This window comes from Bos taurus, chromosome 15 (genome assembly GCF_002263795.3).
Source record: "Bos taurus isolate L1 Dominette 01449 registration number 42190680 breed Hereford chromosome 15, ARS-UCD2.0, whole genome shotgun sequence".
Lineage (NCBI taxonomy): Eukaryota > Metazoa > Chordata > Mammalia > Artiodactyla > Bovidae > Bos > Bos taurus.
This window is the reverse complement of record NC_037342.1, coordinates 79,349,779-79,421,867: the sequence shown is the minus strand read 5'-3', so window position 1 is coordinate 79,421,867 and position 72,089 is coordinate 79,349,779. Positions and strand designations below refer to the sequence as shown.

At 39.0% G+C, this 72,089-nt stretch overlaps 2 protein-coding genes and 6 pseudogenes across 3 annotated transcripts; all 8 read left to right on the top strand.

Annotated features, from left to right (window-relative positions):
* OR8J2P (olfactory receptor family 8 subfamily J member 2, pseudogene) overlaps positions 1–98 on the top strand; it is a 950-nt pseudogene extending 852 nt beyond the window's left edge.
* On the top strand, positions 13,645–19,014 carry OR8K66 (olfactory receptor family 8 subfamily K member 66). Of its 2 annotated transcripts, XM_059875174.1 has the most exons (2): positions 13,645–14,555; positions 18,879–19,014. In XM_059875174.1, the coding sequence occupies exons 1-2, from the start codon at positions 13,645–13,647 to the stop codon at positions 19,006–19,008; spliced, it is 1,041 nt and encodes a 346-aa protein (XP_059731157.1). In that variant the 3' UTR covers positions 19,009–19,014. The 2 variants fall into 2 exon arrangements, with proteins under 2 accessions (XP_059731157.1, XP_002693718.2); XM_002693672.2 differs by lacking the exon at positions 18,879–19,014 and having other exon boundaries at positions 13,645–14,700.
* OR8K57P (olfactory receptor family 8 subfamily K member 57, pseudogene) lies at positions 26,094–27,008 on the top strand (annotated as a pseudogene).
* OR8K65P (olfactory receptor family 8 subfamily K member 65, pseudogene) lies at positions 38,173–39,114 on the top strand (annotated as a pseudogene).
* On the top strand, positions 42,936–43,840 carry OR8K58P (olfactory receptor family 8 subfamily K member 58, pseudogene; annotated as a pseudogene).
* On the top strand, positions 56,665–57,749 carry OR8K62 (olfactory receptor family 8 subfamily K member 62). The gene has a single exon (XM_002693740.4). It carries the CDS (start codon positions 56,727–56,729, stop codon positions 57,747–57,749), a length of 1,023 nt encoding a protein of 340 aa, XP_002693786.4. The 5' UTR covers positions 56,665–56,726.
* Positions 65,778–66,719, top strand: OR8K70P (olfactory receptor family 8 subfamily K member 70, pseudogene; annotated as a pseudogene).
* Positions 71,022–71,969, top strand: OR8K68P (olfactory receptor family 8 subfamily K member 68, pseudogene; annotated as a pseudogene).

The following is a 72,089-nucleotide window of genomic DNA, read 5'->3' as shown; positions in this document are numbered from 1 at the left end:
TGCTGAACCCCTTCATTTACAGCCTAAGGAACAAGGACGTGAAGGATGCATTGAAGAGATTCCTGGATAACCCATGTCAGTCATTCAAATCAGTGTAAATTTAAAACTGCAACTATCTCCAGTTAAAGGTTTTATTTGTTTCTGAAAATTTTGCTAAGTGATTAAGCAATAAATAAAATTCCACTAATTTTAAGGAAAAATCTTAATCCTTTTAATCTCATCTTTAAGTACTAAATTTTCCATACAAAATGTATTAAGTGACTGAAAAAATATATTAATATAAATAATACAAAATTATTTGAAAATACTTTAAAAATACAATATAAGTATATACAAGGTTTTCAGAATTTCTAAATATGGAAGATAAAAATGAATGACTGTAGGAATTTTTTTTGAATGTTTACTATGACTTAGATTATCTTCTTTATCACAAATATCTTTTCTTCAACTACTAAAAGTTTCATTATTTTTTGTAGTATTTATCCATCAGCTTTTCAACCAATTATTAATTTGCATTTAAAATAAATTTGAAAAAAATAAGTTTGTACAGGAAAATTAATGTTGAATACAGAATGCTTAGATATACATGAAAATAGGACATTTGGCAAAACTGACTAAAAATACATAGGAAACTTTATTCTATTTTTTCATCCTTTATGTTTCATACATAAAGCAAAATATCAATGTTCATTCAAATATGAAGTATATAATTTTTTTCCTAACATAGACTCATATTAAAAAGTTTTTGTTATAAAATCATAACAGCAAATACTTCTTTTAGTGAGAGTCAAGTTCATGAGTTAATTTTCAACTTTACTCACAAATAAGTAGATTATTTGAAGACAGAAAAGTTGTATATAATGTATATATCTGGTCATCAGGGACAAAGCCAGTAATAACTTGGTACCATTATCCTTTAGAATTTTATATTTTATTATTTATAATTATATAAACGTCCATAGGGAATGTTTGTTTTCTTTTATTACAGTTTTATTTAACTTCATCAACCTAGGTACTTGCAATCAGAGAAGTTTACTTTATAGCAGAAAACAATTCTCTCTGAGTCTGGTTAGGTCAACAGAAATAGAGCAACAGGACTAAACTCACACTTGTATTTCTACCAATTATCTGCAACCTATTTAATTAACTTAAGTTAGGAATTTAAGTTAAGGAAATCAGTCCTGAGTATTCATTGGAAGAACTGATGCTGAAGCTGAAGCTCCAATACTTTGGCCACCTAATGCAGAGTTGACTCATTGAAAAGGGATGTTGGGAAAGATTGAAGGCAGGAAGAGAAGGGGACAGCAGAGGATGAGATGGTTGGATGACATCACTGATTCAATGGACATGAGTTTGAGCAAGGTCCAGGAGCTGGTGACAGACAGGCCTGGCGTGCTACAGTGCATGGGGTCACAGGGTGTTGGACGTGACTGAGCAACTGAACTGAAATGAAGTTAAGAATTAAAACTGCAGTGTTTCCTACTTCTTAATTTGGTTGACATATATGTATTTTCTAAAATAATTATGTTGTCACTTGTATTAGCTTCCGAACGGTGCTATAACAAATCATCACCAATTTGGAAGCTTGAAACAATGTGAACTTCTTGTCCCACAATTTTGGAGATCAGAAGTTCACAATGAGTCATCCAGACTTAAAATCAAGGTATCAGAAGATTGTATTCCTTTCAGGACCCAAATAGGGTTCAATCTGTCTCCTTGCCTCTCCCACCTCCTGCAGGTTCCATATACCTTGCCTGGCGTTCACCTTCCATCCAACAAAGCCATCATTCTAACCTCTGCTTTCACTGACACATCTCCTCTGCTTCCTACTTTTGCATCTTTCTCTCCCTGTGACTACTTTTGACTCACTCACATGAGGCCCTTTACTTAATCACATTGGCAAATCTCTTTTTTGCTTTAACATTTCCATTGGAGGATAATTGCTTTACAATACTGTGTTGGTTCCTGCCATATGTCACAGAATCGACCACAGGTAAACATATGGCCCCTCACTCCTGAACCTTCCTTCCATCTCCCAAGGTTTGAGAATACCTTTGGAAGTTAGGAAAGACTTGAAACAGCAACCAGAAGGACCTCTCATCCTGTAGCTGCAATAGAGACAGTAAGTATAAAAACTTGAGCCCAGCTCTGTAATATAAGGATGCCCTAGGCCAAAAGCACTGCAAGTGTGTTAATCTTGGAGGTGGAGGTCATAAGTAAATCCTTTCAAGATCATGAAAATAAGAAAAGCCATTCAAATGTCCCAAATTCAGAATAGCAAATGCCATTTTACAAATTTAAATCCAAAAACCTACTAAAAGGCCCTGCCATTTTCTCAGTAATGTCTTTTGTTTTGAAGGACTGTGATCAGGTATCTCCATTATTTTACATATGTCTCAAAACACTCAGGTTTAAAAGATGTTTCTAGTTCAATAATCAAAAAGATAATAGAAACTGGTCCCACTTATGTTTTTTCTTTTCTTTTTAATTTAAAAGCAAACTTGAGTTTTAAGGTTTTCAGTGAAGATTTGCTTGTCTTTTGGTCAGAAGAGGTTACTAATAATTGAAAAAAGAATACTTTATGAGCTATTATGGGTAAGTTTAGTTTGAGCAGCTATTGTTCCCACCCTGGAAGTCCATAAACATTAACTCCATTTGTCTACATTGTCATACCTGCATCTCTACTTTCCAAAGGGCTGTTTCCACAAGCCATTTCTATGGAAATGAAAAGTCCATTCAAAGATATTATTCAAAATATAAGTAGGCTGAACTGAAGATTGGATATATAGGTAGAAGTGGTCAAAATGAAAACAAAAACGGTTTGATGATCAGTCAATTTCTGCTACAGGATGTATGTGGCAGATTTTGTGTCACTTCAATGATTATTTCTTCAGCATTATTCAAAATTGTCAGTCTTATCACTATCGTGGACATTTGAATATTAAAACTATTTTAAAATATGTGTTATCTGTATCAGTTGGAATGGATAATGCTTAGTATATCATTCTATTCCAAATCATTTGGATGATTATTTTAAAAAAATGTATTAAGAAAGCAATTTTGGCTCTAAGAATTTGAATCTGGTTTAATTATTTTTTACAGTCCCTTATCATGTGAACAAATTGTACATATTCATATGTTGGATGCTCAAAGTACAAAATTTTGTGTAGTGATGATATAATGTATATTGATAAATCTTGGCATAGATTCATATTAATTTAAATAAATTAATTTTGCTTGTATTTCTCTTATCAGGGACTCACTCCAGGAAATATTGAGTTGGTCAAAAAGTTTCCTCAGTTTTTAAATGCAAATACAATAAATATTTTTAATTTTGTCCAAGAACATCATTGAACAATGTATTCACCATTTCATTACTACCTTCTGCCACTTTTTAGGTAGCTTCATATTTCCATCTTCCCAACAACTTTTGTCTTTTTTTTGAGCAAAGACCTGTTCCAGGTGCCTTTTATAGTCTTTCAGGGAATTGAAAATGTTTTCCATTATGAGAATCTTATAAAGGGCAGAATAAATGGAAACCTGAAGGTACAATATCTGGTGAATACAGTGGTTGAATCAGAATTTCCCAGCCAAGCTGTAACACTTTTTGCCTGGTCATCAAAGAAATATGGGGCTTTACATTATCCTGATGGAAGATTAAATGTTTTCTGTAACTAATTCTGGATGGTTCTCATCGGGTGTTGCTTTTAGATAATATAATTGAGAGCAGTACTTGTTGGAATTAATCATCTAGTTTTCCAGAAAGAACTCATAATAGAGGACTCCCTGCTAATCCCACCATATACACAACATCTTTGAATGAAGAACAGCCTTTGGTGTGGTTGATGGTGGTTCATTTCACTTGCACTGTGATTTCTTCCATTCCTCAATAGTGTACAGTATACATTTTTCATCACCCACCACAAATTTTTTTAAAAAAACAAAATGTTTTTATTATGTTTAAGTAGAGAATAGCTTGTGGAAATATGATCATGAAGGTTTTTTTCACTTAACTTATGTGGAACCCAAACATCAAAGTGATTAATATAACCGGGCTGGTGCAAAGGATGTTCAGTGCTTGATCTGGATATTTTGAGTATGTCAGCTATCTCCCACGTGGTATAATGTTGATTGTTCTCAATGTCTCGAGTTGATCGCTATCAACTTCACCTGGTCCACCCAATGGTGGAGCATTGTCTAGCAAGAAATCTCTAGCACAAAACTTGGCAAATCATTTTTAACACATTTGATCAGTCACAGCACCTTCTCCATACACTGCACAAATCTTTTTTGGGGGTTTCAGTTGTGCTTTTATCTTTCTTTAAATAATAAAGCATAATATGCTAAAACGTTGCTTTTTGCTTTCATCTTCAATATTAAAATGGCTACACAAACATTCACCAGTTTTGATAATTTTTAAATGCATGTTGATATGACAGCTGTTTTGATACAATCTATCAAATGATATTAAAGATAAATAAATGCTATTAGAGTCATTTTATGGGAAAAAAGCAAACAAACTTTTTGACTAACACAATATATCACAGAAAAGTTCATTCATGTATCTGTGGGGACCACACACATAAAGTCATTAACTGTGGTGACACAGATAAAATTCCAGAGTTGGTAACTAGCTGAATCCCAGTACTATGGAAGCAAACATTTCAAATTAAAGGAGACCCAGATTATAGTAATTTTACAAAACAGAATAGAGAGAAATAATGGTGTTTGTACTAAAATGGTCCCCGGAGAAGGAAATGGCAACCCACTCCAGTACTATTGCCTGGAAAATCCCATGGATGGAGGAGCCTGGTAGACTACAGTCCATGCGGTCGCAAAGAATTGGACATGACTGAGTGACTTTACTCACTCACTCACTCATTCACTAAAACGAGGCTTCTCTGGTGGCTCAGATGGTAAAGAATCTGCCTGCAATGCAGGAGACCCGGGTTCGGTCCCTGGGTTATGAAAATCTCCTGGAGAAGGGAATGGATGCCCACTCTAGTAATCTTGCCTAGAAAATTCCACAGACAGAGGAGCCTGGTGGGCTACAGTCTGTGAAGTTGCAAAGAGTTGGACACGACTGATCAATTAACACACACTCACACCACCCCCTCCACACACACACAAACAGTAAAATTAATGTGCTTCAAAAATGTAGAGTTGAATGAGACTCTTTAAGCATCAAAGCAAGTTAAATGATAACACGCTGCTGCTGCTGCTGCTGCTGCTGCTAAGTCGCTTCAGTTATGTCCGACTCTGTGTGACCCCATAGATGGCAGCCCACCAGGCTCCCCCGTCCCTGGGACTCTCCAGGAAAGAACACTGGAGTGGAGTGCCATTTCCTTCTCCAGTTCATGAAAGTGAAAAGTCAAAGTGAAGTCAATCAGTCGGGTCCGACTCTTCGCGACCCCATGGACTGCAGCCCACAAGTCCATGCAATTTTCCAGGCAGGAGTACTGTAGTGGGGTGCCATTGCCTTCTCTGAATGATAACATGAGTGCACATTAAAATGTATACTATATTTACATTATATGGCTGTATTTCTTTTTAAGAGCATACAGCAGCTTTCATAGAGAAGGTGCCTGTATGAGGAAGAACTGGGGTGGGAATGGGAAATGAGGATTGAAGAGGATTATAAGATATAGAATTAGGCTGTGAGTAACTCAATTTAGTCCCCTGAGAATGAAAAATGAGTTACATACATATTCATAATTTGTATTTCTTCTGAGTCTTTAGAACCAAAGAAGAGGTGGCAAGAATACACAGAAGAACTGTACAAAAAAGATCTTCATAGCCAAGATAATCATGATGGTATGATCACTCACCTAGAGCCAGACATCCTGGAATGTGAAGTCAAGTGGGCCTTAGAAAGCATCACTACGAACAAAGTTAGTGGAGGTGATGGAATTCCGGTTGAGCTATTCCAAATCCTGAAAGATGATGCTGTGAATGTGCTGCACTTAATATGCCAGCAAATTTGGAAAACTCAGCAGTGGCCACAGGACTGGAAAAGGTCAGTTTTCATTCTAATCCAAAAGAAAGGCAATGCCAAAGATGCTCAAACTACCGCACAATTGCACTCATCTCACATGCTAGTAAAGTAATGCTTAAAGTTCTCCAAGCCAGGCTTCAGTAATACATGAACCATGAACTTCCAGATGTTCAAGCTGGTTTTAGAAAAGGCAGAGGAACCAGAGATCAAATTGCCAACATACACTGGATCATGGAAAAAACAAGAGAGTTCCAGAAAAACATCTATTTCTGCTTTATTGACTATGCCAAAGCCTTTGACTGTGTGGATCACAATAAATTGTGGAAAATTCTGAAAGAGATGGGGATACCAGACCACTTGACCTGCCTCTTGAGAAACCTATATGCAGGTCAGGAAGCAACAGTTAGAACTGGACATGGAACAACAGACTGGTTCCAAATAAGAAAAGGAGTGTGTCAAGGCTGTATATTGTCACCCAGCTTATTTAACTTATATGCAGAGTACATCATGAGAAACGCTGGGCTGGAAGAAGCACAAGCTGGAATCAAGATTGCCGGGAGAAATATCAATAACTGCAGATATGCAGATGACACCACCCTTATGGCAGAAAGTGAAGAGGAGCTAAATAGCCTCTTGATGAAAGTGAAAGTGGAGAGTGAAAAAGTTGGCTTAAAGCTCAACATTCAGAAAACTAAGATCATGGCATCTGGTCCCAACACTTCATGGGAAATAGATGGGGAAATAGTGTCAGGCTTTATTTTTGGGGGCTCCAAAATCACTGCAGATGGTGACTGCAGCCATGAAATTAAAAGATACTTACTCCTTGGAAGAAAAGTTATGACCAACCTAGATAGCATATTGAAAAGCAGAGACATTACTTTGCCAACAAAGATCCATCTAGTCAAGGCTATGGTTTTTCCAGTGGTCACGTATGGATGTGAGAGTTGGACTATGAAGAAAGCTGAGCGCCGAAGAATTGATGCTTTTGAAGTGTGATGTTGGAGAAGACTCTTGAGAGTCCCGTGGACTGCAAGGTGATCGGAGATCCAACCAGTCCATTCTAAAGCAGATCAGCCCTGGTTGTTCTTTGGAAGGAATGATCCTAAAGCTGAAACTCCAGTATTTTGGCCACTTCACGTGAAGAGTTGACTCATTGGAAAAGACTCTGATGCTGGGAGGGATTGGAGGCAGGAGGAAAAGGGGACGACAAAGGCTGGATGGCATCACCGACTCTATTGATGTGAGTTTGAGTGAACTCTGGGAGATGGTGATGGACAGGGAGGCCTGGCGTGCTATGATTCATGGGGTCACAAAGAGTCGAACATGACTGAGCGAGTGAACTGAACTGAACTGATGACATGTTTAAAGAGTTTTGTCTTTATCCTCAGACATAAAACTTGAGCAGAAGCCGTGGTGGAAAATACTGAATATTGAAGTAATTTATGGGTGATCAAAGGATTTATCCAACAAATGATAAACTGAAATCCAGATATTTGAGTGAGTGAAATAAAATTAATAATAAAAAGGATTTGAATTGCATCTAAAAGAGTGTTTTCTCAATAGGGAAATCAAAAATAATTAACCAAGACTATAGTGGCTTCATTTCATGTTCTTAGATGCTTTGGGAATAATCAAGAAATTGCACTCAGATTTCTAGGGGACTGTCTCAAAGGGGAGGAACATTCATAAATTCTTCTGACTTCAGTCAGACTACTAACCACATGGCAGAACAAGAAGGCATTCCTTGTTTTTGGTGAGTGTATGGCTGATTACCAGATTAGCTCCAGTGACAATTCCTGATTTCTGTCTTCAGTTTAAAATTATGGATTAATTTAGTCACTGATGCCAGTCGCAATACATTAGTCCATGAATATTAATACTCTCTTGCCATAACCGATTTATGGAGAAATGATATATTTTACTACTCTGTTATTGTATTCTTTGCAAAGAGTAAACAACCTTTTCTTCCATTTGTTTTTAACTCTATACTGGGATTCTAAAACCATAAACATTCTGAAGGGAGTGTAGGTATTTCTTGAAACCTCCACGTAAAATGCTGTTAATGCAAAGATACTGATTGCAGGCCAGAGTTTTTGATACTAAAGGACCGTCTATGCCTCAGGTGGTAACAGTTTCTGACAGAACTTTCAGTTATACAATAACACGATATTATTATCATTATCATGGCTCCATAGAGTTTTATTTGTGCTATATATATATTTGTTGTCTCTTTCTGTTAATATCACATAAGAGACAGTGTTGGTCAGAGTGTAAATTTTAAAAGAAGGCTCTGAGGTAAGGAGCTGGACTTTTAATGCTTACTTGGTAGAGGATTTTAGGAAGCAAAAATGAGGGATAAGTGTTATGGTCTTTTTGACAGAAGGGGACAGGAGTCGATGAAAAGAAGGCGAAGAAAAGAAGGACGTGGGGGACCCAAGTCTCTAGTGGAACAAGTGTGCCTTAATCATGGCGGCGTGAGCTTATATACTGCTATACAAGGAAGCTTTAGGCAGAAAAATAAAGTTGAGCAAAAACACCGAAACCAAATGCATAACCACAGTAACTAGGGGAATAACAATCGTCTCAGGGCCAGACAACAACCCATGTATTGGAAATAGGAACGTGACTAAGTAGTTTTACAGAAAAGTAAAAGGTTACTGAAAGGAATCCACGTATGCGTTCCATCTCGTGGCCTCAGTCCTGAGAGATGCGTGCAGCTCTGCTCATTCCTGTTTTCCAGGAAATGATAAGGAACAGAAGGCCCTTGAGAAACAGAAAACAACATATAGGATTCCTTAAAATTAAACTTTCCTTGACAGATAAAGAACGTGAGACTCCCCTGATTAGGGAGACAGCTAACAAAGTATGCAATAAAGAAAAATTACTGCTGCATGCAACTAAATTTCAATTACTTAAGATAGTTTAGCTTCCTGCATAAAAGAGGGCTAGAAAAGCTTGAGTTTTTATCCATTGAGTCCTGTCACTTATTAGTTTAATATTTCTCTTAACACATTAGATCTCAGGCCCTTACAAACTGCTGTGGGTGGGGTCCAAGCAAGATCCTTTTGCCCTCAGGAAATGAAGTCAAACACTAGAGATGGAAAGCAACCAGAAAGTCAGAAAACAATCTATCTTGGCTTGTAGGTCAAGTCAGAAAGAAAAAGACAGTGTCAGTCAAGCAATCATGTCTGACTCTTTGCGACCCCATGGATTATAACTCACCAGGCTCCTCTCTCCATGGAATTCTCCAGGTATGAATACTGGAGTGCACTGCCATTCCCTTCTCCAGGGCATCTCCCCATCCAGGATCGACCCAGGGTCTCCCGCATTGCAGGCAGATTCTTTACAGTCTGAGCCAACAGAGAAGCCCAGGTCAATTCAGAGGTGACCTCAAACACAAAGCATGGAAGACAGCTGTGTCTGCTACAGTGATATTTGCAGTAGTAAGTTGATGGAAAAGGCAAAATAATACAGAATAAACTTTTAAAAACATTTTCTGAGAAGCTGCCATTGATTCTTCTTTTACTCCTTCTCTGGGTCATTCTTCATTAATATTATGCTGAGGAATCACATCGACATCTTTAGAATTTGCCTTCAAAGTCACCGTTCCTTCACCGGCCCCCAACACACCCATAGGCAGAAGGACCTTGGGATCCCAAAAAGGCCAACCTCTTCTGCCCTTTGTCTCTAGAGGCATTCAGGAAAAACCAGCTCCTATACAGAGATAAAGCTGTTAATTTATTCTTTCCTGTTTGCAGGTATTCTCTCCTCACACAGATGTCAGTAAATTCTGCCAACATGAGTGTGTGGGCTACACTGACTTGGCCCTTTCAAACCCATGCAACAGGAAGGAGACTTTTGCTCTTCTCTGGTTTCCAAAATAGACTTTTTGACTCTGGGTACTATGTCCTCCACACCAAAATGATTGGATGTTTTTGACCCTATCACCTTTGTATCAAATTTAATTTTGTATAGATAATGAGGCTGAAGGTTTGGAAGCATTACACATATAGCGGAGCAAAACTGAGTCTAAAATCAATACCAATAAGAGTCAAGAAATATCAATCCTTGGAAGATTTCTTAATCTAGTGCATGCATTATAGTTTCAGTGTTTGTGAATTTGCCACACCTTAAACACTTCATAATCTAGCCTAGGGTATTGCCTTTTCACTCTCATTAATCTAAATGCCTTAAGAGCAGCTTTCTTCTTGATCTCTTGTGTTTTGTGTTACAAACTGCACACATCAGAATTGAATGCTGCTGCTGCTGCTAAGTCACTTCAGTCGTGTCTGACTCTGTGCGACCCCGTAGACGGCAGCCCACCAGGCTCCCCCGTCCCTGGGATTCTCCAGGCAAGAACACTGGAGTGGGTTGCCATTTCTTTCTCCAATGTATGAAAGTGAAAAGTGAAAGTGAAGTCTCTCTGTCATGCCCGACTGTTAGCGACCCCATGGACTGCAGCCTACCCGGCTCCTCCATCCATGGCATTTTCCAGGCAAGAGTACTGAAGTGGGTTGTCATTGCCTTCTCCTCAGAATTGAATAGGAGGAAATATTTTTTGAAAGATGGGAAGGAGAGGGCAGAAGGCCTCCCTACATCTCTCCACAGCTCCCAGATATATAGCACAAGTAAAACAAAAACTGTGTTAGTCAGCTCATAGAATTTCTGCATGTTTGAGAATCTAGCATCATGGGATATCATTATAACGAAGTGGTGCAGTTTTAAATAATCTTCATGGATTATAAAAAGCCACATAATAGCAGTCTAGCAATCTGCACAGAATCCCGCATTTGGTGAGGATAATACTGGGCATCTTAAGTTAGAAAATTTTGGTGTTTGCTAAGGAGGACTTGCCAAGAGCACTATTTATCAAATTCCAAAATGTAACTGGAAAAGATTTAGACTGATTTTATGCCCTTCACTAATGCTACATAATTGCAGAGTTAGTGCTCCCTGATTGAGAAAATATGATGTATTTTACAAAATAAGGAAAGGGAAGATAAGGACTTTTGGCCTATTAGCTGTATTGAATGAGAAAGTATTGTTGTCCTTTTATACTTTTAAATTAATGTGTTTTTTAAATTAATGTGTGTATTTCTGCCAACGTTAACTCACTTAAAGACTGCTGACCCTGACCTACTTTAAGACCCATTCAAGATTCTTCTTTTTTATCCTCCTTAGTTTTTTGTCTGCACTTTGAAAGAGAATATTCTCAATCTGACCAACCCATGTATCTCAGTTGAGACTGTTTGCAAAGTTTTAGAATACATAGCTAAGACTGGGTGGTTGAGTTTGCATAAGATAATAATTAATGGGTTTTACGTACATTCATTCCCCAAGTCCTGGTGAAACTCTGAAGTTTGTGCTTCTATCAGAGAAGAGTCAGTCTTATTGCTCAATTTTCCTGCCTTTTTTTTTTTTTTTTTTTTACAGTTGGTGCTTTGATGCTTGGGTAGGGCTGATGTGGGAAGAATCAGATGAAAGTATATAATGATAATAATAAGATGAGAGCTTGTTGTTACATAGAGAAGTGAATATTCCTCTGATTATACCCGAGGAGCCCTCTAACCACAAATAAACCATCCTGCTCTTTAATCCATCACATGAAGACCCAGATACATAAGGTTGAGTGTCAGTTTCACAGTTAGGAAGCCAAACTCCTCCAAGCCATAAATATGCCCATGAATTGAAAGCCTGTCTTGTTCTCAATACCATAGGACTTTATCTCAAACTGCTTTAATAAGGTAATTAAAAAAAAAAATCAACTCAGTTGAGTTTCAGAACTCCAAGGATTTGTAAAGTACAAGATAATTTGGATGAAAAGGTTTGCCACAATACACAAGCTTCTGTGAAAAATTCTTTTCCTTGAGTATAACTCTTGTAGCTAAAGGCCCTAGATTTTGCCCTCTTTCTTGTTTGGTTCCTGCTAATGAATGTTTTTTACCTTTTTTGTAAATAATTTGTTAATATTGTGAATAGATTTTTAGAAAGAATAAATTGTATGAAGCAGATTTAATCTTCCAAATCAAGCAAATTTATATTCTGATTTTCTTGAAATTTATATTTGCTTAGTGACATCCAGAAGTTCTAGCTTTTAACTTGCTGTTGCTCAGTCCCTAAGTCACGTTCTAGTCTTTGCAACGCCAAGGACTGTAGCAGGGCTCCTCTGTCCTTCACTGTCTCCCATAGTTTGCTCAGATTCACCTACATTGAGTAGGTGATGCCATCTAACCATCTTATCTTTTGCTCCCCCTTCTCTTTTGGCCTTCAGTCCTTCCCAGCATCAGGGTCTTTCCTGATGAGTTGGCTCTTTGCATCAGGTGGCCAAAATATTGGAGCTTCAGTTTCAGCACCATGAGTTAAAAATTTTTCTTTTAATATCAAGTTCTTGAGCAGTCTGTGACTGATTTTTATATGGATGAGCTAAAGATTCAGTTTCACCATTTTCTATGGAGATAATCAATTTAGTACAATTTTTTGCAAAACGGATATTGGGATGAAAATAATGTTTGACTATATAGAGTTACACTGCTGCTGCTGCTATGTCACATCAGTCGTGTCTGACTCTGTGCGACCCCATAGACGGCAGCCCACCAGATTCCGCCATCCCTGGGATTCTCCAGGCAAGAACACTGGAGTGGGTTGCCATTTCCTTCTCCAGTGCATGAAAGTGAAAAGTGAAAGTGAAGTCGCTCAGTTGTATCTGACTCTTTGCGACCCCATGAACTGCAGCCTACCAGGCTCCTCTGTCCATGGGATTCTCCAGGTGAAAGTACTGGAGTGGGGTGCCATAAAGAGAAGTAAATCAAAGTCTATTAAATAAGTTAGTAATAGTTTTCTTCAGAGACTGGGACTGAAGTTCCAAGGGAAAGAAAGTAAGTACTGTTACTTTGTATTATGATTGTTTCTAAAATTTGATACTTTTTAAAAACCAATTATATGTATTTCAACTGAAAAATGATGACCCAGAGGGATGGTATGGGGAGGGAGGAGGGAGGGGGGTTCAGAATAGGGAACACATGTACACCCGTGGCAGATTCAAGTTGATGTATGGCAAAATCAATACAATATTGTAAAGCAATTAATCTCCAATTAAAATAAATAAATTTACATTTAAAAAAAATCAGGTTTCCCACTGTGGCCAAATGTTTAAAATGATAGTTTGTTAACAGAGCCATAAAGGAACTGTGTGTATTTTGTAATGAGAATCATTGACACAAAAAGTAAAATGGCTATTATATATGTTACGTTATGATGGTGGTGGTGGTGGTTTAGTTGTGTCTGACTCTTTGCAACTACATAGACTATAGTCTGCCAGGCTCCTCGGTCCATGGGATTTCCTAGGCAAGGAGAGTGGAGTGGGTTGCTATTTCCTTCTCCAGGGGATCTTCTAGGATCAAACCACCTCTCCTGCATTGCAGGCAGATTCTGTATCACTGATCCACCAGCGAAGTCCATCTTACCTTATAATGGTTTCTAAATGTGGTTCCAGGTTCAGTGATGGAGGTGAGTCTTGTTTTAAATCACTCCATCAAAAATAATTAGATTCGTCTTACACATAACGGCTTTGCATACTAAACTTTTATCAGATGGTATCTTCTGAACCCCAACATCTATTCTTACGGCTCTTCCCACAGTTATTTCCCTTGATGGCCTGGATGGACAAACAAAATCAAACAGTGCCTGGTGAATTCATCCTCATGAGAATCACAGACCGGCCTGAGCTGCAGGCTCCCTTCTTTGTGCTGTTCCTCACCATCTATGCAGTGTCGGCAGTGGGAAACTTGGGCATGATCGTTCTCACCAAGGTGGACTCCAAGCTACAGACACCCATGTACTTCTTTCTCAGAAACCTGGCTTTCATTGATCTTGGCTATTCCACATCTGTGGGACCCAAAATGCTGGTAGCTTTTGTAACTGATCAAAACACAATCTCCTATCATTGGTGTGCTATGCAGCTGACTTTCTTCATCTTGTTCATCATCAGTGAACTTTTCATCCTGTCGGCAATGGCCTATGACCGTTACGTGGCCATCTGCAACCCTCTGCTCTACACAGTAGTTATGTCACCGAGGATATGCTGGGTGCTGGTCGCAGTCCCCTATGTTTACAGTGCCTCCGTTTCTCTAATAACTACCATCCAGATATTTATTTCATCCTTCTGTGGCTATAACATCATCAGTCATTTCTACTGTGACAGTCTCCCCTTGCTAACTTTGCTGTGCTCAAGCACGTGGGAAATCGAGCTGTTCATACTGATCTGTTCCGTGTTTAATTTGGTTTCATCTTTTCTGATAGTGCTTGTATCTTACATACTGATCCTTAAGGCCATCCTAAAAATGAACACTGCACAGGGCAGGCAGAAGGCTTTCTCCACCTGTGGGTCTCATCTGACAGTGGTGGCTGTACTATATGCCACTCTAGCCTTTATGTATATGCAGCCCAAGTCCAGCCACTCTTTTGATACTGACAAAATGGCCTCTGTATTTTTCACTTTGGTCATACCCATGCTGAACCCTATGATCTACAGCTTGAGGAACAAGGAAGTAAAAGGTGCTCTGCATAGAATGTGGAAAAATCTCTGCAAAATTCCTATATAAAAGTAAATATAGGACTCTCTCTCCCACATGCGATCTCTTTCTCTCTCTCCCCCCCACCTCCCTCCCTCCCATGTGTGCGCGCTCTCTCTCTCTCTCTCTTTCTCCCTCCCCAAGCACTCCTCCACTCTCTTCTCTTCGAGTCTTGGATTCTCCTGCTATCTTATAAATAAAATAGAGCTGTAATACTGATTTTCCTAAGAGCTGTAGCACAGTTTGTCCAAGACCCAAGAGCTGTGATGTGCTGAGGGCTTTAATGTCCGTCGCTCCAAATCTTTGTTGTGACGAGACAAAGAACCGAGGAACATACACTCGCGTGACATCTATGGTGCCATGACTCGGGTTTAACCTGGCTGAAACAATCTCTACGTGGAAGAGGCCAAGCACAACAGGAGCCCAACTCAGCGAAGCTCCCGTGCTAGAAGCAGCAAGCAAAGAAACCCAGCGCAGGGGAAGGCCCATCGTGCTGGAAACTGGGACAGCGAAAAACGAACTCAGCAGAAAGCTCATGCGGCCCAGTCTCAGATTCCAGAAGACCTCCGGTTAAGGTAAGAGATCCTCGCTCCTATGGCTGGAGGACCTTTATAATCTCTCGTTTCTTGTTTCCTCAAACCTCCCACTAAGAGGTGGGTGGCAGGGGCACAATTGAGGGACTCTGTAGAGGCTACTCCTCAGCATGTCCCAAAGGCGCTATCTGCTGAGCCCCAATAGCTGTTACACAAGTCGGTGGGGGCTCTTCTGTCCTTTCTCTTCTCTGTGCCAAAGATTAGACCAATTAAACTGTGAGCACCGGTCAGATATTTAGTGAATTTTTCGGCGGGCTATGAAGGGGATTCTTTGGCATGTTTTTCCCACTGCTTTTTTCTCCTGTCCTTCAGCTCTCTCCCGGGACTCAAGCCTGACCAATACTAATGAAACTCAGGCTCTGATGTCTCATTGCAAAAATTCATTGAGAGACAAAGCGATAAGAGGTAGATTTGTTAGGATCCAGAGAGAAGCCACCCTTCAGGGTGTGAACCATTGCTGAGGGCAAGAGCTGCAGCCATGGAATTAAGCCTGGCTAGGTTTTGTGAGGGGATGGAATTCATATGCTAATGAGTGAGAGGAACATCCCAACCATTGGGGAACCACCCACTTCTCCCTCTTCTGACCTTGTGCCTTGGAGCTGTCCTGCCACCTCTGGGTGTGTCTGTTGGCTTATAGACTGGGGATTAAGGTTTACTTGAATTTGACTTGTCATCTTGGACCCAATTGATTTTAATTGGTTTACATTATACCCTTGTGCTCTGCCCCCTTCCCTCCTGTTTCATGCTCTTTTCCTGAACCCCATCCAGACCCACAAGGTTTCTACAATCTTCTGGAGAGACAACCAGAAAATAGCTGGCCTTGGGAAGGAAATACTCTATAATATCCAACCCCTAATCCTACCCAATACTGGTCACACTGGAGATCTTGGGGACGCCCAAACTCCAGTCTGAGGGGTCCCAGGAGGTCATCACGCCTTGACCTGTCTAGGGATCGGTCTTCAAAAGGTTGTCACGCCTCAACCTGTTTGGGGATCCTCTAGTCCCAGGGGTCCCAGAAGGTCGTCACGCCTCGACCTGCCCAGGGACCCAATCCTCAGGAGGCCATCACTCCTCGACCTGCCCGGGGATTCGATCTCTAGGAGGCTGTCATGCCTCAGCCTGCCTGGAGATCTGCACCCTGACCCAGGGACGCCTGGCTCTCAGGCTGCAACAGTTCTGGGCAGGATGAACTTACATCATATCTATTCCCGTCCACAGTGGGCAAAACAAACCTCTTAATTCTACCCAGCATTGGTAACACTGGAGATCTTGGGGACGCCCAAACTCCAGTCCGGGGGGTCCCAGGAGGTCATCACGCCTTGACCTGCCTAGGGATCGGTCTTAGAAAGGTTGTCACGCCTCAACCTGTTTGGGGATCCTCTAGTCCCAGGGGTCCCAGGAGGTCATCACGCCTCGACCTGCCCAGGGCCCCAATCCTCGGGAGGCCATCACGCCTCGACCTGCCCAGGGATTTGATCTCTAGCAGGCTGTCACGCCTCAGCCTGCCTGGGGATCTGCACCCTGACCCGGGGACGCCTGGCTCTCATGTTGCAACAGTTCTGGGTAAGATGAACTTATTTATTCCCGTCCATGGTGGGCAAACTAGCAATGAGTTACAAATCTCTTAATTCTACCCAGCACTGGTCACACTGGAGATCTTGGGGACGCCCAAACTCCAGTCTGGGGGGTCCCAGGAGGTCATCACGCCTTGACCTGCCTAGGGATCGGTCTTCAAAAGATTGTCACGCCTCAACCTGTTTGGGGATCCTCTAGTCCCAGGGGTCCCAGGAGGTCGTCATGCCTCGACCTGCCCAGGGACCCAATCCTCGGGAGGCCTTCACACCTCGACCTGCTTGGGGATTCGATCTCTAGGAGGCTGTCACACCTCATCCTGCCTGGGGATCTGCACCCTGACCTGGGGACACCTGGCTCTCAGGTTGCAACTATTCTGGGTAGGATAAGCTTCAGAAAGACTCACCCCTAAGGAAGTCTACCTATGGAAACAGAAAGAAGCCTATTACTTGTGGGACTGTGCCCGGGTCTCAGCAATAACTTGGGAGCCCAATGGGAACCCCATTGCCTTTCTGGAGAGGCTAAAAAAGGCACTTCAAAAGTTTACCAACCTGGACTTAAGACTCTTATGAGGGACGGGTGATTTTAAAGGACAAATTCCTGTCCCAATGTGCATCAGATATCAGAATTAAGTTATAGCAGCTACAACAGCAGGATCCTGCTGCCTCTTTAGATGAGATGGTCCAGACAGCCACCAATACCTTTTATAACAGAGAACAGGAGAAGGAGGCCAAGGCCCAGGAGAAGGAGAGAAAGAAAGAGACAAGGCATGCCTAGATGCTGGCTGCCCTCCAGAGAAACCCTATGGCAAACCCCGAGTCCTTGAAGGACAAGGCACAAGACATATGCCTGATCTGTAGACAGGCGGGGCATTAGGCCAAAGAGTGTCCAAACCGTGACAAGTCTCCTAGAATGGCTTGCCACAAATGCCATCAACTGGGACATTGGGCGGCACTCTGCCCTCGGGACCCAAGAGCCTCAAGGTCAAGTGCCAAGCCTACCCTCACGATGGTTCAAGAGGATTGAAGCAGCCTGCTCCAGCCAGCCCACCTGTCACAGATAACCATCACGGGGCTGGAGCCAAGGGTACAACTGGATGTGGCAAGTAGGTCCGAGAATTTCTTGGTTGACACAGGGGCTACCTACTCTGTCTTGATCTACTCCGGAGCCTTCTCCTCCCAAACCTGTACCATTTTGGGTGCTACAGGAAAAGCAACTACTAAAAGATTCACCCGAGCACTTCTTTGTTGCTGGGATGGACAAACATTTTCCCACCAGTTTCTGGTGGTCCCTGAGTGTCCTACTCCCTTATTGGGAAGAGATATACTCACTAAACTGGGGACCACCCTTGTGATGGGAAGTTTTTCATCCCCTAGAGCTCTACAGCTCCTGGTTACTACTGAAGAACCCATTACACCTTCAATAGAGAGGGACAAAAACTATGGGAAGACAAAATTAACCCCCAGGTGTGGGACCATTGGATTCCTGGGCAAGCCCACCAAGCTGAACCGGTCATCATTGTCCTCCGAGACCCCACTCGGTTTCCTAACCGGAAACAATATCCTCTCAAAAGAGGCTCAGGAGGGACTACAGCCTTTAATAAATAAATTCCTTGCTTGTGGGCTACTGGTCCCTACCAGTTCGCCATGTAACACCCCAATCCTCTCAGTAAAGAAAAAAGACAGAACCTAGTGAATGGTTCAAGATCTCCAGATTATAAATGAAGCTGTAGTCCCCCTCCATCCCACAGTACCCAATCCCTATGTAATCTTGGGAGAAATCCCACCCAGTGCCAAATGGTTTACAGTCTTGGATCTCAAAGATGCATTTTTTTGCATACCACTGGCTAAAGAATCCCAATACCTTTTTGCCTTTGAGTGGGAGGCCCCAGGAGAAAAACACCAACAGATGACTTGGACAGTATTACCTCAGGGGTTCAGAGATAGCCCCCACCTGTTTGGACAGGCCCTTAGCCGGGATCTCCTAAATCTGGACCTGGGACCTAATGGGAAAATATTACAATACATAGACGACCTACTAATCTGCTCTCCAGATGATAAAAGTGCCCAACAACATGCAATTCAGGTTCTAAACTTCTTGGCAGAAAGGGGATATAAAGTCTCCTGTGCTAAGGCACAGATGGTCGAGACAAAGGTCACTTACCTGGGAGTTCAGATTACACACGGGTCCAGGAGGCTGTCCTCTGATCGGGTACAAGAAATTCTCCAGTTGCCTTCCCCCACAACTTGAAAACAATTGCAAGCTTTCCTGGGGCTAACTGGTTATTGTAGAATCTGGATACTCAATTATGGTCTAATTGCCCAGCCCTTATATGAAAGCTTAAAGGGACGAGATGATTCAGTCCCACTGATGTGGGGAACTCCTCAAAAGGAGGCAGAGGCTACACTAAAACAGGCCTTAACTCAGGTGCCTGCCTTGAGGTTGCCAGACCCAGAAAAAGCATTCCAACTTTATGTCCATGAAAGAGAGGGAATAGCCTTGGGAGTGTTAACTCAAAGGTTAGGATCTGAGCCCCAGCCTGTAGCTTACTTATCCAAGAAGCTCGATCCAACTTCCCGAGGTTGGCCCCCCTGCCTTCGAAATCTTGCAGCTATTGCAATCATGATAGAAGATGCTTTAAAATTCTCCTTTGGGGGCAAACTAACTATTTTTACCAGCCACCAAGTAAAACAACTCCTAAATGGGAGAGGCCATTTATGGATGTCTAATCAAAGAATCCTCAGATATCAAGTAATGCTGATGGAAAATCCAGGCCTCACTATATCCCCTTGTGAGGTTCTTAACCCAGCCACCCTCCTCCCTACCCCCGAGGGCTCTCTCCCCTTTCACTCTTGTCTAGAAACCTTGGACCACTGGACAAAACCCCAAGAGGGATTATCAGAAGATCCTCTGACCAATCCTGAGGAAATCTGGTACACTGATGGAAGCAGCTTTGTCTTGGATGGAAAAAGAAGAGCCGGGTATGCAGTAGTCTCCAATTTTGAGACCATAGAGGCTAAGCCTCTGCCAACAGGTACTTCAGCCCAATTATCTGAGCTCATAGCCCTGACTCGAGCTTTAGAGCTGGGAAAAGGAAAAAGAATAGCCATTTACACTGACTCCAAATATGCCTTTCTGGTGCTACATGCACATGCGGCTGTTTGGAAAGAAAGGGGCCACTTGACCACCCGAGGGTCCGCAACCAAATATGGTGATCAGATTCTTTGACTCTTGGAGGCAGTCCATCTGCCCACTGAGGTTTCAGTCTCCCACTGTAAAGGACACCAAAAAGGGAACACGGAAGTGGCACGAGGGAACCAAGAGCTGATCAGGCAGCTAGGAGAGCAGCATTACAGAACCATGACCTAATAGGGATTGCCACCTTAGTTCCACAGACTAATTTGCCAGAAACTCCTTCATATACTGAAGGTGAGACTCTTAAAGCTAAGAGCGAGGGCTTTCAAGATCATATGGGGTGGTTCCAAAAGGAGGGACTCTTTTTTCTGCCTGGAAACCTCCAATGGAAGTTGATTAACTCCCTACATGCCACTACTCATTTAGGAGAAAAGGCCCTCCAAAGATTACTAGAAAGGTCCTTCAGAGGAACAGGCCTCCAAACAACTATAGGACAGGTGGTCTCCTCTTGTCCCATTTGCCAATTAAACAACCCTCAAGGAGCTCAAAAACCCCAGCTGGCCCAGCCCATCCAACGATGTGGGGCCTACCCAGGAGAGGACTGGCAGATGGACTTCACCCAGATGCCAGTTTCTCAAGGATATAATACCTATTAGTCATGATAGATACATTCACAGGATGGATTGAAGGCTTTCCCACCCAGACTGAGAAGGCTGAGGAGGTGGTAAAAAAACTGCTCCATGAAATCATTCCAAGATTTGGTCTGCCCAGGTCATTACAAAGGGACATCATTTACTTCTAAGGTCACCCAAGGAGTCTTGAAAGCATTGGGCATTACTTATTATCTCCATTGTGCCTAGAGGCCTCAATCTTCAGGAAAAGTAGAAAGAGCCAATCAATTCTTAAAATCAGCAATAAAAAAGATAACCCAAGAGACCTCCCTGGGATGGAAGGAGGCTTTACCAATAGCTCTCCTCCGCACCCACATTGCCCCTAAGGAACAGGTTGGTCTTAGTCCTTATGAGATGCTATATGGGAGACCTTTTGTTTATGTCAATGACCTCTTCCTAGATCCAGAGGTTCAGACCCTCCAGTCTTATACCATGGCCATTGGGCAATTCCAACAGGATATACGCTTGTGGGGTATGAACCAGGACCCAAAAGATTATCTAAAGAGTCACCACTATATGCTCCAGGAACTCAAGTCCTAATTAAAGTCTGGAAAGATGGGTCCCCAAAGGCTCAACTCCAGCCCACATGGAAGGGCCCCTACCCTGTAATACTTTCTACCCCTACAGCAGTCAAGGTACCAGGACATGACTCCTGGATTCACTACTCACGAGTCAAGCCATGGAAGAAAACAAAAGAGGACACTCAATACACCTGTGAGCCCCTGGGAGATCTCAGATACCTATTCAGAACTACCAATGAGTGTCATTCTAATGAACACCCCCAAAATCTGGTTTCTGGGGATAAGATTTCTCAGGATAACTCTAAGGAGCCAACACAGCTTGACAGAGACTGTACTCCAAAACAGACAGGAGATAGATCTTCTGATCCCTGAACAAGGCGGGACTTGAGCTATCCTGGCGATGTGCATTTAAAATTGACCAATGTCCCTACTAGTCCTTGTTATGCTATATTGATGATGCTTATGATTATTCCATGTACTGTCAATTGTCTAACCTGTTTTGTCTCTGCCCAGGTCAACCAGCTACAACATGCAGTGCCAGTTCAACAAAGATATAAAACTACAGCTGACCATGGAAAATATCACACACCCTTGGACACCGCTATAAGGACTCTGAGGCTTGAGACTAGCAAGAGGGGGAGGCCCAATACCCCTCGCCACCCCAGTTCAGCAGGAAGTAGCCAGAAAGACCTCGACGCCCCTATTCCCAAAGAATTGGGCCTCCCATCTCTTGAGGGGGGAATGTTAGGTACGTAGAATAGGGAAAAGTAGTCCAAAATGGCAGTGGCTAAAAGACAAGGAAGGTCTGAGGGCCAGAGTGAAGACTTCACGCACGACAAACAGAACAAACAGCACTCCTGGCTAAGCCCAATTTGCATAGGGCAGGCCCTGGTGGAGGAAAAAACATATAAAAGGAGGAGCCAAAGCGCTTTCTCTTGGACTCTCTCTCCCGCGTGCGCACGTGCGCATGCGCTCTCTCTCTCTCTCTCCCTCCCTTCCTCCCTCCCGTGCCTGCTCTCTCTCTCTTTCTCGCTCTCTCTCTTTCTCCCTCCCCACACACTCCTCCACTCTCTTCTCTTCGAGTCTTGGATTCTCCTGCTATCTTATAAATAAAATAGAGCTGTAACACTGAAAAAAAAAAGTAAATATAAAAGGCATGCATGATAAATTAGATTATGGACAACTGTTTATTTTCTGTTACAAATTACTCAAAAGCAGTAATGTGTGAAAATCATGCAAACTAGAAATGGTTTTTCTTGTGTCAACTATAGATGTTCAAGTTGTGATCATTCTTCTGGTGTCAACTTTGGTTTAACCTCAAGTTTCAGTGCAAGAGACTCAAGTCCAGATCATTGTTCTCACTTTGCCAAGTGTTTATGTTTCAACTGAAGGGAAGCCTTTTTTTTTTTTTTTAACATCCATCATTAAATATTTTTTAAAGACATTCTTGTGTATTTTAATAAAATGTTTGTGTGTGTGTGTGTGTGTGTGTGTGTATTACATAACATTTAAATACTAGTGCCTATCATACTGGCTAAGTAGAAGATGGCAGTTAGTGTTCTTTTGCTGGCGAGTACAGCAATGAGCAATACATCAAAAATATTTGTCTTAATGAAACATTAGCCATAACCCCTTTTATAGCTGCCATCTCAAATTTCTGTCAAATTATGAAACAAACATTTTTAAGCTTGGGGAAACAAAAATAAAATGGCAGTTATTCTCAAATGGATATGTGTTAATTAAAATTCCAAAAAAATAAATTTCAAGCTAAAATATTAGAAATAAGAAGTGAATTTTACCAGGTTGATGGCTATAATGTCAGCATACAAAAATAGTTATCATTTTGTAGACTATTTTTGTAGAGTAGCCTGCTTCATTTTATTCTTCGAAGCCAAATTTGCCTGTTACTCCAGGTTCTTTTGAATTACTGTTTTTGCATTTAATCCCCAATGATGAGTAAAACCTCTTTTTTTTTTTTTTTTCTTTTGGCGTTAGAATCGATTACATTCTTTGGAGCCAAAGATGGAGAAGCTGTTTACAGTTAGCAAAAACAAGACCTGGAACCGACTCTGACTCAGATCATCAGCTCTCATAGCAAAATTCAGGCTTAAACTAAAGAAAGTGGGGAAAACCACTAGGCCAGCAAGGTGTCAGTTCAGTTCAGTCCCTAAGTCATGTCTGACTCTCTGCAACCCCATGGATTGCAGCACGCCAGGGCTCCTTGTCCATCACCAACTCCCGGAGCTTGCTCAAGCTCATGTTCATCAAGTCGGTGATGCCATCCAACCATCTCATCCTCTGTCATCCCCTTCTCCTCCTGCCTTCAATCTTTCCCAGAATCAGGGTCTTCTTCAATCAGTCAGTTCTTTGCATCAGGTGGCCAAAGTATTGGAGTTTCAGCTTCAGCATCAGTCCTTTCAACGAATATTCAGGACTGATTTCCTTTAGGATGGACTGGTTGGATCTCCTTGCCGTCCAAGAGACTCTCAAGTGTCTTCTCCAACACCACAGTTCAAAAGCATCAATTCTTTGGTGCTCAGCTTTCGTTATAGTCCAACTCTCATATCCATACATGACTACTGGAAAAACCATAGCTTTGACTAGATGGACCTTTGTTGACAAAGTGATGTCTCTGCTTTTTAACATGCTGTCTAGGTTGGTCATAACTTTTCTTCCAAGGAGCAAGTGTCTTTTAATTTCATGGCCACTGTCACCATCTGCAGTGATTTTGGAGCCCCCCCCCCAAAAAAAATAATAAGTCTCTCACTGTTTCCATTGTTTCCCTATCTATTTGCCATGAAGTGATGGGACCAGATGCCATGATCTTAGTTTTCTGAATGTTCATTTTTAAGGTATGACTTAAATCAAATCCTCTGTAAATATGCAGGGGAGATAACTAATAGATTCAAGGCATTAGATCTAGTAAACAATATGCCTGAAGAACTATGGGCGGAGGTCCATAATATTGTACATGGCAAACAGAAGGGGAAAATGTGGATGTAGTGAAAGATTTCCTCTTCTTGGGCTCTAAGATCACTGTGGATGGTGACTGTAGCCATGAAATCAGAAGATGATTGCTTCTTGGCAGGAAAGCTATGAGAAACCGAGATAGTGTGTTGAAAAGCAGACATAACTCTGCCAACAAAGGTCCATATAGTCAAGGCTATCGTCTTCCCAGTGTTCTTGTATGGTTGTAAGAGCTTAATCGTAAAGAAGACAAAACACCAAAGAATTGAGGCCTTAGAACTGTGGTGCTAGAGAAGACTCCTGAAAGTCCCTTGGACAGCAAGGAGATCAAGCCACTCAATCTTAAGGGAAATCAACTGAATACTCATTGTAAGGACTGATGCTGAAGCTGAAGCTCCAGTATTTCAGTCATCTGATGCATACAGATGACTCAATGGAAAAGTCCCTGATGCTGGAAAAGATTGAGGGCAGAAGAAGAGGGCATTGGAAGATGAGAGATAGCTGGATGGCATCACTGAGGCAATGGACATAATCTTGAGTAAACTTTGGGAGATGGTGAAGGACAGGGAGGCCTGGCATGCTACAGTCCATGGGATTGCAAAGAGTCTGTCACAATGGGTGACTGAACAACAGCAAACATTTTTATTATGTTTTTTGATGAAAGCTACACATTTAGTTTGATGCTACAGGCTTGTCCTCTTTGAATAGTGGGGAAAAAATGTAATCCTTGGAAAGGGAGTTAATATTATTAAGAAGCTCCACCTTTTAAGATTTTCATGATTATACTTGTACCCTTAATGAAGATATGAAATATGATATTTGATATCATATGATATAAAATGGTATATAAATATGATATATATTTGATATAAATGGAATTTATTTCAAAATTTTAACACCAAATAATGACAGATTCTCACAGTGTTTTCCAACTATATCTGAATTAAAGGCATTATATCAATGTGTTTATAGTCCTTGTAATTTATCTGCTTCTAATATATGAGTTTCCCAGATTTATCCATATATTGCAAGGATCAATGCCATTTGAAAGTCATCATTTTTAATTTTTTGCTAGAGGTGAGGTCAAAATAAAATATTAAAGCATCCATTTCACTACATTGTGACTTCATCACCCCATTGTGACTCTCACTTCCTCCCACCTACAAATCTTTGAGGCTGTCAAATCATCCCTTAAATGACTAACTGCACATCTAATGGAGATTGGAATGAAAAAGAAAATCTGTACAGATACAGATTTATGCACAGGACAGTCCTTTCAAAATTATGAAGCGGGAATGTATATTTTGCTTAAAATTAAGGTTATTTTCCACTCTTTATTTAGTAGCTCTTTCCAAAACTCACTTTATTCTCTCTCAAAAAATTACTTTGATGTTTAACTATATGCATTTAAACGTATATTTTTGATCTCTCTTTGTAGATTACATTTACTGTCATGCATTTATTGTTGAAAGGTATAGTTGGTGGCACCAGCGGAGGGGGTGGGGGGGAAGGATTAGAAATGATTCAGCTTCTCTAACCTCCGTTCTTAGTGTGCACAGTGAAGGTCCGATGTTCACCCTTGTCCATGATGTTTTGTACATATTTTCAGGTGATTATTGGCCATTTGTATATCTCCTGCGAGACATTTCTGTTCACATCCTTTGTCTGCTTTTAATTTGGGTGTTTTTTCTATTGTTGAATTATAAAAGTGTTTTGTATATTCAATGTATTAGACACATCAGACATATGATTCCCAACTTTTTCCATTGTGAGGGTCACGTTTTTTAATACTTTGAGAATGTCCTTTGACAGACAAAACTTTATTTTAATTTTCATTTATATAAAGTCAAATTATTTATTTTTGTTTTTTGTACTGTTTATGTGTCATGTCTAAGACACTTGTCAGGAGCTAAAGTGACTTGGGAGAGAGAAAACTGAGCTGCCAATTAAATTAACAAACCATAAACATAAGATTTAAAATTGTAACCACTTCTTACAATGATAATCTCATCATAGCTCATGAAGGTTAATCATTATTTTTATATTTATTCTCAGTTTATATTTCCCGAATGGCCTGGCTGGACAAACACAATCTGACGATGCTGAATGAATTCATCCTCGTAGGAATCACCGATCTCCCTGAGCTACAGGCGCCTTTGTTTGGACTCTTCCTCATTGTTTACATGGTCTCAGTGGGGTATAACCTGGGCTTGATCATTCTCACCATGATAGACTCCAGGCTACACACACCCCTGTACTTTTTCCTCATACATCTGGCTTTTACTGATCTTGGTTACTCAACAGCGTAGGACCCAAAATGCTAGTAAATTTTGCCATAGATCAGCGTACAATCTCTTATGATTGATGTGATACCCAGCTCTCTTTCTTCAGTAGGTTTATCACCAGTGAAATTTTCATTCTTTCTGCTATGGCCTATGACTGCTACATGGCCATCTGTAACCCTCTGCTCTACACAAGCATCATGTCACAAAGGTTATGTCACACACTTGTGGCCATTCGTATCTAGACAGCCTCTTTTTGTCTCTGCTAACCATCATAAAAATTTTTATTTCATCGTTTTGTGGTCATGATGTCATTAAGCATTTCTATTGTGATAGGCTGCCCTTGATACCTTTGCTTTGTTCAGACAAACGTGAAATTAAATGGATAATTCTGATCTTTTCAATTTTTAATTTGGTTTCATCTCTTCTGATAGTTCTCATGTCCTATATCTTGATCCTTGTTGCCATCTTTAGGATGAACTCAGCGGAAAGCAGACACAAGGCTTTCTCCACCTGTGGATCTCATATGACAGTGACAGTCATATTATATGGTATTCTCTTCTTTATGTACATGCATCCCAAATCCAGTGATTCCTTTGATACTGATAAAATGACATCTTTATTTTATACTTTATTAATACCCATGCTGAGAGAAGGCAAAGGCACCCCCACTCCAGTACTCCTACCTGGAAAATCCTATGGATGGAGGAGCCTGGTAGGCTGCAATCCAAGGGGTCGCTGATGGAGTGGACATGATGGAGCGACTTCACTTTCACTTTTCACTTTCCACTTTCATGAATTGGAGAAGGAAATGGCAACCCACTCCAGTGTTCTTCCCTGGAAAATCCCAGGGATAGGGGAGCCTGGTGGGCTGCCGTCTATGGGGTCACAGAGAGTTGGACACGACTGAAGTGAATTAGCAGCAATCAGATCAGATCAGATTACATTAGTGGCTCAGTTGTGTCCAACTTTTTGCGACCCCATGAATCGCAGCACGCCAGGCCTCCCTGTCCATCACCAACTCCCAGAGTTCACTGAGACTCATGTCCATCGAGTCCGTGATGCCATACAGCCATCTCTTCCTCTGTCGTCCCCTTCTCCTCTTGCCCCCAGTCTCTCCCAGCATCAGAGTCTTTTCCAATGAGTCAACTCTTCGCATGAGGTGGCCAAAGTATTGGAGTTTCAGCTTTAGCATCATTCCTTCCAAAGAAATCCCAGGGCTCCTTCAGGATGGACTGGTTGGATCTCCTTGCAGTCCAAGGGACTCTCAAGAGTCTTCTCCAACACCACAGTTCAAAAGCATCAATTCTTCAGTGCTCAGCCTTCTTCACAGTCCAACTCTCACATTCATACATGACCACTGGAAAAACCATAGCCTTGACTAGACGAACCTTTGTTGGCAAAGTAATGTCTCTGCTTTTCAATATGAATCTAGGTTGGTCATAACTTTCCTTCCAAGGAGTAAGCGTCTTTTAATTTCATGGCTGCAGTCACCATCTGTAGTGATTCTGGAGCCCAGAAAAATAAAGTCTGACACTGTTTCCACTGTTTCCCCATCTATTTCCCATGAAGTGATGGGACCAGATGCCATAATCTTCGTTTTCTGAATGTTGAGCTTTAAGCCAACTTTTTCACTCTCCACTTTCACTTTCATCAGGAGGCTTTTGAGTTCCTCTTCACTTTCTGCCATAAGGGTGGTGTCATCTGCATATCTGAGGTTATTGATATTTCTCCCGGCAATCTTGATTCCAGCTTGTGTTTCTTACAGTCCAGTGTTTCTCATGATGTACTCTGCATATAAGTTAAATAAGCTGGGTGACAATATGCAGCTTTGACGAACTCCTTTTCCTATTTGGAAACAGTCTGTTGTTCCATGTCCAGTTCTAACTGTGGCTTCCTGACCTGCATACAAATTTCTCAAAGGGCAGATCAGGTGGTCTGGTGTTCCCATCTCTTTCAGAATTTTCCACAGTGTATTGTGATCCACACAGTCAAAGGCTTTGGCATAGTCAATAAAGCAGAAATAAATGTTTTTCTGGAACTCTCTTGCTTTTTCCATGATCCAGTGGATGTTGGCAATTTGATCTCTGGTTCCTCTGCTTTTTCTAAAACCAGCTTGAACATCAGGAAGTTCACGGTTCATGTATTGCTGAAGCCTGGCTTGGAGAATTTTGAGCATTACTTTATTAGCGTGTGACATGAGTGCAATTGTGCGGTAGTTTGAGCATTCTTTGGCATTGCCTGTCTTTGGGATTGGAATGAAAACTGACCTTTTCCAGTCCTGTGGCCACTGCTGAGTTTTCCAAATTTGCTGGCATATTGAGTGCAGCACTTTCACAGCATCATCTTTCAGGATTTGGAATAACTTAACTGGAATTCTATCACCTCCACTAGCTTTGTTCATAGTGATGCTTTCTAAGGCCCACTTGACTTCACATTCCAGGATGTCTGGCTCTAGGTGAGTGATCACACCATCGTGATTATCTGGGTCATGAAGATCTTTTTTGTACAGTTCTTCTGTGTATTCTTGCCATCTCTTCTTAATGTCTTCTGTTTCTCTTAGGTCCATACCATTTCTGTCCTTTACTGAGTCCATCTTTGCAAGAAATGTTCCTTTGATATCTCTAATTTTCTTGAAGAAATCTCTAGTCTTTCCCATTCTGTTGTTTTCCTCTGTTTCTTTGCATTGATTACTGAAGAAGGCTTTCTTATCTTTTCTTGCTATTCTTTGGAACTCTGCATTCAGATGCTTATATCTTTCCTTTTCTACTTTGCTTTTTGCTTCTCTTCTTTTCACAGTTATTTGTAAGGCCTCCCCAGACAGCCATTTTACTTTTTTGCATTTCTTTTCCATGGGGATGGTCTTGATCCCTGTCTCCTGTACAATGTCACAAACCTCATTCCATAGTTCATCAGGCACTCTATCTATCAGATCTAGGCCCTTAAATCTATTTCTCACTTCCATTGTATAATCATAAGGGACTTGATTTAGGTCATATCTGAATGGTCTAGTGGTTTTTCCCTACTTTCTTCAATTTAAGTCTGAATTTGGCAATAAGGAGCTCATGGTCTGAGCCACAGTCAGCTCCTGGTCTGGTTTTTGCTGACTGTATAGAGCTTCTCCATCTTTGGCTGCAAAGAATATAATCAATCTGATTTCAGTGTTGACCATCAGATGATGTCCATGTATAGAGTCTTCTCTTGTGTTGTTGGAAAAGAGTGTTTGCTATGACCAGTGCATTTTCTTGGCAAAACTCTATTAGTCTTTGCCCTTCTTCATTCCGTATTCCAAGGCCAAATTTGCCTGTTACTCCAAGTGTTTCTTGACTTCCTACTTTTGCATTCCAGTTCCCTATAATGAAAAGGACATCTTTTTTGGGTGTTAGTTCTAAAAGGTCTTGTAGGTCTTCATAGAACCGTTCAACTTCAGCTTCTTCAGCATTACTGGGTGGGGCATAGACTTGGATTACTGTGATATTGAATGGTTTGCCTTGGAAATGAACAGAGATCATTCTGTCGTTTTTGAGATTGCATCCAAGTACTGCATTTCAGACTCTTTGGTTGACCATGATGGCTACTCCATTTCTTTTGAGGGATTCCTGCCCACAGTAGTAGATATAATGGTCATTTGAGTTAAATTCACCCATTCCGGTCCATTTCAGTTCGCTGATTCCTAGAATGTCAACATTTACTCTTGCCATCTCTTGTTTGACCACTTCCAATTTGCCTTGATTCATGGACCTGACATTCCAGGTTCCAAAGCAATATTGCTCTTTACAGCATCGGACCTTGCTTCTATCACCAGTCACATCCAGAGCTGGGTATTCTTTTTGCTTTGGCTCCATCCCTTCATTCTTTCTGGAGTTATTTCTCCACTGATCTCCAGTAGCATATTGGGCACCTATTGACATGGGGAGTTTCTCTTTCAGTATCCTATCTTTTTGCCTTTTCATACTGTTCATGGGGTTCTCAAGGCAAGAATATTGGAGTGGTTAGCAGCAATACCCATGCTGAATCCAATGATCTACAGTTTGAGGAACAAAGAGGTAAAAATGCCCTGTCTATAAACTGGAAAATATGTGCAAATATACTATTTAAAATTTACTCTAGGATATGTTAACAATGGGCAATGTATCAGTGAATGCATACCATTATTGGTGTTGTTTAAGCCTTGTAAATTTACCTCTATTGGATGAACAAGAATTGATGTATGAGAAGCATAGAAATAAAGAAAACTACTCATTACTCTGAAACAAAATATATCATTAACAGATGACTAATCCCTGCTCAGATATTCACCCATGCCTTGTTTCAGGCCCTCATCTGCCGTTCCTGCATGTTCTTATGTGTGGCCTATTATGTGTCTCTTCCTTAAAACACTTATTTTTATAAACCAGATAATGTATAGTACATTCACAGTTTTTCTGTAGTGCTAGCAGAGTAAAAGTTACAAAAAAGAATGGCTGATAAATATTACATAAGTGATTCATTGAAGAAATTAAACATGCATTGGCTTTTTAACAACCAAGACTCATTCTTCATGAGGCTTAGAGAAAATACAGAAAATTTGCAGAATGAAAAGTGAGCTGTATAGTATGATTGATGTTGTTGAGCAATATTAAAATGAAAAAGAGGACATAGCCAGGATGGAGCCTAAATTTTGATTAAAGTTGTCAGGTGGCCTTGTGTAAGAATGATGCTTAAATAAACACTTGAGAAGTTGAGTGAATGGAATATGTGTATATTTAGGGGAAGTCTGCTCCCAGTCAAAAAATGAGCAGAAGATCTAAATAGACATTTCTTCAAAAAGACATACAAGTGGCCAATAAGCATATAAAAAGATGCACAACTTTGATAATTATTAGAGAAATGCAAATCAAAACTACAGTAAGATATCACTTCCCACTGTTCAGAATGACTATCATTTTAAAAGTCTACAAATAGTATATGCCAGAGAGGGTATGAAGAAGAGGAAATCCCCCTCTGTTGGTGGAAATATAATTTGCTGCTGCCACTATGGGGTCGGTCGCAAGAGTCGGGTACGACTTGCCATCACCGCTATGGAAAACAGTATGGAGGTTCCTGTACGAGCTAAAGTTTCCATATGATCCAGCAATCCCACTTCTGAGCACACATATGGAGAACAGCAATTCAAAAAAATACATGAACCTAAAGGTTCATAGAAGTGCTATTAACAATAGAAGCACTATTAACAATAGAAGCACTATTAACAGTAGCCAAGACATGGAAGACACCTGCCCGCTGAGGGATGGACAGATAAAGATGTGGTGTGTGTACATGATGAAATACTGTTGTCATAAAAATAGAGTGAAATAATGCCACTTATATCAATATTGATAAATTTAGAGTGTATCATACTAAGTGACGTCAGGAAGAGGAAGACAAATACCGCATGATATCACGTACATGTGGAATCTAAAACCAATGCTACAAACTAGCTTAGCAACAGAACAGAAATAAACTCCTAGACGCATGGAAAAAAAGCTTATGGTTACCAAAATGGAAAGTGGGGGGAGGGATCAATGTGGAACTTGGAAATAGATAAAGACTAGAAGGCAATGGCACCCCACTCCAGCACTCTTGCCTGGAGAATCCCATGGATGGAGGAGCCTGGTGGGCTGCAGTCCATGGGGTCGCTGGGAGTCAGACACTACTGAGCAACTTCACTTTCACACATTGGAGAAGGAAATGGCAACCTACTCCAGTGTTCTTGCCTGGAGAATCCCAGGGACGGGGGAGTCTGGTGGGCTGCTGTCTATGGAGTTGCACAGAGTCAGACACAACGGAAGCGATTTAGCAGTATATATATATATATCCATTATGGTTTATTACAGGATATTAAATATAGTTCCCTGTCCTATATATGTATCAGAGAAGGCAATACCACCCCACTCCAGTACTCTTTCCTGGAAGATCCCATGGACGGAGGAGCCTGGTAGGCTGCAGTCCATGCGGTCGCTAAGAGTCAGACACGACTGAGGACTTCAGTTTCACTTTTCACTTTCATGCGTTGGAGAAGGAAATGGCAACCCACTCCAGTGTTCTTGCCTGGAGAATCCGAGGGACGGGGGAGCCTGGTGAGCTGCCATCTATGGCGTCGCACAGAGTTGGACACGACTGAAGTGACTTAGCAGCAGCAACAGCAGCATATACATATATATATATATATATATATATATATATATATATATATATAAAATCTACCTGATGTATTGTTACTTTCAGTTTATTTAATTACTTACATAATGTCTAGAGAGACACTTTTTCCTTTAAAAGACTTCAGTATTTGCTTTTGAAGACCTTCAAATGATTAGATGAAGCCCACTTATATTTTGAGGAGCATTTGGCTGTACTGAAATCTATTCATTTAAAAGTTAATAAAAATTTAAAAAATAATAATTTTCACAGTGACACTGGACTGATATTTAACTAAACAAATGGGCACCACAGCTATCCAAATGGGTACAGAAATTAACCATGAAAGCAGGAAAAAAGGGAATATTAATAAAGAGTAAAAAATAGGAAACCAATGTATGTAACTTATTTACAGGTACATACAAACTGCTCTGGATTATTAATAAATACACTTCATTACTTGCATTCTGTGATATTTTAATGCTTCAGGGACAGTCAAGAAATTGCTTGGCAACTCCTCAGGGAGAGTCAGAGAGGGAGAGAAAAATGCATAAATTGTTCTCACTGTTTGTGTTGCAAAGCACATGAGAAAGTCAAACAGAGGTTTCATTACAGGTAAATAGCATATTTCATGTGGTGCCTTATTTTAACAGTAGATGGATAACTTTGGTGGCATTTGCAAGATAGCAGTTTTACTCTATGACAAATCACAGCAAAACATGAGGATATTTGGCTCTTTTCCATGTACAACTTTCTACTGATAATGTATGAGCAGAATAGAACTGCAACCCTTTTCCTGCCTATAACTGTTCAAATATTTTCACAAATACTAAGAAGCATCTTTGAAATGTCAGTGTCATATTATTTAATATTTGGAGGCCTGGTGTGCTGCAGTCCATTGGATCACAGAGACTGACATGACTTAGGGACTGAACAATAGCAACAAATGTTTTCTATAAATTCATTGTATGAATAAGAAAGGACACAACTGTGGGACAGGAAAACCTGAAGATTCAGTAATTAAAAAAATAAAATTAGAATTACAAAGCTGCTGGTGGTCAATTTCTCATTTGGTGTTCTTCCAAGTCCTTAGTCAGTTAGTGACTCTGGGGTATTATTGCCTTCTCAAAATATTGTGTTTTTAATGAATAATTAAATCAATATATTCATGGGAGTGTTTCTGATGTTTTAATGAGCAAAAGCAGGGTTTTCCATCTTGCATTGTGATGTGAAAAGAAATTTTTGGAGGCTAGGGATTTCGAGTACCCAGTTTTACGGTGAATCTACAATCCAGCAAGTTCAGTTCCAGTGGAATTGGACAAAAAACACATAATTTTTTAGAGTATAGTTCTAAAAATAATAATCAGGAGGTCAGCACAGGTAGTAAACTATTAAGTGACTTAGCAGCAGTAGCAGTAAACTACGGAAAAGTAGTTTCATACATTTCATACAATTCTAAAGCTGGTGAAACAAACAAAAAAATTATCTTCAATGCCCCCTCTCCCCCCGCCTTATCTTACAGGAAAATCAGCATTTACCAGTGTAGTTTTTTTTTTTTTTGGCTGTAGCCTTTCATAAGCAAATAAACAAAGGTTTATGTCACTTCATGTTTTCCTATTTGTAGTGCCATATTTCTGATATAAGAAATCATGTATATGGGGATAGGTTAGGACATCAGAGATTCAAAACCTTATAAGCAATGTATTTGATGAGATAAATGTGGATTTCCAATCAACACATACATAATCTAATTTTATGAATATTATATTTTTATTTACTTTTCTAGAGTTCACAGAGAATCCTGATACTTGTTTTTCTTGTAATAGTATCAATTCTATTTCTTATTCTTTTTTTTTTTTAGTAAAGCATTAGTACATTTTAAAAAATGACTTTTTTTCCCCTTGCTATTGCTTTTCTTTTTTCCTTTTTTTTTGCGGGGGGGGGGGGGGGTGGGCTCCAAAATCACTGCAGATGGTGACTGCAGCCATGAAATTAAAAGACGCTTACTCCTTGGAAGGAAAGTTATGACCAACCTAGACAGCATATTCAAAAGCAAAGACATTACTTTGCCAACAAAGGTCCATCTAGTCAAGGCTATGGTTTTTCCCGTGGTCATATATGGATGTGAGAGTTGGACTGTGAAGAAGCCTGAGCACTGAAGAATTGATGTTTTTGAACTGTGGTGTTTGAGAAGACTCTCGAGAGTCCCTTAGACTGCAAGGAGATCCAACCAGTCCATTCTGAAGGAGATCAGCCCTGGGATTTCTTTGGAAGGAATGATGCTAAAGCTGAAACTCCAGTACTTTGGCCACCTCATGCGAAGAGTTGACTCATTGGAAAAGACTCTGATGCTGGGAGGGATTGGGTGCAGGAGGAGAAGGGGACGACGGAGGATGAGATGGCTGGATGGCATCACTGACTCGATGGATGTGAATCTGAGTGAACTCCGCGAGTTGGTGATGAACAGGGAGGCCTGGCATGCTGTGATTCGTGGGGTCACAAAGAGTCAGACACGACTGAGTGACTAAACTGAACTGATTGCTTTTCTTTTAGTTGTTGACACTCCATCGTGTCTGACTCATTGTAACCCCATGGACTGCAGCATGCCAGGTCTCCCTGTTCTTCACCATCTACTGGATCCTGCTCAAACTTAAGTCCATTGAGTTGATGATGCCATCCAACCATCTCATCCTCTGTCATCCTCTTCTCCTCCAGCCTTCAATCTTTCCGAGCATCAGGGTCTTTTCTAATGAGTCAGCTCTTCACATGCGATGGCCAAAATATTGGACCTTCAGCTTCAGCATTAGTCCTTCCAATGAATATTCAGGATTTATTTCCTTTAAAACTGACTGGCTGGATCTTCTTGCAGTCCAAGGGACGCTCAAGAGTCTTCTCCAACACCACAGTTCAAAAGCGTCAATTCTTCAGTGCTCAGCCTTTTTTATGGTTCAACTCTCACATATATGCATCACTACTGGAAAACCATAGCTTTGACTATACAGTCCTTTGTTGGCAAAGGACACCTTGTTCCATGTCTGGTTCCATCTGTTGCTTCTTGCATATGGGTTTCTCAGGAGGCAGATTAGGTGGTCTAGTATTACCATCTCTTTAAGAATTTTCCCATTTGTTGTGATCCACAGTCAAAGGCTTTGGCACAGTCAATGAAGCAGAAGTAGATATTCTGTAATTCTCTTGCTTTTTCTATTATCCAACAGATATTGGCAATTTGATCTCTGGTTCCTCTGCCTTTTCTAAATTTAGTTTGAACATCTGGAAGTTCTCGATTCATGTAATGTTGAATCCTAGCTTGGAGAATTTTGAGCATTTCTTTGCTTGCATGTGAGATGAGTGCAATTGTGTGGTAGTTTGAACATTCTTAGGCACTGCCTTTCTTTGGTATTAGAATCAAAACTGACCTTTTCCAGTCCTGCAGCCACTGCTGAGTTTTGCAAATTTGCTGCCATATTGAGTGATCACACCATTTTGGTAATCTGGGTCATTAAGTTGTTTTTTTTTTAATTTTTAATTTTTTTTGGTTCTTCTGTGAATTCTTGCTAGTTCTTCTTAATATTTTCTGCTTCTGTTTGGTCCAAACATTTCTGTCCTTTATTCTGCCCATATATGCATGAAATATTCCCTTGATATCTGTAATTTTCTTGAAGAGATCTCTAGTCTTTCCCATTCTATTGTTTTCCTCTATTTTTTTTTTTTTTCCTCTATTTCTTTGCATTGATCACTTAGGAAGGCTCTTATCTGTCCTTACTATTCTCTGGAACTCTGCATTCAGATGCTATATCTTTCCTTTTCTCCTCTGTCTTTAGCTTCTCGTCTATTGTCAGCTATTTGTAAGGCCTCTTCAGACAACCATTTTGCCTTTTTGCATTTCTTTTTCTTGGGGATGGTTTTGATCACCACATACTGTGCAGTGTTGCAAACCTCGGTCAATTCTTTTCCATTAAAAATCTACATTCTAGTCTGGTATCATTCTGTTTTCTGAGTAATATTCATGATAAGAATGATGTCTTCTGAGGACTATTCATATGTATCTTTAATTCACTGTACTTATACCTCTGCATTTAATGTTGTATGGATGCTATTTGCAGCCTTAATGTGAAAGCAGACAAAAAACATTCTGGAAATATATGATACCTATAAATATAGATAGATAGATACAGATGTATGCTTGTATATCCTTTTTTAACTTTTTTCAGTATGCAACATGGACATGAGTCTGAGTGAACTCTGGGAGTTGGTGATGGACAGGGAGGCCTGGCATGCTGTGGTTCATGGGGTCGCAAAGAGTCGGATATGACTGAACAACTGAACTGACTGACTGACTGATTGTGTAATATATAACAATTTAAAAACTTTTCTTTTTCTATAGATAACCCTTTTATCCAAAGGAAGTATTTATGAAACTTCATTATGTAAAACCAATTTTAGTTACATCACAGTCTCTCGAGTTACTCAGTTTCCTCATTGTGACCTCGGTTTCTCCTTGGCTAAATATACTGTCCGTGTTACAAATAATTCAGTATACGTCAGTTTTAATGAAAATGCAGTTGGGGAGGAAGAAAAATGTTACATTTTAAGTAAATATATATTACATATTTTAAGTTATATAGAAGATTAAAATACCTAGAGCAAGAGCTCACTGATGGTCCCAGTTGCAGTCATGCGGAGGGGTCATGGGGGGAGTGGGGACACTGAGGGCTGTTTCCTGGGTAACACAGTCCCCAGTCTATTCACAGTCATACACCCAAGAAGGAAGTCACACAAAAATAATTTATATATGCATATGTAAGGAGAATCCAATTCAGGTAGTGTGCTTTCTCCACTAAGAAATTAAAAGCAAATGCACACAAAAATTCTATGTATTAGACATTGAAGGGTATTTTCAGATAACATAAATGGAATTAAATGTTTAAATCTCATATATCTTCCCAACAACCTGGCAGGAAAGAGATTGAAATAACCTACCATATTTGCCAGGGTACTCGTTTGCATATACAAAAAGTATAGCTGTAACAGAGATTATATCAACCCATGTATGTTATATGGAATGTTTCCCTGTTAAGTAAAAATAAAAATAAAAACACAGTGTGGTATGATGTTAGAACTCCCTTATTTTTAAACCTCTGTTCAAGTCTGTATAATTCCTTGTTGCTACATCAAACACTTTGTGATCCCACAGATTGTATCCACTGAATTTTCTTGACAAGGATACTGGAGTGGGTTGCCATTTCCTCCTCCAGGGTATCTTCCAACCCAGGGATTGAACGCATGTCTTCTGAGTCTCCTGCATTGCAAGCAGATTCTTTACTCACTAAGCCATTGGAGAAGCTCCTTTGTTGTTTTTGGGGCAGCCCTAATATACTAGGATAAATACCAGTCTCACTGGTTTCTAACTACCTCCAGTGCTGACAACCAAAATGCCGCAAAATACTGTTACATGTTCTTTGGGGGGTTAATCTTCATCAGTGAAAAACTATAGGTCTCTCTCTTTCTCCAGATGTATATTTATCTCTCTTTTTTATTTCTATTTATATTTGTATGTTTTATTTATAGGATGCAGAATTTTTTCTTTGTGTTTAAAATATAATTTAAATTTATTTTATTTATATGTATGTAAACTAAAAGAAATCACTAAAGTTCATTAATGACATCATTGACTATATGATGTCTCTATTAAAATAGGTTCTCTGGTTAAATGGAAACACACAATGTAACAGTGCTGAGCGAATTCATCCTCATGGGAATCACAGACCGCCCTGAGCTGCAGGCTCCATTGTTTGGGCTCTTCCTCATCATCTACATGATCTCAGCGGTGGGCAACTTGGGCATGGTCATCCTCACTAAGGTGGACTCCAGGCTACAGACACCCATGTACTTCTTCCTCAGGCACCTGGCTCTTACTGATCTGGGTTATTCAACGTCTGTAGGACCCCAAATGTTGGTAAATTTTGTTGTGGATCAGAATAAAATTTCCTATCATTTGTGTGCCACACAGCTGGCTTTCTTCATCATGTTCATTATTAGTGAGATTTTTATTCTGGCCACAATGTCCTATGACCGCTACGTGGCCATCTGTCACCCCCTGCTTTACACAGTCATCATGTCCCAAAGGGTGTGTTGGGCACTAGTGGCAATCCCCTACCTCTATAGCACATTAGTTTCTCTTCTAGTCACTGTAAACATTTTTAATTCATCCTTCTGCGGCTATAACATCATCAGTCATTTCTACTGTGACAGTCTCCCCATATTATCACTGCTCTGTTCAAACACACATGAAATTGAATTCATTATCCTGGCCTTAACATGATTTAATTTGATTTTCTCTCTTCTAATAGTCCTTGTGTCTTACCCGCTCATCCTCACAGTTATTGTCAGGATGAACTCTACTGAAGGTAGGTGGAAGGCTTTTTCTACCTGTGGATCCCACCTGACAGTGGTCACTGTATTCTATGGGACTTTGATATTTATGTATGTGCAACCAGAGTCCAGTCATTCCTTTGACACTGATAAAATGGCATCTATATTTTACACCCTTGTTATTCCCATGTTGAATCCCTTGATCTATAGCTTAAGAAACAAAGATGTAAAATACGCACTACAAAGGACATGGAAAAAACTTTGCAATATCTTTCCTTAAAAGCCACTGTCAATGTCATTCCTACAAACTAGGTTGGCTACTTTCCACCTTGTGGTGGGTGCTTTCAGAGGGAAAAGCAAATACATATAAGATCATCATGAATTTGGAGTATTCTACTTGATAGTCACACTCCTAAGTGATATAAACACATTGGCAAAAAGAAAAAGGCAAAACCTTTGTCATCTCTGAGAAGTGATGAAATATAGGCATAACAATTAAGTATATTTTAGAGGACAGTAGAATAGACCATCAGAGCAATCAAGGACTGTGTGTATGCTATGTGAGGGTAAGGAAGAATAGTAGGTACAGAAGGGAAATTTAAATGACTTGATTGCCACAACTTGATCATAATATGTTTCTGTGTGAGCTATGGAAGTTTTCCCCCCACTTATATGTGTTAGTTTCTTGCATTTGTACTTTGTTATCTGTCTTTCTTCAAATGTGGGGAATTCTTGCCCATTATTTCCTTAAATAAACTATTTTAGTGGTGTTGTCTAAGTCCCTTAGTATCTCTTCACTTATTATTATTACTATTAATATTATTATTATTCACTCCTCATACTCAATACTTTAAAATGACTTGAGTTTAATTCCCTGATTATTAACCGGATTGTTCTAATCTGTTGGTGAAACCAAGTAGTAAAATTTTAATTCAATTGTTATGTTTTTGGCTTTTGAGTTTTTGATTTGGTTCTCTTTAAATTACTTTCTACCTCTGTTTGTGTCCTCAGTTTGTTTATATATGGGAGAGTTATGTTTATTTGAATTGATCTATTTTCCTTGTTTCCTTTTGATATTTCTGTGTGTTTCTTTTGTGATGCCCTGTGATATTTTGTTAAAAATTTGGCATTTGAAAAAAGCAAGCACTTCTCCCATGATCTGTGGTATGGACTCTCAAATCAGACTGGCATAAAAACTCAAAAGTCCTGTCTCTATCTCTGTCTACACAGGAACACTCACAGAGGCAGATATGTGATGTGTGTATCATGTAGAATTTGTTCACAACATATTAACATGTCAAACTTAAGGCTTTTTATTGGCCTATATGTTGTAGTAGTGTTCATGATAGCTGAGGATGAAAAAACAACAACATATACATTTATAAAGAAAAGATCCACAACTTTCTTTATGTATTTTTTACTGTAATGAATAAAGAAGAAAAAAACCACATCATGGTATATGACAAATAATCAGCAAATTACATTAAACAATGCAATTTGCTGTTCAATAATAATAGGTAGACAGTAAAACATATGTGCACAAAATATGACAATACTGCAAAATATATTGATCATGCAAGGCTTACATGAAGCACAGTAGAATCTGTGAATTGAGACAGAAAAATGAGAATGGGTATTGCATGTGGTAGTGAAAATGTTGAATTCAACGTTTCATTACATTGAAATGTAATGAAAACAAAGCAAGTGAAAGAGAGTTCCGTAATAAAATGATGCCGATGTTGTATGGAATGAGAATGTAAAATAGAAGTAGCTAATTCCTCTCCTTAGAGTTTTAAAAAGAAAAAAATAAAAGGGAAACATGATCTTATCTAGACACATCATATTATTATATTTAATGCATTTAAACATTTTAAATAAGACAATGACTTAATACATCTCCATTATGCTATCCACTTAAGGAGATCACTGAGGAGCTACAGGAATGCTGAAGGGCTTGTACTATGGATAAAATATATCTTAATCCAAATCTTTATGAGGTTGTATTAGGGTGAACCATAGGAACAGAATTAATATGAACCAAAGTATGGGCTGCTGCCTATGGGGTCGCACAGAGCTGGACTTGACAGAAGCGACTTAGCAGCAGCAGCAGCAAGTATGCGGAAAAGGAAAATGAAATGCACAGAAATAATTCTGACTAGGCTATTGGGAAACACAAATTGCTCAAGACTACTAATAGCCACATCTCCTCCCTTGTTGCTGTTAAGATTTCAAATGCTTCAGGGATAATCAAGAAATTGCTTAGCATCTCCTTAGGGAGAGTCTCAAAGGGCAGAAACGAATCCATAAATTGTTCACAATATGTATTTTATGAAGCACACGAGAAAGCCATGACAGAGTTTTCATTACAGGTAAACAGATAATATATTTTGTGTGGTGCCATATTTTACCAATATCTAGATTGTTTGATGATTTGCAATATAGCACTGATTCTACGCCCCTTGTAGGCATCAAGTTGGTCATGGTGGGGGCACTGAGGACTCTTACATGGAAACACAATATCTATTCATCATCATACCTCTGAAAAAAAGTTCAGTCACACAAACAGAATTTGTATGTACATGTATAAAAAAAAAAACCTGTTTTAGGTAACTTGCTGTCTCCATTAAGAAATGAAAAATAAATATCAGGAAAATCCTATTTAGCTGACATACGAAGATATTTCCAGGTTCCATGAATATACGGAAAGATTTCATTCTTAGTTATCTTCCCAACAACCTTGCAAGAAATAGTTGATTTTGCTGATGGATATAAAGATATTAGGGGCTTCCACTATGGCTCAGTGGAAAAAAATCCACCCGCACTGCAGGAGACAAGGGTTCAGTCCCCTGGAGGAAGGCATAGAAAGCCACTCCAGGATTCTTACTTGGATAACCCTGTGGATAGAGAAGGCAGGTGGGCTAAGGTGCATGGGGTTGGGAAGAGTCAGACACAACTCAAGTGACTGAGCAGGCATGCATGCATAAAGAGATTAAGATAGCTTGTATTTGCCAAAGTACTACTTTGTATGTACCAAAAATGTACATATAATGGATTATACCGTCTATGCACACTTCTCAAAATGTTTCCTGATACAAAAGCTGATTATGTTTAACATGATCTGATAGAATTTCTTTAACTTCAGATCTCTTTCCAATATTAGGCAAGTGTGTTCATCATTTCATCCTGTGCATTCAGTAGACATAAAGTCTTTCACATAAATATGTTTTAAAGTGAGGGCTTCTAAACATTCCCACCCATAAAGAAGCTAAAGTGTATATCACTTCTTTTCCTTTCTGTTTTTTATTTACCTTTGTATGGATCTATGTGTGTGTGTGCTAAATCACTTCAGTTGTGTCTGACTCTTGGCTACCCTATGGACTGTAGCTATATGCACACACATGATCAGGGTTCGCCAATCTTAGTTCTCTGACATTTTGGGCCGTATAATCCTTATTTGGAGAAGGCAATGGCACCCCACTCCAGTACTCTTGCCTGGAAAATCCCATGGATGGAAAAGCCTGGTAGGCTGCAGTCCATGGGGTCGCTAAGAGTTGGACACGACTGAGCGACTTCACTTTCACTTTTCTCTGTCATGCATCAGAGAAAAAAATGGCAACCCACTCCAGTGTTCTTGCCTGGAGAATCCCAGAGACAGCGGAGCCTGGTGGGCCCATCTATGGGGTTGCACAGAGTTGGACACGACTGAAGCAACTTAGCAGCAGCAGCAGCAATCCTTATTTATTGGGTCTACCCTAATCTAGTAGGATGTTCAGAAGCCTCACTAAATCTTAACTATTAGGAGCCAGTATTATCTGTCCTGCAGTGATGAAAACCAAGATTGTTCAAAGCATTATCAAATATTCTTTGGAGGACAAATTTTCCCCTTTGGGAAGCTACACATCTCTCCCTATCTCCACATGTATTTCTATCTTCATTTCTGTTAATATTTCTATACATCTAGGCTTTATTTCCAGGCAGAGAGCATAGAGTATTAATAAAGCTTAAAATGTAAATATAGATATATAAAATACCAAAAATTTACCTAAATGTACTACATGACTGTGCTATCTCTGTCAAGAATAGATTTTCCAATAGGCCCAGATGGGAAAACACAACAAAACACTGCTGAGTGAATTCATCCTCATGGGAATCACAGACCGCCCTGAGCTGCAGGCTCCACTGTTTGTGCTCTTCCTCATCATCTACGTGATCTCAGTGGTGGGCAACTTGGGCATGGTCATCCTCACCAAGAGGGACTCCAGGCTACAGACACCCATGTACTTCTTTCTCAGATACCCGGCTTTTACTGATCTTGGTTATTCAACAACCAAGGTACCCAAAATGTTAGCAAATTTTGTGGTGGATCAAAATAAAATCTTGTATTATTTTTGTACAATACAACTAGCTTTCTTTCTTCTGTTGATTATTCATGAACTTGTTATTCTGAAAGCAATGCCCTATGACTGTCACCCTCTGCTCCACCCAGTCACCATGTCACAAAGGTTGTGCTGGGTGTTGGTAGCAACTCCTTATTTCTATTGCACATTTGTGTCTCTTCTAGTCACTGTAAAGATTTTTAATTTATCCTCTGTAGCTACCACATCATCAAACATTTCTATTGTTACTGTCTCCCCTTGATATCTTTGCTCTGTTCAACTACTCATGAAATTCAATATATTATTCTTAGCAAGTTTTAGTTTGATAGTCTTCCTTTTGATAGTTCTTGTGTCTTACCTTCTTATTCTTGAATCCATTCTCAGAATAAACTCTGCTGAAGGCAGGCACAAGGCTTTTGCTACCTGTGGGTCCCACCTGACAGCAGTCACCGTGTTTTATGGAACATTACTACTTATGTATGTGCAACCAGAGTCCAGACACTCCTTTGACATTGATAAAGTGGCATCTATATTTTACACCCTTGTTATCCCCAAGTTAAATCCCTGATCTACAGTTTGAGGAACAAAGATGTAAAATATGCCCTATAAAGGATTTGGATGAAATTATGAAATATTTTTTTTTCCTTAAAGATCACTATCAATGTGATTCCTGTAAATTAGTTTCAGGACTTTATACTTTTCTATCTGTGCTTTCAGAAGAAAAAGCAAATATAAATAAGTTCTTCACATATTTTAGAGAATGGCTTTTGCATGTCACTCACACTTCCAAGGGATATAAATCCATTCGTGTAAGAAAAACAGAAGAAAAAAACTTTGCCATTTCTGAGAAAAAGAAATGAAACATAAGCAAAGTAGTTAAATTAATTTTTAGAGTGTATTAGAATGAATTAGGAGCTGTAGACCAGGGAATAGTCAAGAAGATTGGGCATGCTATGGGGAAAAGAGAGAGAAAGAATGGTAGGTACAAAAGGGGAATTTAAATGATTCATTTTATTCTCAAATTTTTAGAATAAACATTGAGGTTTTCTTTGTGTGCTTGTGTACAGGTGTGGGTTTTTGTTTATTAACATTTATTTTGATTTATCATTCATACTCTTTCATGGTCTATGTTAAGAGCAAACTGATTTGTGATTTCAATCAAGCTCCTTGGAGTGGGATGACTTAAACTCAACAGTCATATGAGTTTGTTCAAACACCCTCCTTCCACATGGGGAACTTAGGGTCCTGTTTTTTCTCCTCAGTTTTATTATTATGACATATGAGTTCTACAGAACCTATTCACTCAACATCATGGCGTTTCAGCAACTCAGGTCAGCACAGCATCTGTTTTTGTTTTATTCAGTCTTTTTGTCTACACTTGTGAATATATCAACTACGACAAATTTCTTAGAGACAACAATTATTTTAAATAATTCTTGTCTAAGTGTCATTTTGCAAATTGACCATATAAGGGTCATATGCAAACTATATTTACATAAGAGGTTCACTATATTATAAATTATATTTGTTACTTCTCTTTCATGTTGCTGTTTTCCCTCAAATTTGACTGATTGAGTGTGCATTATATGTTGATAAGGATACATTATCTCACTGCATTGATTTCATAGTTCCTCTTCTAAGAAATATAATGTGTCAGTTCCATGACTTGGTCTATGCTGTATTTTGAGTGAAAGTATAGTGTGACATGAAACAATTGATGTACATGTTATGATGTTCATACTACCTTACTCCAAAGTGCCATTCAGGTTCAGTTCAGTTGTTCAGTCGTGTCCAACTCTTTGTGATCCCATGAACTGTACCATGCCAGGCTTCCCTGTCCATCACCAACTCTAGGAGTTTACTCAAACTCATGTCCATGGAGATAGTGATGCCATCCAACCATCTCATCCTCTGTCATCCCCTTCTACTGCCTTCAATCTTTCGCAGCATCAGGGTCTTTTCAAATGAGTCGGCACTTCACATCAGGTGGCCAAGGTATTGGAGTTTTAGCCTCAGCATCAGTCCTTCCATTGAATATTCAGGACTGATTTCCTTTAGGATGGACTGGTTGGATCTCCTTGCAGTCCAGGAGATTCTGAAGAGTCTTCTCCAACAACACAGTTCAAAAGCATCAATTCTTTGATGCTCAGCTTTCTTCACAGTCCAAATCTCACATCCATACATGACTACTGGGAAAAACATAGCTTTGACTAAATGGACCTTTGTTGGAAAAGTAATGTCTCTGCTTTTTAATATGCTGTCTAGATAGGTCATAGCTTTTCCTCCAAGGAACAAGCATCTTTTAATTTCATGGCTGCAATCACCATCTGCAGTGATTTTGGTGCCCCCTCCAAAATACTGTTTCCCCATCTATTTGCCATGAAGTGATGGGACCAGATACCATGATCTTAGTTTTCTGAATGTTGAGTTTTAAGCCAACTTTTTTACTGTTCTCTCTCTCTTTCATCAGTTCAGTTCAGTTCAGTCGATCAGTCGTGTCTAACTCTTTGCGACCCCAAGAATTGTAGCACGCCAGGCCTCCCTGTCCATCACCAACTCCCGGAGTTCACTCAGACTCACGTCCATCGAGTGAGTGATGCCATCCAGCCATCTCATCCTCTGTCATCCCTTCTCCTCCTGCCCCCAATCCCTCCCAGCATCAGAGTCTTTTCCAAAAGCAAAAGAGTTCCAGAAAAAACATCTATTTCTGCTTTATTGACTATGCCAAAGCCTTTGACTGTGTGAATCACAATAAACTGTGTAAAATTCCGAAAGAGATGAGAATACCAGACCACCTGACCTGCCTCTTGAGAAACCTATATGCAGGTCAGGAAGCAACAGTTAGAACTGGACATGGAACAACAGACTGGTTCCAAATAGGAAAAGGAGTACGTCAAGGCTGTATATTGTATCCCTGCTTATTTAACTTATATGCAGAGTACATCATGAGAAATGCTGGGCCGGAAGAAGCACAATCTGGAATCAAGATTGCTGGGAGAAATATCAATAACCTCAGATATGCAGATGATACCAACCTTATGGCAGAAAGTGAAGAAGAACTAAAAAGCCTCTTGATGAAAGTGAAAGTGGAAAGTGAAAACGTTGGCTTAAAGCTCAACATTCAGAAAATGAAGATCATGGCATCTGGTCCCATCACTTCATGGAAAATAGATGGGGAAACAGTGGAAACAGTGTCAGACTTTATTTTTGGGGGCTCCAAAATCACTGCAGATGGTGACTGCAGCCATGAAATTAAAAGACGCTTACTCCTTGGAAGGAAAGTTATGACCAACCTAGATAGCATATTGAAAAACAGAGACATTACTTTGCCAACAAAGGTCCACTAGTCAAGGCTCTGGTTTTGCCAGTGGTCATGTATGGATGTGAGAGTTGGACTGTGAAGAAAGCTGAGCATGAAAGAATTGATACTTTTGAACTGTGGTGTTGGAGAAGACTCTTGAGTGTCCCTTGGACTGCAAGGAAATCCAACCAGTCCATTCTGAAGGAGATCAGCCCTGGGATTTCTTTGGAAGGAATGATGCTAAAGCTGAAACTCCAGTTTTAGCCATCTCTCTTTCATCAAGAGACTCCTAAATCTCTCCACATTTCTGTTTACTTTTCATATTTTTTAACATTCATGGTTTTTATTTATTTCATAGAGGGCTGGATTCTTTCTTTCAGCCACTGTCAGAGACTAAAATTTTGCATGTGATCAGTACTTCTCTGATGGTCCAGTGCTTAAGAATTTGCCTGCCATTGCCAGGGACACAGGTTTCATCCCTGGTCATGGAAGATCCCTCATACTCTGGATAAGATAAGCCCTTGGGCCACAGTCTTTGAAGCCAGAATACCTAGAGCCTGTGCTTCACAAAAACAGAAGCTCCCACCTGCTGCAACTACAGAAAGCCTGCATACAGCAATGAATACCAGGAACAGCTAAAAATAAATAAACATTTTTAATAAAAAATATTAAAAAATATTAACATTTTTCATGCAGTCAAATAAATTTGAATAAACAAAATTCATTTGTAAAAATAAATATTACTAATAAGTTTTTTATAGTTGATTTTTAAATTATGAAAATTAATATAGCTAAGAAATATTTACTTATAAATGTAAACTATCTTCTTAGAACATTATATTGGACAGTGATACTGTGAAATGTTAATTTTAGTTATTGATGGCTGCTGAGATTATCGGTATGCTTAATTTAATAAATTTGCTTATATGTTCTTCCCAAAACATCTTTAGTAAATAATTGCAACTTTTATGATAAAGAAAGTGTCTAATATTTGGAATTGAAAAAAATCTTGAGTAAGCATAATGCAATATACTTTTTCTAAAATCAGTCAGTGTGCTTCATATGAAAGTCCCTTTAAAATGATGTACAAAAGCGGAAAAATTCAGATTCACATAAGTTTCCAATACATTTCATTCATTCTATGTTACTCTCTATTTCAATATTATCTGAATCCATACTTTATTTGGGCTTCCCAAATAGAGTTAGTGGTAAAGAACCCACCTGTTAAAGCAGGTAGACATAAGAGACACAGGTTCAATGCCTGAATCAGGAAGATCCCCTGGTGGAGGGCACAGCAACCCACTCTAGTATTCTTGCCTGGAAAACCCCATGGACAGAGGAGCCTGGCAGGCTGCAGTCCATAGGTCACACAGAGTCTGAAATGACTAAAGAAACTTAGCACACACACAAACTTTATTTAAGGAAGTTTTCCAATTTTTAATAGAATATGAATACTTGAAAAAATAGGAGTTGGTAAATGAATGATTTACCAGCATAAATGAGTAATTTGATAGAGTATTTTGAATATCGATTATATTTAATACATAATACAGAAACAATGTTAAAAGATCACTAGAATACTAGAAAAAGACAAATACAAAGAAACTTTAACAACCCTATTATTGTGTTTGAAACAGTAATCTGAGTTTTAAGTCAGAAACATGAGGTGTAATTTAAACATATATATAAGTGTGTGTATGAATTCATGTATGTACACTAAGAAACACTTTACAACAAATTGTAGAATAAGGATTATCTCAATAGAAATGTATATTAAAAATAACTCCCTCAAATCAGGTTCTTGTGCACTGACTACTTGATATTGAGGAGTAAGAAGTAACTGATTTTCTTCTTTTCTTTCAATTCAGTTCAGTTTGTGACCCCATGAACCGCAGAACCCCAGGCCTACCTGGCCATCACCAGCTCCCAGAGTCCACACAAACCCATGTCCATTGACTCGGTGATGCCATCCAGCCATCTCATCCTCTGTCATCCCCTTCTCCTCCTGCCCCCAATCCCTCCCAGAATCAGGGTCTTTTCCAATGAGTCAAGTCTTCCCATGAGGTGGCCAAAGTATTGGAATTTCAGCTTCAACATCAGTCCTTTCAATGAACACCCAGGACTGATCTCCTTTAGGATGGACTGGTTGGATCTCCTTGCAGTCCAAGACACTCAAGAGTCTTCTCCAACACCACAGTTCAAAAGCATCAATTCTTCGGCACTCAGCTTTCTTCACAGTCCAACTCTCACATCCATACATGACTACTGGAAAAATCATAGCCTTAACTAGATGGATTTTTGTTGACAAAGTAATGTCTCTGCTTTTTAATATGCTGTCTAGGTTGATCATAACTTTCCTTTCAAGGAGTAAGCGTCCTTTAATTTCATGGCTGCAATCACCATTTGCAGAGATTTTGGAGCCAAACAACAAAAAAATCTATTGCATTTTCCAACTTTTAAATCAATGCTTTCCAGTAGTATAAAAAACAAGAAAAGATATTAAGAAAAAAATACAAGTCTTAATAGATATTCAAAAATTCTAAACAAAAATTGAACAGATTTAATCTAGCAATATGTATAAATAATAATGCATAATGATTAGCTAATTGTATCATAAGTTTAATATTAAAAAATAAATTTACGTACGTGCCATTTAATTCACCTCAAGTAAAATGAAATACTTAGGCGAAAACTAAGCAAACTTGGACATCATCAAGTGTAGTGAAACACTTTTGTGGAACAAAGAAAAAAATTAAGAAGATCTGTACACTGAAAAGTAGAAAATACTAATTAACAAAATCAAAGATGTTCGGAATGAGATGTTAAACATACTCAGTTTACAGTTGAAAGACTAAATGTGGTAAAATCCTAGTTCTCTCTAAAGTGATCTATAGATTTAATTCAAAGTCCATGAAGTTTCAGCAGATATTCTATAGACACAGATGAGTTTATACTACAATATGTATGACAGGCCAAGGACCTAGAATAACTAAATCTGAAGAGTGACCTTGTGACTTCATGGACTGTAGCCCACCAGGCTCCTCTGTCCATGGAATTTTCCAGGCAAGAATATGGGAGTGGGTTGTCATTCCCTTCTCCAGGGGCTCTTCCTGACCTAGGGATTGAACCCTGGTGTCCTGCATTGCAGGCAGATTCTTTACCATCTGAGCTGCCAGGGAAGCCCACCCAACATATGTTAAAATGTAGAATAATGAAGAATGATCACTCCTCGTTGTGCTAAGATTTACTATCTTACTACGTAGCTACAGTAATAAAAACTGCTAGTACTGGTGGAGAGATGGCCATATAAATCAACAGAACAGAATAAAAACTCACAAGTTGCCCTTGAAATCTGATTAATTCTTTATGAATGTGCAAAGGTAATTCAATAAAAGTCTATTTTAAAATGGGGCTAGATGAATTAGACATTCAAAAGGGAAACAACCTGATGTGAAGAGCTGACTCAGTTGAAAAGACCCTGATGCTGGGAAAGACTGAGGGCAGGAAGAGAAGGGGACAGCAGAGGAGGAGATGGTTGGATGGCATCATCGACTCGATGGACATGGGTTTGGGTGGACTCCAGGAGTTTGTGATGGACAGGGAGGCCTGGCGTGCTGCAGTCCATGGGGTTGCAAAGAGTCAGACACGACTGAGCAACTGAACTGAACTGAAGGGAAACAAACTACAAATAATGTTTATCTAAACCATTTAAAAATCAAATTAAAAGTAGAAAAATGCAAAATGTAAGACAGAAAATCTTTAGAGAACAATATAGGGCAAAGTCTCTGTCTGGGACCCAGAATTGTTACCCAGCCTAAGCTTGTGCTGCAGAATAGGACAATACATCAAGAGAGGAGTTCCTGGTACAATGAATAGTGAGTTTATTAGGAAAGCCAGCAAGCAGAGAAGATGGTAGACTAATGTTCCAAAGAATCATCTTAACAGAGGTAGACTTCAGGCTTCTTTAATAATAAAAGGGAAAGGGTTGTGGCTGATTGTTGCAAACTTTTCAGTGCAGGAATGCTGTGTTCTTGCAGAAGTCCACACAGATCTGGTCATAATGTTCATGCCAACCTCCAGCAAGACCATTGTTACACTCTTTGTACCTTTAAACATCAGAGTTTTAAAAAGGAGCTATTAGGTATATTTCAGACTATATGCAAATTCATTTTCAAAAAGGGGCAGGTCCAACATGACTAAGCACAGGCAACGGAGCATATAATTCAGAGCTAAAGTAATATGTGATATGGAGGCAGGTTTGTTCTCTGTTATAGAACTAGAGAAGAGTTTATAGATCATGATATCAAAATTAGTAGCTATCATAGTAAACTTTATAAACTGAGCTGCATCAGAGTTCAAAGGGTATATTTAATACGAATCACTCTTGAGCACTCAGCTGAGGAAATGAAAACTTATTCTTTGGCAATCAACTTTATGAAAATTCAGATAGAGTCAGAAACAACTTAAGTGACCGAGCACAGCACAGCAATTAAAACAGTAATCCCCTATATTAAAAAAAAAATAAGAAGAAAGAAATATGAAAGAAAACAGTTTGTATATGCACAATGTACTATTATTTTTAGTTCATTTACATGTTTTATGTAACACAATAAGACTGATTCAACAGATCCCCTTTGCATCACCCACTTGAGGAGACCATTACAGAATGATAGGAATACTGACAGGCTTGTTGTACAGGTAAATTACATTATTCCAGATCCCTATCTGGTGGGATCAGAGTACACCAGAGCAACAGAATCAACAGGAAGCTAACTAAGAGGAAAAACACACAAAATCTTATTCACTTTGCTGCTGCTGCTGCTAAGTCACTTCAGTCGTGTCCGACTCTGTGTGACCCCATAGATGGCAGCCCACCAGGCTCTCCTGTCCTTGGGATTCTCCAGGCAAGAACACTGGAGTGGGTTGCCATTTCCTTCTCCAGTGCATGAAAGTGAAAAGTGAAAGTAAAGTTGCTCAGTCGTGTCCGACTCTTCGCGACCCCATGGACTGCAGCCCACCAGGCTCCTCCATGGGAGTTTCCAGGCAAGACTACTGGAATGGGGTGCCATTGCCTTCTCCGTTACTCACTTTGGGGGAATACAAATCACTGGACTAGTAATAAACACATCTGCTCCCTAGGTTCCATTAAGGTTTCCAATGCCTCAGGGACAATCACAAAATTGCTTATCATGTCCTCAGGGAGAGACACAGAGACTGAAAAAGTTTCCATAAATTGCTCTCACTAAGCATATTCTGAAACACATGGACAGATCAAGACACACCTTTTGTGACAGGTAAGCAGGTAGTATATTTCATGTGGTATCATATTTTACCAATATACAAGTAGTTTGGTAATTTGCAATAGAGCACTTATTCTATAACCAAGCATATCAAAATATCAAGATTTCTGATTGACCTCTGTATGCGTCCTGTTATTGATAACAGGTTGTTATCTAATGCACAATCAGAATAGGACGGCTCCCCTTTTTCTTTAGATTAATATACAAATATTTTCACCACTGCTGATGACCACCTTTGAAACATCAGTGCCACAATGCTTATGTAATATTTATGTTCTATATCAAGACTTCAATATGTGAATTTGTTGTTCAGTTGCTAAGTTGTATCCAACTCTTTGCTATCCCATGGACTACAGCCTGCCAGACTTCCCTGTCCTTAACTCTCTCCTGGAGTTTGCTCAAATTCATGTTCATTGAGATAGTGAAGCTATTCAACTTTCTCATACTCTGCCACCCTCTTCTTTTTTTTGCCTTCAAGCTTTCCCAGCATTAACATCTTTTACAATGAGTCAGCTCTTCGCGTCATGTGTCCAAGGGGTTGAAGTTTCAGATTTAGCATTAGTCCTTCCATTGAATATTCAGAGTTGGTTTCCTTTAGGATTGATTAGTTTGATTTCCATGCAGTCCAAGGGACTCTTAAGAGTCTTTCCCGCATGACAATTCATATAAGAAAGGACAAAACTGAGAGATAAGACAGCCTAAAGAGTAAGATGCATCATCACTGCAGATGGTGATTACAGCCATGAAATTAAAAGATGCTTACTCCTTGGAAGGAAAGTTATGACCAACCTAGATAGCATATTCAAAAGCAGAGACATTACTTTGCCAACAAAGGTCCGTCTAGTCAAGGCTATGGTTTTTCCAGTGGTCATGTATGGAAGTGAGAGTTGGACTGTGAAGAAAGCTGAGCACCAAAGAATTGATGCTTTTGAACTGTGGCGTTGGAGAAGACTCTTGAGAGTCTCTTGTGCAAGGAGATCCAACCAGTCCATTCTAAAGGAGATCAGCCCTGGGTTGTTTTGTTTTTTGTTTTTTTTTTGGAAGGAATGATGCTAAAGCTGAAACTCCAGTACTTTGGCCACCTCATGCAAAGAGTTGACTTACTGGAAAAGACTCTGATGCTGGGAGGGATTGGGGACAGGAGGAGAAGGGGATGACAGAGGATATGATGGCTGGATGCCATCACTGACTCAATGGACATGGGTTTGAGTGAACTCTGGGAGTGTTGGTGATGGACAGGGAGGCCTGGTGTGCTGAGGTTCATGGGTTTGCAAAGAGTCGGACATGACTGAGTGACTGAACTGAAAGAGTAAGAAATTATATATATAACTTATGGAAAAATTATGGAGTGGCAAGTAGTCAACTTCCAGGTTATTGTCTTTCCAAATCTTTAGTTATTGATTCTGAGCTTTTCTTAGTCTCCTCTCAAAAATTGTATATTTAATGAACATTTAAATTAATGCATAATTTTTTTCCTGATCTTTTGATGAGAAAAATGGGGATTTCCCCTTTGCATTGAGATGTGAAAAGTAATTTTTGGAGCCTAGGGGACTTTGCTGAGTGTTATGGTGATGATATAATGTACAGCATGTTTCCAATGGAATCAGACAGAAAACACATGTAATTTTCTCAAAGACTATGATTTTAAAATGAAATATCAGATAATCAACACAGATAGCAAATAGGAAAAAGTAATTTGATGCTTTCCATACAATTCTGATGTTGTTAGAAATAAGCTTTTCAGTCCTTAATTATCTTACAGGAAAATCAGCTCTTGCCAGTGTAATTATTTATTCTTAGCCTTTCAAAAATTGCACCTAAACAAGACTTATAAGCCTCCTTTCATTAATTTAAGAAAATTAATTGTAGCTCAGTATTTTCTGACATAAGAAATTAATGTATGCAAGGACATGATATCAGAAGCTCACAGCCTTGTACACAAGATTTATTTGAGGTGTGTTTATTTCCTACAAACATATTTATAATTTAACATTTAAAATATTTTTATTTTTTAATAAAATATTTTTTGAATTATTAAACTTAAGGAGCTCCTGACACTATTATTTTGTTTGTAATTAGGAAATTACATGACAAAGGAACCTGGTGGGCTACAGTTCATGGGGCAGCAAAGAGTATATATGTATATATATATATATAAGGGTAGACCCTGGTTGTTTAGATGGTAAAGAATCTACCAACAATGTGGGAGGCCTGGGTTTGATCCCTGGGTCTGGAAGATCCTCTGCAGAAGGGCATGGTAAACGAATCCAGTCTTCTTGCCTTGAGAATCCCATGGACAGAAGAGCCTGGTGGGCTACAGTCCATGGGGTCACAGAGTCAGACATGGCTGAGCAACTAACACATACATATATTTTATTTTGCCAGTATCCTATTGTGTAATATAGTGATTTAAAACTTATTTTTTATATAAGGTGGACAATGTCTTTATCCAAAAGTAATGTTTATAAAATTTCATTATATAAAACAAATTCCAGTGACATCACTTTCTCTCGATTTGCTCAGTTTCCTTACAATATCTTTGGTTCCTCCTTGACAAAATATACATTACACATTACCAACAACTCGGAATATGTCAGTTATACTGAAAATAATCTTGGGGAAAGAAATGTGCAAAATTTTAGGTTAATATACATTACATATATGAGGTAAGATAGTCCATAAATTATTCAAAAGAAGTGACAGTCCCCTTGTAGTCACGAAATTGGGATCTGTTACCTGAACACAGGTATCAACCTATTAATCATCATGATAATCCTGACAAAAAATTAAGTCACAAAAAATGAATTTATATGTACCTGTGTAAGCATAATCTATTTTAGGTAACCTGCTGTCTCTACTAAGAAGTGGAAAACAAACAACAAAAAATTCCTATGTAATTGATTTTGAGGGTGTTTCAGGTACCATGAATAATTTGAAATATTTTATTTTTGATTATTTTCACAGCAACCCTGCAATAAACAGTTGATTTTGCCGATGTATGTAAAGATATTCACAAAATTTACACTTGCCAAATTATTCCTTTGTATATGCCAAAATATAGGAATAACAGATTATATCAACCTATGTATATTTCTTAAAATTTCCTTGTATGAAGACAAATGTCTAATATGTTCTGATAGGATTTCCTTACTTTTACACCTCTGTCCAGTATTAGTCAAGAGTATTAATTAGTTCATCTTTTACTATCAGTAGACAGAAGATCTTTCACATAAATATATTTGAATACAGGGACTACTAAATGTGTCTACACACAACTGCAAATAGGATTTAAAAAATATATGCAATTAGAACATGACTATGTTATACTGTATAAATGTAATTATGTAAGTATAATTATAAATTATAATTACAGTAAGTCCTCTACATAATAACGGGTTTCCTTCCGAGAGCATGTTTGCAAGTTTGATTTATCTGTAGGATTCCTTGAGTCTCAGATGGTAAAGAACCTGCCAGTAATTCAGGAGATGGCAGTTTGATCCCTGGGTCTGGAAGATCCCCTGGAGAAGGGAATGGCAATTCATTTCAGTATTATTGCCTGGAGAATCCCATGAACAGAGGAGACTGTGGGCCACAGTCCATGGGGTCACAGAGAGACAAGACTGAGGAGCTAACACTTTCTTTTTTCATCAGCAAAGTTACCCTAGGTCCCCAACTAATGCAATTGACTATATAGTATTGAACTTTAATAGGTTTATAGCACCCATCACCATTGTTTGTACACTTGCTTCCAGATATCCTGGGATAGAAATAAAGATGGTATATTACAGTACAAACTACTGTACAGTAAGTACAAAAAATCACAGATACATGGATACAGGTGCATTATAATGTATGGCAGACACCTGAACTAACTTACATAATTGTACACATGAAAACACACTTGCATGTTAGACAGCTTACAAATTAAAGATTTGTAGTTACAGAATTGATAGCATATAATATATAACTAAAAAGTTGTCAAGTAATAAAGGTTATGTCAATACTTTCCCTTTCTGTTTCCTTTATCTATTTTTATGTCAATCTATATATCTACACATGTGTCAGTGTTTGCCAAAAATAGCCATTTGGCATTTGAGTAAAGGGAAAGTTGCTAAGTTGTGTCCAACTCTTTGCAACCCCATGGAGTTGCAGGTTCCTTGCCAGGTTCCTCTGTTCATGGAATTCTCTAGGCCAAAATACTGGAATGGGTGGCTGTTCCCTTCTCCAAGGAATCTTCCCAACCCAGGGATCAAACCCAGGTCTCCTGAATTGCAAGCAGATTCTTTACCATTTGAGGCACCAGGGAAGCCCAAGAAAAGTGGAGTGGTTCACCTACACCTTCTCCAGGGATCTTTCCCATCCAGGAATTGAACAAGCGTCTCCTGCATTGCAGGCAGATTGTTTATCATCTGAGCTACCAGGAAAGCCTGTAAAAGTGGACTCTAACCACCAGGCACCTCCATTTATGGAATTCTCCAGGCAAGAGTATTGGAGTGGGTAGCCATTCCCTTCTCCAGGATATCTTCCTGACCTAGGGATCTAACCCAGGTCTGCTGCATTGCTGGCAGATTCTTTACCATCTGAGCCACAACGGAAGCATAATAATTCTTTCTGGTTGGGGGGATACCATAATACAGTATCATATTTAGAAGTGTCACTGAGCTATAACCATTTGAAGCCAGCAGCACACTTCCTCCACTGGTGACAATCAAACAGCCTCAAGATATTATTGAATGCTCTTTGGGGAACTAATTTTTCTCACTGGAAAATGACAAACCTAGCCCTCTCTCCAACTGTATTGCTATCTCTGTAACCGTTTCTATGTCTTTAAATGTATGCTTTACTTCCAGGAGGCAGTCATTTTAATAGAATCTAAACTTTAAAATTAAATTTATTATATTTACATTAACTTTGAATGCTAAAAAACCACTATGATTTAAATCATAACACTATTTACTACTCTGAGGTCTCTATCCAGCCTATGTTTTCTGATAAAATGGAAGAACACAACAGAACAGTGCTGAGTCAATTCATCCTTATGGGAATCACAGACCGCCCTGAACTGCAGGCTCCATTGTTTGTGCTCTTCCTCATCATCTACGTGATCTCAGTGGTGGGCAACTTGGGCATGGTCATCCTCACTAAGGTGGACTCCAGGCTACAGACACCCATGTACTTCTTTCTCAGGCACCTGGCTCTTACTGATCTGGGTTATTCAACAGCTGTGGGCCCCAAAATGTTGGTAAATTTTGTTGTGGATCAGAATAAAATCTCTTATTATTTGTGTGCTACACAGATGGGTTTTTTCATCATGTTCATTATTAATGAACTTTTTATTCTGGCGACAATGTCTTATGATCGTTATGTGGCCATTTGTAACCCTCTACTCTACACAGTCATCATGTCACAAAGGGTGTGTAAAGTGCTGGTGGCAATCCCCTATGTCTATAGCACATTCGTGTCTCTGTTGATCACCATAAAGCTTTTTAATTCATTTTTCTGTGGCTATAACGTTATCAGTCATTTCTACTGTGACAATTTCCCTTTGTTATCTTTGCTTTGCTCAAACACACATGAAATTGAACTTATGATAATGATTTTCTCAGCTTTTAATTTGACTTTCACCCTTGCGATAGTTCTTGTGTCTTATCTGCTCATCCTTGCAGCTATTCTCAGGATGAAATCTGCTGAAGGTAGGCAGAAGGCTTTTTCTACCTGTGGATCCCACCTGACAGTGGTCACAGTGTTCTACGGCACTTTGACATTTATGTATGTGAAACCCAAGTCCAGTCATTCCTTTGACACTGATAAAGTGGCATCTGTATTTTACACGCTTGTTATTCCCATGTTGAATCCTTTGATTTATAGCTTAAGAAACAAAGATGTAAAATATGCACTACAGAAGATGTGGAGAAAACTATGTAGTATCTTTTCCTAATGATCAGTGTCAATGTGATTTCTACAAATTAGGTTAAGGACTTCATATCTCACTTTTTGTGTTTTCAGAGGGGAAAATGAACACAACAGTTTAGATATTTAGAGAATAACTTCTACATGCCATTCACACTTCTATGTGATATAAATTTATTAGTGTAAGAAAAAACAGGAAAATATTTGCCATCTTTGACAAGAGTCAAAATATAAGCAAAATATGAAATCAATTTTGGAGTACAGTGGGATGAATTAGGACACAATAGACCATAAGAGCAGTCAAGGAGAGTAAGCTATGTAGGAATGATGAAAAACAGTAAGTACAGAAGGAGAATGAAATGACTTTTAGGACAGTCAGTCTTTGGAATAAACTTTAAAGTATCTATTTGTGTTTGTGTACATGTGTGTGTTTTGTGTTAGCACATTCACTCCATTTTAGTCTTCATGTTCTTCCATGAGGTGTGTTAAAAGCAAACTCAATTTCTCTTTTAAGAAGTAAAAAGGAGGCAGTCTCATGATTTTGTCTATGCTGTATTTATAGCAAATGTGTAATGTGAAATGTAACAATTGATATATATCATATGATATCTGGACCAACTTCCTCCAAACCCTCACTAAAGTCCCCCATTTTTTTGCTTACTTTTAGTATTTTTAACATTCAAGACATTTTCTTTACATCGAGGGACTAGACTCACTTCTTTGTCTGCCAACAAAGAAGTAGAATTTTCTATGTAGTCAATTAAATTTCAATGAATAACATTCATTGAAATAAAATAATTATGTGTATGTTGTTTTTGCTGTTCAGTTGCTAAGTCATGTCCAACTCTTTGCAACCTCATGCACTGCAGCATACCAGGCTCCTATGTCCTCTGCTGTCTCCCAGATTTTGCTCGAATTCATGTCCATTGAGTCAGAGATGCTACCTAATCCTCTCATCTACTACTTTTTCATCCTCTTTTCCTTTTTCCTTCAATTGTACCCAGCATCAAGGAAATATGTATCAGTTCAGTTCAGTCACCCAGTCGTACCCGACTCTTTGCGACCCCATGAATTGCAGCACACCAGGCCTCCCTGTCTATCACCAACTCCTGGAGTTCACCCAGACTCATGTCCATCGAGTCAGTGATGCCATCCAGCCATCTCATCCTCTGTCGTCCCCTTCTCCTCCTGCCCCTAACCCCTCCCAGCATCAGAGTCTTCCAAGGAGTCAACTCTTCACATGAGGTGGCCAAAGTACAGGAGTTTCAGCTTTAGCATCATTCCTTCCAAGGAAATCCCAGGGCTGATCTCCTTCAGAATGGACTGGTTGGATCTCCTTGCAGTCCAAGGGACTCTCAAGAGTCTTCTCCAACACCACAGCTCAAAGGCATCAATTCTTTGGCACTCAGACTTCTTCACAGTCCAAATCTCACATCCATACATGACCACAGGAAAAACCATAGCCTTGGCTAGATGGACCTTTGTTGGCAAAGGAATGTCTCTGCTTTGGAATATGCTATCTAGGTTGATCATAACTTTCCTTCCAAGGAGTAAGCGTCTTTTAATTTCATGGCTGCAGTCACCATCTGCAGTGATTTTGGAGCCTCCCCCAAAAAAGTCTGACACTGTTTCCACTGTTTCCCATCTATTTGCCATGAAGTGATGGGACCAGATGCCAGATATGTATAATGTCATATAAAAATATGGAGAAGGAAGTGGCAACCTGCTCCAGTACTCTTGCCTGGAAAATTTTACAGATGGAGGAGCCTGGTAGGCTACAGTTCATGGAGTCACAAAGAGTCAGACATGACTGAGTGACTTCACTTTCTTTCTTTCTATAGTTCCTTTTGGAGAAGGAAATGCCAACCCACTCTAGTGTTCTTGCCTAGAGAATCCCATGGATGGAGGGGTCTGGTGGCCTATAGTCTATGAGGTTGCAAAGAGTCGGACATGACTAAGCAACTAACACACACACACATATAAAATAAATATTACTAAAAGTTTTTACAGTTGATTTTAATTAGGAAAAAAGTATGAACAATACACATATAAGTAAAATAAAAACATTTGTTTCTAGGAAATTATGTTGACAGAAATACAGTAAAATGACATTAGATAGTAGTGGCTATTGAGATTATTAAAATGCTTAATTTTATATTTTTCTTTATATATTCTTCCCCAAACATCTTAAATGAATGGTTATAACTCTCATGATCTTTCCCTTAGCTCAGATGGTAAAGAATCTGCCTGCAGTACAGGAGACCTGGGTTAAATCCCTGGGTCAGGAATATCCTCTGGAGAAGGGAATGGCAATCCACTCCAGTATTCTTGCCTGGAGAATCCCATGGATAGAGGAGCCTGATGGGTTCAATTCATGGGGTCATAAAGAATCAGACAGAACTGAGCAACTAACACTATAACTTTCATAATGAGGAAAGATATAGTCTCTAATATCTGAATTTTAAAAATTAACTGTGACTAAGTATATATAATATCCCATATATCTGTTATTTAAGGAAGTTGGCTAATTTTTCATAGAATGCAAACATTGAAAAATACCAGTTTATACACAAATGAATAATTTGAATGGACATTTTTGATGTAAATATAATTTAATGCATAGTATAATAATATTTTTTTAAATAAATAAAATTAGATAAAAAGGAAAATACAAGGAAAATTTACCAACCCCAATATTTCTTTGAAATAGCAATTTATGCTTAAGGCCAGAACCATATGAAAGGATATAATTTAAATATATATATATTGATGTGTTTGGACACTAAGACACACTATTAAAAAATCAAGAATCAAGACAATCTCAGGCATAAATTTGTGTTAAAATAACTCCACTCAAAATTCTGATTCAGGTGCTTTGATTGCAAAACTCTACATAATGTTTAGGGCTAAAGAGGTAAACAAATAACTTCTAATTCCTTCAGAAAACTGAAGAGAAGGTACATTTCCTAACACTACTTGGAAAACTTTCCTGTTATAAAAGTGCAAGAGAAGTTATTTTAAGAAAAAAATAACAGTATCAGTATTAATATATATATTCAAAACTTCTAAACAAAATTGTATCAAATTGAATTAGCAAAATATGGAAACAATAATGCATAATGAGAAAATAATATATTTCACATTAAAAGTAATTTACACACATATCATTTAAATCTCGCCAATATTAATATAATAAAATAATTGAGTAGAAACTAAGAAGGCATGTAAATTACCAGAGAAAAATGAAATGTTTTGGTGAAACAAACAAATAAATAAATACATAAACAAGATCAGTATACTGAAAAGTACAAAGTGCTGAGTAACAAAACCAAAGACAAATTGAATGAGTTGGTAAACTTACTCACTTCACATAGTTTAATACTGAAAACAATCCACATGTCTTTCAATGAGTGAATAAGGTGTATCACCATGTAATAATATTCAGCCCTGGTAAAGAACAGGCATTGATATACAAAAAGTCTGAATGCACTTCAAGAAAATTATGCTGAATGAACACAACCTATTGGGAAAGATTACACGTGGTATTTTCTTTATAAAATATTCAATTGTTAAAATTATAGTGATGAAAGCTGCTTAGTATTTTAAGGTAAAATTTTTATTTTAGTATTTTAAGGTAAGTATTTTATTTTATCTTTAGGTTAAAGATAAGAATTAGAGGAGAGAATGGGCGTGACGATGAAGGAACGACATGAGCGATATCCATGGTGATGAAGTAAGTCTGTGTGCTGACAATAGTGTGGTTATACAACTGTGCACATATGATAACATTGAGGAGGGTATGTGATTATATAAATGAAGATACACAAATCAGTGCGTGCAAGTCTGGTGAAGTCTGAACAAATTTAGTCAATTTTACCAAAGATAATTTCATGGTTATGATATTGTAGTGTTTTATGCAAGTTGTTACCGCTAAGAGAACTAAAATGGACAGAAGTCTCCATGTTTTCTTTTTGAAACCTTCTTGTGATCCTATAATTACTTCAACATAATTTTTTTTTTTTAAATCAAGTTTAAGGCTGCTTGGAACAATATGGGATAAGAAAGAGTAGTCTATATTTCCATAACTCTGGGAGATGGTTTATATCAAAGAGTGCTCTGCCTATATTTTCTTCTAAAGGTTTTATAGTATCCAGTCTTACATTTTGACCTTTAATCTACTATGTATAGTGATAGAGAATGTTTTAATTTCATTCTTTTACACATAGTTGTCCATTTTCCCCACCACCATTTGTTGAAGAAACCATCTTTTCTTCATTGCAGTGTTATTTTCTAGTTGGTTGTAGATTAATTGGCCATAAAAAAGAATCAATAAAGAAAAAATCCATGAATTTTGAGTTTAATGAATAGTGAAAAGCTACAGCATAGATAAACCACAAATAGCTACTGAATTATATTCAACAATGCACATTTACAGCTCAATAACAAGTTATATTGTTGTAGAATATGTGGATTACATGAGACACATGAAAACATATGTCAAGGTAGACAAGCAGAATTGGAGAGGATTTTGGACATGATGGAAAAGCAAGAAATATTGAAATGTGTTAAAGGTAAATCCACTCCAGTATCCTTGCCTGGAGAATCCCATGGACAGAGGAGAGCTGGCTAAGGTCCATAGGGTCCCAAAGAGTCAGACATGACTGCTCCATAGAGTTAAAAAAAGCAAAGAATATATATACAAAATTCTGCATATATATATATATACACACAAAATTTATTATTTGTATTTCATTTAAACATTTTAAATAATGCCATAGAACAGTAATTTAGCACAGCATTTTGAAATCCACTAGAGAGACTTTTGGAGAGCTGAAGGAATACTGACAGGCTTGTCTTACAGATGAGATATATTAATCCAGATTCCTATATGGTCATATTAGGGTATTGCAGGGAATATAATATAGATATATGATAGACAGATAGATAAATAGATTTATTTAAGAAAGTGTACAATGTTATAATGGGGGATGGTAAGGCAGAAATCTGTGGGCCAGGGTGGCAGACAGCACTAAATGATGCTGAGCACAAATGCAAGAAACCAAGGCAGACTTTTTTTGTGGCAATCTGGAAAAATGATTCCTTTTTCTTTGGGGTTTCTCACTCTTAATTGAAAGAGTCTCACCATATTCTGGAGGGAAATATGCTGTACTCAAAATCTACTGCTTTGAAAGTTTATCACATCTAAAAAAGTATCTCTGCAGAGACACCTTGACTGTTTTTTTATTAAACATCTGGGTAGCATAGTCTAGCCACACAAACACAGAGAATAAACTTTAGGGTCATGTGAAGAAGAAAATTATTCAAGAGTAAAAGGTGAAACGGCACACAAAAATACCTGTAAATATTCTAACTCATTGGTGTGTATAAACAATCCTGGACCACTAACAAAAATATCCCCTCCCTTGTTTCTGTTAAGCTTTCAAATGCTTCAGGGTCAAGCAAGAAATTGCTTGTCATCTCCTCAGGGAGAGTCCCAGAGGATGGAAAAGAATCCATAAGTTGTTCTTACTATGCATGTCATGAAGCACACGAGGAAGCCAAGACAGAGGTTTCATGACAGGTAAGCAGTATAGCTCATGTAGTGTCATATTTTGTCAATATCCAGATAGTTCTGAAGATACTAACAAGGTAATATTTTTATTCTATGATAAACCACAGCAAAATAAGGGGATTTCTGTTTTAATTCTGTGTACACTTTGCTATTGTTAATATATAAGCAGAATAGGACGTCAGTACTTTTTCTTCAGACTAATTATACAAGTATTTTCACAAACACTAATGAGCATCTTTGAAACATCAGTGCCATGTTATGTAATATTTATATTTTTATAAATGCCTAATTATACAAATAAGAAAGGAAAAGTATAACACAAGAAGCCTAACTAAAGGGTTAAGAATAAAAATGAAAATCATGGCAGAATCATGAAGCTGCAAGTGGTTAGTTTCTAGCTAGATTTTATTCAGTCATTGTCTCTGTGCTCTTCTTATTTTCTTCTCAGAAATATTAATAGTGAAAGTCGCTCAGTCATGTCTGACTCTTTGGGACGTCATGGACTATACAGTCCATGAAATTTCCCAGACCAGAGTACTGGAGTGGGTAGCCTTTCCCTTCTCCAGGGGATTTTCCCAACCCAGGGATTGAACCCAAGTCTCCTGCATTGCAGGTGGATTCTTTACCAGCTGAGCCACAAAGGAAGCCCAAGAATACAGAAGTGAGTAGCCTACTCCTTCTCCAGCAGATCTTCCTGACCCAGGATTCAAACCAGGGACGCCTACATTGCAGGCAGATTATTTACCAGCTGAGCTACCAGGGAATTAATACAAATTTTTAAAAATCTGTAAATTTTATTTTTTTCTGGTATTTTAATAAGCAAAGATGGGCATTTCTACTTTACATTGACATGAAAAAACATTTTTGGTAGTTAGGAATCTCTTAAGTAATCAGGTTTATGGTGGTATTATGATATATAACATGTTAAGTTTCCAGGAGAATATGAAACAAATACATATTTTTCTCAAAATGGATAGTTTTAAAAATAATAATCAGATAATCAACCCTCAAACACACTAAGAACACATTAAATACATGATATTTGAGGCATATTTCCAAATACTACTGACACACTGAAACATTTAATTCTCATCTGTCTTCCCAGAAACTGCAAAAAAGGAAGAGTTGATTTTTCCAATATGGAAAAATAGAGTAAGATTAGTTATATCATTTTTTTCAAAGTATTCCTTTACATATACCACAGTTGTATGTATAGCTGACTCTATCTACCCATGTCTATTTCCTGGAGTATTTCCCAGGATATATACAAGTAGTTTCTACTACAATCTGTTAGAGTTTCCTTTTGAAAGCTTATGTCCTGTATCAACAGTGTTAATTGCTTCATCCTGCACCATCTGCATTCACAAAGGGTCTCACATGACTTTTACTATAAACTGATTTAATGTTTCCATTGAGTATTAAAATTTGGGTTCAGTTTTTATTATGTAACTAACATATATTAGTTAGTGTTAGTCGTTCAGTTGTGTCTGACTCTGTGGCCACAAAGACTGTAGGGTCTGTCCATGGAATTCTCCAGGCAAGAACACTAGAGTGAGTAACCATTCCCCTCTCCATGGAATCTTCCTGACCCAGGGATTGAACCCAGGTCTTCCACATTGCAGGCAGATTCTTTACCATCTGCACCATCAGGGACTGTTATGTGATAATGTAATTATGTTATTACTGATTTTTAGTCACTGTCATGTCTGAATCCATGGACTGTAATCCCATGGACTGTAGCCCAACAAGGCTCCTCTGTCCTCAGAATTTACCAGGCAAAAATACTAGAGGGGGTTGCCATTTTCTTCTCCAGGGGTTCTTCTAAACCCAAGGATCGAACTATGTCTCTTGCATTAGCAGAAAGATTCTTTACAACTCAGTCGCCTGGAATGCCCCAATTATGTTATCATTATATAAATGACATACTAAAAGTTTAATAATCATCTGTAAAATTAATATATAAAGTATTAACTATTTTTTTTTCATTTTTACCTCCTATATCTTTGTATCTATTTATATCTGTCTTTAAAAGTCTTTGTGAATCTTGGCCTTATTGATATTTTGGGTTTGGTAAATTTTTGTTTTTTATGCTGATGGGGGGGTGGTTCATTCCAGCAGCATCACTAGACTCTAACCATTACATGCCAGCAGTAGCCTCCCTCCAATATCTGCAATTCCTGCATCCAAATCTCTCAAAAGATTATCAAGGTTATTTGGAGGACAGCTTTTCACCAGTTGAAAAACCACTGATTTATTTCTATTGCCATCCCTATCTCTATCATCACTGATTATCTATAATCTATCTATCATTGTTATGTGTATTTAGTGTGACAGTTAGGATTATTTTAAAATACCATGAATTAGAAATTCAAATTTGTCATATTTGTACTAGCTTTGGGTACTAAACCCTACCAGATGATACTATATGATAACTACTGACTATGCTGATATCTTTATAGGGAATAGGTTTTCTGATAAACCTTGATGGAAAAGCTCAATAGAACAGTACTGAGTGAATTCATCCTCATGGGAATCACAGACCACCCTGAGCTGCAGGATCCACTTTTTGGGCTCTTCTTCATCATCTATGTGACCTCAGTGGTGGGCAACTTGGGCATGGTCATCCTCACTAAGGTGGACTCCAGGCTACAGACATCTATGTACTTCTTTCTCAGGCACTTGGCTCTTATGATCTCGGTTATTCAACAACTGTGGGACTCAAAATGTTGGTAAATTTTCTTGTGGATCAAAATAAAATCTTCTACAATTTTTTTGCCATTCAGGGAGCTTTCTACATTATGTTCATTATTAGTGAGCTTTTTATTCTGGCAGCAATGTCCTATGAGCACTATGTGGCCATCTGTAACCCTCTTCTCTACACAGTCATCATGTCAAAAAGGGCATACTCGATGTTGGTGGCAATCTCCTATGTCTATAGCACATTTGTGTCTCTTCTAATCACTATAAAAAATGTTTAATTTATTCTTCTGTGGCTACAATGTCATCAGACATTTCTACTGTGACTTTCTCCCTTTGATAACTTTGGTTTGTTCAAATACACATGAAATTGAACTGATTATTCTGATCTTTGCAGGTTTTAATTTAATTTCATCTCTGCTACTAGTTCTTGTGTCTTACCTGCTTATTCTTACAGCTATTCTCAGGATGAACTCTGATGAAGGAAGGCACAGGGCTTTCTCTACATGTGGATCCCACTTGACCGTGGTTACAGTGTTCTATGGGACTTTGATATTTATGTATGTTCAACCAGAGTCCAGCCATTGCTTTGATGGTAATAAAGTGACATCTATATTTTACATACTAATTACCCCCATGTTAAATCCCTTGATCTACAGCTTGAGGAAAATAGATGTAAAATATGCTGGCAATAGACTATGGAAAAAACTATATAATATCTTCTCTTAAGTTCATTTTGCTATGTGGTTCCTTGAATGAGGCTATGAACACTGAAATTTGTTATGAGTTTTCTCAGAGGGAAATGCAAGGATAAATGATTTCAACATATATTTAGAGATTGACTTCTGTGCACCAGTTAAACTGAGTGCTCTGAACACATTAATAAATGAACATATTCTAGTTGTTTTTTTCTATTTACATATGAAATCTCAGTTCAGTTCAGTTCAGTTCAGTTGCTCAGTCATGTCTGACTCTTTGCGATCCCATGAATCGCAACAGGCCAGGCCTCCCTGTCCATCACCAACTCCCGGAGTTCACTCAGACTCACATCCAATGAGTAGTGATGCCATCCAGCCATGTCATCCTCTGTCGTCCCCTTCTCCTCCTGTCCCAAATCCCTGCCAGCATAAGAGTCTTTTCCAACGAGTCAACTCTTCGCATGAGGGGGCCAAAGTACTGGAGTTTCAGCTTCAGCATCATTCCTTCCAAAGAAATCCCAGGGCTGATCTTCTTCATAATGGACTGGTTGGATCTCCTTGCAGTCCAAGGGACGCAAAAGAGTCTTCTCCAACACCACAATTCAAAAGCATCAATTCTTTGGCACTCAGCCTTCTTCAGTATTCTTGCCTTGAGAACCCAATGAACAGTATGAAAAGGCAAAATGATAGGATACTGAAAGAGAAACTCCCTAGGTTAGTAGGTGCCCAATATGCTACTGGAGATCAGTGGAGAAATAACTCCAGAAAGAATGAAGGGATGGAGCCAAAGCAAAAACAATACCCAGCTGTGGATGTGACTGGAGATAGAAGCAAGGTCTGATGCTGTAAATATTGCATAGGAAACTGGAATGTCAGGTCCATGAATCAAGGCAAATTAGAAGTGGTCAAACAAAAGATGCAAAGAGTGAATGTCAACATTCTAGGAATCAGTGAACTGAAATGGACTGGAATAGGTGAATTTAACTCAGATGACCATTATATCTACTACTGCGGGCAGAAATCCCTCAGGAGAAATGGAGTAGCCATCATGGTCAACAAAAGAGTCCGAAATACAGTACTTGGATGCAATCTCAAAAATGACAGATTGATCTCTGTTTGTTTCCAACGCAAACTATTCAATATCAGAGTAATCCAAGTCTATGCCCCAACCAGTAACACTGAAGAAGCTGAAGTTAAACGGTTCTATGAAGATGTACAAGACCTTTTAGAACTAACACCCAAAAAAGATGTCCTTTTCATTATAGGGAACTGGAATGCAAAAGTAGGAAGTCAAGAAACACCTGGAGTAACAGGCAAATTTGGCCTTGGAATACAGAATAAAGCAGGGCAAAAACTAATAGAGTTTTGCCAAGAAAATGCACTGGTCATAACAAACACCCTCTTCCAACAACATAAGAGAAGACGCTATACATGGACATCACTAGATGGTCAACACCGAAATCAGATTGATTATATTCTTTGTAGCCAAAGATGGAGAAGCTCTATACAGTCAGCAAAAACAAGACCGGGAGCTGACTGTGGCTCAGACCATGAATTCCTTATTGCCAAATTCAGATTTAAATTGAAGACAGTAGGGAAAACCACTAGACCATTCAAGTATGACCTAAATCAAATCCATTATGATTATACAGTGGAAGTGAGAAATAGATTTAAGGGCTTAGATCTGATAGATAGAGTGCCTGATGAACTATGGAATAAGATTCGTGACATTATACAGGAGACAGGGATCAAGACCATCCCCATGGAAAATAAATGCAAAAAAGCAAAATGGCTGTCTGAGGAGGCCTTACAAATAGCTGAGGAAAGAAGAGAAGCAAAAAGCAAACAAGAAAAAGAAAGATATAAACATCTGAATGCAGAGTTCCAAAGAATAGCAAGAAGAGATAAGAAAGTCTTCTTCAGCGATCAATGCAAAGAAATAGAGGAAAACAACAGAATGGGAAAGACTAGAGATCTCTTCAAGAAAATCAGAGATACCAAAGTAACATTTCATGCAAAGATGAGCTCGATAAAGGACAGAAATAATATGAACCTAACAGAAGCAGAAGATACTAAGAAGAGATGGCAAGAATACACAGAAAAACTGTACAAAAAAGATTTTCATGACCCAGATAATCATGATGGTGTGATCACTGACCTAGAGCCAGACATCCTGGAATGTGAAGTCAAGTGGGCCTTAGAAAGCATCACTACGAACAAAGCTAGTGGAGGTGACGGAATTCCAGTTGAGCTCTTTCAAGTCCTGAAAGATGATGCTGTGAAAGTGCTGCACTCAATATGCCAGCAAATTTGGAAAACTCAGCAGTGGCCACAGGACTGGAAAATATCAGTTTTCATTCCAATCCCAAAGAAAGGCAATGCCAAAGAATGCTCAAACTACCACACAATTGCACTCATCTCACACACTAGTAAAGTAATGCTCAAAATTCTCCAAGCCAGGCTTCAGCAATATGTGAACTGTGAACTTCCTGATGTTCAAGCTGGTTTTAGAAAAGGCAGAGGAACCAGAGATCAAATTGCCAACATCTGTTGGATCGTCAAAAAATTAAGAGAGTTCCAGAAAAACATCTATTTCTGCTTTATTGACGATGCCAAAGCCTTTGAGTGTGTGGATCACAATAAACTGTGGAAAATTCTGAAAGAGATTGCAATACCAGACCACCTGATCTGCCTCTTGAGAAATTTGTATGCAGGTCAGGATGCAACAGTTAGAACTGGACATGGAACAACAGACTGGTTCCAAATAGGAAAAGGAGTAGGTCAAGGCTGTATATTGTCACCCTGTTTATTTAACTTATATGCAGAGTACATCATGAGAAACACTGGACTGGAAGAAACACAAGCTGGAATCAAAATTGCCGGGAGAAATATCAATAACCTCAGATATGCAGATGACACAACCCTTATGGCAGAAAGTGAAGAGGAACTCAAAAGCCTCTTGATGAAAGTAAAAGCGGAGAGTGAAAAAGTTGGCTTAAAGCTCAACATTCAGAAAACGAAGATCATGGCATCTGGTTCCATCACTTCATGGGAAATAGAGGCGGAAACAGTGGAAACAGTGTCAGACTTTATTTTTCTGGGCTCCAAAGTCATTGCAGATGGTGACTGCAGCCATGAAATTAAAAGACGCTTACTCCTTTGAACAAAAGTTATGACCAACCTAGATAGCATATTGAAAAGCAGAGACATTATTTTGCCAACAAAGGTCCGTCTAATCAAGGGTATGGTTTATCCTGTGGTCATGTATGGATGTGAGAGTTGGACTCTGAAAAAGGCTGTGCACCAGAGAATTGATGCTTTTGAACTGTGGTGTTGGAGAAGACTCTTGAGAGTCCCTTGGACTGCAAGGAAATCCAACCAGTCCATTCTGAAGGAGCCCTGGGATTTCTTTGAAAGTAATGATGCTAAAACTGAAACTCCAGTACTTTGGCCACCTCACGCAAAGAGTTGACTCATTGGAAAAGACTCTGTTGCTGGGAGGGATTGGGGGCAAGAGTAGAAGGGGACGACTAAGGATCACATGGCTGGATGGCATTACTGACTCGATGGAGGTGAGTCTGAGTGAACTCCGGGAGTTGGTGTTTGACAGGGAGGCCTAGTGTGCTGCGTTTCATGGGATCGCAAAGAGTCGGACATGACTGAGCGACTGATCTGATCTGATCATCCTTTTTCACAGTCCAACTCTTATACCCATATGTTACCACAGGGAAAACCATAGCCTTGACTAGACGAAACTTTGTTGGCAAATTGATGTCTCTGCTTTTGAATATGCTACCTAGGTTGGTCATAACTTTCCTTCCAAGGTGTAAGCATCTTTTAATTTCATGGCTGCAGTCACCATCTGCAATGACTTTGGAGCCCAGAAAAATAAAGTCTGCCACTGTTTCCACTGTTTCCGCCTCTATTTCCAATGAAGTGGTGGGACCCGATGCCATGATCTTCGTTTTCTGAATGTTGAGCTTTAAGCCAACTTTTTCACTCTCCACTTTCACTTTCATCAAGAGGCTTTTGAGTTCCTCTTCACTTTCTGCCATAAGGGTGGTGTCATCTTCATATCTGAGATTATTGATATTTCTCCTGGCAATCTTGATTCCAGCTTATGTTTCTTCCAGTCCAGCGTTTCTCATGATGTACTCTGCATATAAGTTAAATAATCAGGGTGACCATATACAGCCTTGACGTACTCCTTTTGCAATTTGGAACCAGTCTGTTGTTCCATGTCCAATTCTAACTGTTGCTTCCTGACCTGCATATAGATTTCTCAAAAGGGCAGATCAAGTGGCCTGGTATCCCCATCTTGATGGAAACCTTGATGGAAAAGCTCAATTGAACATTGCTGAGTGAATTCATCCTCATGGGAATCACAGGCTGCCCTGAGCTGCAGGCTCCATTGTTTGGACTCTTCCTCATCATCTACGTGACCTAAGTAGTGGACAACTTGGGCATGGTCATCCTTACTAAGGTGGACTCCAGGCTACAGACATCTATGTACTTCTTTCTCAGGTACCTGGCTTTTACTGATCTTGGTTATTCAACAACTGTGGGACCCAAAATGTTGGTAAATTTTCTTGTGGATCAAAATAAAATCTTCTACAATTTTTATGCCATTCAGGGAGCTTTCTACATTATATTCATTATTAGTGAGCTTTTTATTCTGGCAGCAATGTCCTATGACTGCTGTGTGGACATCTGTAACCATCTTCTCTACACAGTCATCATGTCAAAAAGGGCGTGCTGGATGCTGGTGGCAATCTCCTATGTCTATAGCACATTTGTGTCTCTTCTAATCACTATAAAAATGTTTAATTTATCCTTCTGTGGCTACAATGTCATCAGACATTTCTACTGTGACTGTCTCCCTTTGATATCTTTGGTTTGTTCAAATACACATGAAATTGAACTGATTATTCTGATCTTTGCAGTTTTTAATTTAATTTCATCTCTGCTAATAGTTCTCGTGTCTTACCTGCTTATTCTTACAGCTATTCTCAGGATGAACTCTGATGAAGGAAGGCACAGGGCTTTCTCTACATGTGGATCCCACTTGACCATGGCTACAGTGTTCTATGGGACTTTGATATTTATGTATGTTCAACCAGAGTCCAGCCATTCCTTTGATGCTGATAAAGTGGCATCTATATTTTACAAACTAATTACCCCCATGTTAAATCCCTTGATCTACAGCTTGAGGAACAAAGATGTAAAATATGCTGTTCATAGACTATGGAAAAAACTATATAATATCTTAAGTTCATTTTGCTATGTGGTTCCTTGAATAAGGCTATGAACATTGAAATTTGTTATGAGTTTTCTCAGAGGGAAATGCAAGGATAAATGATTTCATCATATATTTAGAAATTGACTTCTGGGCACCAGTAAA

Coding starts and splice junctions, on each gene's coding strand:
- OR8K62 (XM_002693740.4), top strand. CDS start 56,727: ATGCTAAAAAACCACTATGATTTAAATCATAACACTATTTACTACTCT.
- OR8K66 (XM_059875174.1), top strand. CDS start 13,645: ATGGCCTGGATGGACAAACAAAATCAAACAGTGCCTGGTGAATTCATC. Junction 14,556..18,878: donor AAGGAAGTAAAAGGTGCTCT/GCATAGAATGTG, acceptor CAGATGGTCGAG/ACAAAGGTCACTTACCTGGG.